This window comes from Scyliorhinus torazame, chromosome 21 (assembly GCF_047496885.1).
Source record: "Scyliorhinus torazame isolate Kashiwa2021f chromosome 21, sScyTor2.1, whole genome shotgun sequence".
Lineage (NCBI taxonomy): Eukaryota > Metazoa > Chordata > Chondrichthyes > Carcharhiniformes > Scyliorhinidae > Scyliorhinus > Scyliorhinus torazame.
The window spans coordinates 13,641,890-13,713,978 of record NC_092727.1 but is presented as its reverse complement, the minus strand read 5'-3'; the positions used below and the strand labels follow the sequence as shown (position 1 = coordinate 13,713,978).

The following is a 72,089-nucleotide window of genomic DNA, read 5'->3' as shown; positions in this document are numbered from 1 at the left end:
ATAATCACTTATTGTCACAAGTAGGCTTCAATGAAGTTACTGTGAAAAGCCCCTAGTCGCCACATTCCGGCGCCTGTTCGGGGAGGCGGGTACGGGAATTGAACCCGCGCGGCTGGCCTTGTTCTGCATTACAAGCCAGCTATTTAGCCCAGTGTGTAAACTCCACGCAGACAGCCAGCCAAGATCGGAATTGAACCCGGGTCCCTGGCGCTGTGAGGCAACAGTGCTAACCAGCCTGCTGCCCCATCACTTGCTTGGAATTCTATTAGCCTATGAAGATTTTTTAAACGTTTAGCATCAGCTACTGGGGAATTGGTTCAATTTTGCAATGTTGGAAATTGACATAAAGATATTAAAGACCTCTTCTCAGGGGAGGCAGTGGCGTAGTGGTATTATAGCTGGACTAGTAATCCAGAGAGCCAGAGTCTTGCGCTGCGACCTGGGTTCGAATCCCGCCGAGGCGGATGGTGAAATTTGAATTCAATAAAAATCTGGAATTAAAAGATGCCCATGAAACCACTGTTGATTGTCGTAAAATCCCATCTGGTCCTTTAGGGAAAGAAATCTGTCATCCTTACTTGGTCTGGCCTACCTGTGACTCCAGATCCACAGCAATGTGGTTGACTCTTACGTGCTCTCAGGAATGGGCAATGAATGCTAGCTCTGCCAGCGATGCCCGTGTCCCATGAGCGAATAAAAAAAATTACCACTATTTCAATTTATCATTTGTTTTTCCTCTGTCCACTGCATATGTCAACTGTGCAAACAATGCAATTGGAAATGCAATTGGTTTTACTGATATGTCTGGTAGCGAACCCAAATCCATTGCATTGTCCAGCTGGGATGCATTGTACAACACAGAACTCAAGAAAACAAACATGCATTGTAACTCACTTGAGCTCAAAGCTGCTAAATTCAAAAAAAATCCAATAATTTAGGTTATTTAGCAGTAAATCCCTATGCTGCTGAGTTATTTAAAATTCTCCTTTCAAATTATTACAGATTCATTTTTCAGTGCAAAAATGACGAGCTGGTCAATTCAGCATCTCAGGTAGACTCTTCAAGTGTCTAATACTGAGATGGGATGCAGGCTTTAACTTATCACAATTTTGTTTTGAAACTTTCTCCATGACGGAAAAATGGTGAACTAGAAAGCTAGAAAAAGCCCATCCAAGAGGTGCAGCATTGTGTTCTGAAGGATCTGACTGAGAGAACAAAAGTCACTTTTAGAACATACCTTGAGGCATTTAGTAGAGCACATACTTCTGCCATACTGTTTCAATACAACATTATCACAGCTCTTCCTTGTGGCTACCTGGTTAACACTCTGCAACCATAAAGTGAAAAAATTAATTGTTGTATTAAGAGCTTCCACCTCACAGCGGATGCTTCAGACTAATCCACACCCAACAACCTGCTCTGAAAACTCTGCTCACATTTTGCCGCTCTGACAAATTGCAACACAGCAGCAGAGAAAGTCCACAACATCCTAAAATAATCAACAACATTCTGCATAAAACAACCCACACATTCTTTTTTTTTAAAGTCAATTCTCCTTGTCGTTCAATGTTAATGGATTCTTTAGAAATTCCTGCCTATTGGCCAAAAAACAGATCTGCTATTTCTTGGGCCATACATTATCTGTTTCCCAAGTTTAATTGAAAGTTGTCCACTAGTTTTTGAGATGTGAATAGGGACAAAAACATTACCTCTGTCCAGCTTCAGCGAGCTCCGAATTGAGACAGTGGGATGCCAATGTATGAGTACTTAACTCAATCATCTGCAGTTTAGCAGAGGCTCTGATAAATTTATTTGGAATGCATTAACATCTCTGCTGGAATGCTGGAGAAAGTCTTCTCCACAGAATGTCTGAAGTGTTCAGACACTTGTACCTCACTGGTGAAATTTCACATGCCCATGGCATTGGGGTAAATATTCATTTTCACCAGATGGATAACAATCTGATGGAGCCATTACAGGACGTATCTGAATTCCTTCACTAATCCTCTCCACCTCGCTACTTTACGATACGTCTTAAAAACCATCTTTTTGACCGAGCCCCCTGCTGGGGAGGCAATTAGACCACAGGCGGCTGTTGGACATAGGGTGGCTCCCCTTAATTGTATGGAAATCGGGTTTAAGTGGTGATTATTGGATTCTCACCACGCTACGGTGGGATCCCGATCGCTCGAGCGCTCCGAGGCCACTGAATTGCACCATTATGCTTTAATGGTTTAATCTTTGCTTCTGTTACTCAGTGACAGGTTTAATCTGATTACGCTCCTGTTAAGTACCTTGAGAGAACACCGACCATCTCCCCAGTCTCCCTCAACCAACATCATTAAAGTGGTCTGTGAGATCTTGCGGTGTTTGCTATATTCGGCTGTAAAGCACTTTGAAACGTCCTGTGTTCCTGGAAAGTGCAAGCCTCTTTTTCTAAACAACCAGGAGTCACCCTCTGTCATTGCGTGACTGAAATTGTTTATTTATAAGGAGTCTGCTCAAGGATTAACTCATCGTTGCCTATTATTTTAATGATCAAACTCTCCAATAGCTCCAATACTGAGTCGTTCTGTCATCACATTCATTGTGAGTTCTGATGAAGCATTACACCAGAACATTAAATAGTTTCCTCATTATAAATCCTACCTAGCCTGACTTACATCTCCAGGTGTTTTGTGTTGTGTATCGCATTTACTGCGTTTGCCACGGAATTCCGCCACAGTTTACATTCAGTTCTTATGCAGAGTCACACTTCCAAATATAAAGGTGCAATTAAGTGGCCTCGGTGCGCTCGGGCGGGAGCACGACGAGGCCAGTAAATAGGAGGAGAGGCCAAAAACGAGAGCCGCACCGGGCGGCGAACAGTTTGTGCTGCAATTTCCCGTAGGCGACATCGGGATCCCACCGTAGCGTGGTGAGAATCCAATAATCACCACTTAAACCCGATTTCCATACAATTAACGGGAGCCACCCCATATCCAACGGCTGCCTGTTACCTAATCGTCTCCCCAGTGTTATGGGCCAGGGTTTAGAGAACCCCAAAGTGTATCATGGAGTTCACCTGACCCACAACTTTTACTAGATTGTGGTATGGGGAGCACACGGCCCACTCTACAGGTGTGGTACTGCAGAAATGGAAAAGTATTTTTTAAAGCAAAACAATGTTTATTCTATAAACTCAAGTGAACCTTTTTAAAACATACAGTGAACAACTTAGCAACCATTAATTCAAATACAACCCCCAAAGAATACAACACTAAGTAATCTGTAAGCTTTTCTTTTAACATCCAGAAGGCTTCAGAAACATCTTTTAACAGAAGCAGATTACTTTTACATTCACTACTGGGAACATTTATAATTCTGAATTCACCAAATGATCAAGAGATAGTCTTTTGATGGCAGAGAGAACAGCAGTACGCCTTCTTGGTCTGGCTTCAGCTCCAACACTGAAAACGAAACGAAAACACACCCTGCAGCAAACAGCCTAAAACGAAAGTAAAAAGCTGACAGACAGACCAGCTCCACCCACACTCTGACATCACTGATAAACACCCATTTCTTAAAGGTACTCTCACATGACACCAGCAAGTGGACGCGCAGGCGGCGATCAGTAATCCTTTTGAAAAATTGGCGGAAGGGCTGCTACGAGGACCTGAGGTGGTGAGTGGGTATCTTCACTCACAGGCAAATTGCCCCAGAGGCACTGGGCTTGCTGCCCCTGTGCTCGGAGGGGTTGAGGAGGGGGGCAATCGGGGGCGTCCAGCCTCAGTTGGGGTGGGCTGCCAAGAGGGGGGTGGAGGTATTGGAGCTGGGGGTTCGGGGGGGGGAGGGGTACCGCATGTGGTCCACCATGCCAACCCCTGGACTGTGTACCTGTTCCAGGGGCGACCCTAATGTCTGCCCTGCTGACCACCCATAATTCCCACTGACCGCAGAGGCCTCTGGCCATGTGGCTGAAGACGATTTTTAATAGGGAATTGGCAATCGTAGTTAAGTGAGAACGTCACACATCCCAAGTGGATTCCCGTGGGTAGGCATGCCATGTAGTATGTGAGGCTTATTGCCAAAGATCCCAATCAGCGCCTCATCAAGGTCTGCCTGGTACTGGGTCACATCCCCCAGCGAATCGGACAGTCTACCGAGGCCCTCAGCCATGGCCGTCACCGACTGCGTCGGGCCTTGGACACCTCCACTCATGCTGCCGACTCATGCACCAGGCTCTCCACAGCAGTCGCACCGTAGCAGTGTTGGCCTTGGTGACCCATCTCCTGCGATCGTAGCTACTGGGACTCTGCCAATCGGCTGTGGATCTGCTGGCGTGTCGCTGACATCCCCCTCTGAATATCATGGCCGCACCCTATTGTCTGCATCAGCTCCAGGTAAACCTGTTCCAGAGGCTCAGCATCTGACTGGGACCCAGCTGGGTCCTGGGATCCAGCAGACCTCCGACTGCTGTCTCACCTGGGCGTTCCTGCCTCCACCTGATGTGCATCTGCACTTGTGTGGTGCTCACTAGATTGTGCCCCAGATGCCTGACCACGACTGTTGCCCACCGTTGTGCGTGTCTCTGCGCTGATGGTGAGTGAGGATGATAGCTGGGATGTATCTCTCCTCCGAGATGTGGCTCTCCTCCGAGGTGTCCTCATGGGAGACTGGGAGTAGGGGGGGGACCACCTCAGATGGGCCAGTGCCTTCGGCTGGAGGTCCTGTGGAGAATAGACATGTGGCCAGTGGGAGGGATGGTCAGTCTGTATGGCATTAACAACTCATGTTTGACAGTCCATCTGGGTGGGGCCTGGTGGATCCTCACATCTGCACCGTGCGCAGGCCTCCACGTTGGTGACCGCTCTGTCCTCGGCCACCCCCGTGAACTCCAGGCCCCATGCCTCGAAGATGGTGAGGATTCTGATGTCCTGCACCCCATAGCCCGTCAGTGCCCTCTCCCAACTGTTGTGGGACAACTTCTCCTGAGGGGACACAGAGAGGGCATTGTTTGCCACATGCATAGCTCATTGTGGGGAGGGGTTGGGGAGGGGCTTGGGCTGGGGGGGGGGGGGATGGTTCACGTGGGGGGGATAAGGTTTTGGGGAGGTGGCGTGGGCCGCATGGGTGTGCCAGGGCACAGCACGGTGCTGCGCAGGGGCGGTGCCAACCCACCTGTGTGGCCAGGTGCAGGTCATTGACCTTCTTGTCACACTGAGTGCCGGTGCTCCTGGTGACGTTCCCCAACCTGACGGCCACTGCCACTTCCTCCCAGGAGGCAGTGGCTGCCCTGTGGCTCATCCTCCGGGCCCCCCGGAGGAACAGGCCATCCCTCCTGTCCTCAACCGCCTCTAGGACCCTCCCCAGTTCTGCATCCCCGAATCATGGGGCCGGTTGTCTCGGTGCCCTGCTGCAAGCTGAGTGGGGTTGGCTGTACAAGAGCAGTTTAAGTGTTGCTCTATCTTGTTAGCGGGGGGCTGGCGAGCGCGATCCCAGCGAGTCGGCTGGCGCGCCATGATTCGCAGCGTGAATCCCGTGGATCCTCCTTAAGTGGACTAATTAACAATGGCTTGTAGTGCCAGCCTCGCAGGGCCCAGCGCCGGGAAGATGGCGGCAGTTCCCGTTCGCCACCACATTGAGAAACTGTTTCATCGAATCACGACCTAAATCTCCAAATCTGGGTTCAAAGCAGACCGAAGTGTTGGTTGCGATCTGTACCTAATAGTGTGCAGCATCTATCCACAGTTGGGCCTGGCACCTCCACCTTGTTGTGAAGGCATCAGCTGTGAAGGGCAGCACGGTAGCCTTGTGGATAGCACAATTGCTTCACAGCACCAAGGTCCCAGGTTCGATTCCGGCTTGGGTCGCTGTCTGTGCGGAGTCTGCACATCCTCCCCGTGTGTGCGTAGGTTTCCTCCGGGTGCTCCGGTTTCCTCCCACAGTCCAAAGATGTGCGGGTGAGGTGGATTGGCCATCATAAATTGCCCTTAGTGTTCAAAATTGCCCTTAGTGTTGGATGGGGTTACTGGGTTATGGGGATAGGGTGGCGGTGTTGACCTTGGGTAGGGTGCTCTTTCCAAGAGCCGGTGCAGACTCGATGGGCCGAATGGCCTCCTTCTGCACTGTAAATTCTATGATAATCTATGATTCAGCTGGCAGCAGTCTCAGCTCTGAGTCACAAGGCTCTGGGTTCAAGTCCCACTCCAGGACCTGAGCACAAATATCAAGATTGAGACTCCAGTTACGCTTTGAAAGCGGACCGCCTTGTTGGAGGTGCTGTCTTTTGGATCAGGGTGAATTTAAAATTCCTCCTGCCACTATTTCAAAGAAGACCAGGGGAGTTAGCCCGGTGTCAAAGAGTAATTCCTTGGCTATTTATCATTGTGGGACGTCCTGTGATCATGAATAGCACAATATAACGCACAATATTGCACTGAATAGAAATGACAGCCTACTGTGCCTCATGGCAGAGTCACATGACTATTGCAAGCTCGGTTGTACACTTAGTAAAATTACATTTTCAAAGCCCAAATGGGTGTCTCCGAATTAGAAAGTAAGATATAACAAGAGAAAAGCCAGTGGGGGCGATTCTCCGCCCGCGTTGAGCCCGGCCCACATCCCGCTCTTCCTAGAAAATAGCGGGAGAGCGCCTAAACAGAGTTAGCGCCGGGTGCCAAATGGAAGACGGTGCTCCCGGACACAATCTGGTTCGCGCCTTCACTGGGCATGAACCAGTTCAGCACACTTAAATAAGCATTTAAATATGCTCAGCATCCCCCGGGAGGCTCCTCCCCTGCTGCCGCATGCGGCGTGAGGCTGGCGAGACTGACGACTGGTCTCCATCCGTCGCGACCAGGCGTGATGGCCACGCTGGGGTACTGAGACAGGGCAGGGCCGTGCACCCTGGCAGTGCCAACTGGGCATGCTAAGGTGCCAATGGGCACTGCCCAGAGGTGGGGCCTGACAAGGGTCATTGCCATGAAAGGGTAGATGGAGGGGGGGCATGAAATGGGTGGGTGGAAGGGGGGTTGAGGTGAGGGAGCATGAAAGGGCGACAATGAATGGATTGACATGAAGGGGTGTAATTTGGTGACCCCACAGTAAGGCGTCTCTCACCTGTGTGGGGGGGGGGGGGGGGGGGGGTACTGGTATCAACAATTTGGGGTCCTGAAGGGAGACCCTTTGGGAGGATCCTAATGCTGGCGGTCCAATGGGCGGGGGGGGGGGGGGGGGGGCGGTGATCTGCACTCTCAAAGAACAAACAACAAGACAGCGCAGGAACAGGCCCTTCGGCCTCCCAAGCCTGGACCGGTCATGATACCAACCTTGGCCAAAACCCTCAGAACCTTCTTGTGCCTCTCTACCTATCCTCTCCATGTGTTTGCCAAAGATGCCTTTTGAACGCCGTTACTCTTTATGAGCACTCATTTTGAGATTGGGACGCGCTTTACAAAGGGCACCGCGATCTCTGTCAGGCCGAGCTTGAGTTGCACGCATCACTTTCTTGGCAGGGTTCACCCTAAGCCCCAAAAAATGACTAAGTGCGGGAGAATTGCGATGGGAATTGCACAAACAGCCGGCGGGACTCGTGCCAGTTTTCCCACCTGTACTGACATTTTTGGGGAGAATTCCACCCAGTATCTCCTGAAAATTAAAATGTATAATATCCACAGGTTATTTGTCTAAATGTTGGTTGGACTATTGCATTTTAAATATTTGAAACCTGGTTGAATCTTTCTGTAAAAGGCATTGAAATATGTGTGTTTTTTATGGATATATATGTGTGTGTGTGTGTGTGTGTGTGTACAAAGATAATAATAATCTTTATTATTGTCACAAGTAGGCTTACATTAACACTGCAATGAAGTTACTGTGAAAAGCCCCTAGTCACCACACTCCGGCGCCTGTTCGGGTACACAGAGGGAGAATTCAGAATGTCCAAACTACCTAACAGCACGTCTTTCGGGACTTGTGGGAGGAAACCGGAGCACCCGGAGGAAACCCGCTCAGACACTGGGAGAACGTGCAGACTCCGCACAGACAGTGACCCAAGCCGGGAATCGAACCTGGGACCCTGGCGCTGTGAAGCAGCAGTGCTAACCACTGTGCTAGTGTGCCGCCCAAATCCCTGCTGGTGCAAAAATATATCCAAAGAGTAACGATAATTCTCTTTGCTCTGTATAGCAGTGCCGAGCTGTCTCACAACACAAGAATGTCATGTATGGAATGCTGTTCGTTCGGGTTGTCTAACATAGGATGGGTGTTTTACTGTCTTTCTCTGGATTGCATTGAAACCATGTTGCACATAACCAACAGCACACACTATGACTCATTACTCTTTCTTCTGATTTATGAGTTTGGATTTTATTTGTATGACGGCCAATTAACAGAGCGTGACTGCCAGCACTGAGCAGTGCTCCCTGGCTTCAGGACAGGGCCATTATTGGACGTACTGGGAGCCATGGTATGTGATGGGGTAGGGGATGATTGTCTTCCAGTGTAACGACCAAGGGTTTTGACACCAAAACGCACTCTACTGTGGCAGCGTTAATCTTTCTATTGTTGATTGTAGCTTGTGGCAGCTGTAATGGTGGCGTCCATAAAATATGAAACACACACGATTATACCAACAAACAAATGCTGGGCAGTGGGTTCTCTCCGATGGGATGCTGAATAAAGCATGCCTCCCGGAGAGTGGTGCAACTGTGCTACATCCTGCAACCTGTTACATGGTGTTTAGTCTAGCTTCAGAATGATTACTGAGACGTTGGTGTGTCCAAACAATAACTGGTTTATTATATACAACTGAACTATGCACAGCAACCAATGTGTGATAACACATGGCAGCATGGTAGCATTGTGGATAGCACAATTGCTTCACAGCTCCAGGGTCCCAGGTTCGATTCTGGCTTGGGTCACTATCTGTGCGGAGTCTGCACATCCTCCCCGTGTGTGCGTGGGTTTCCTCCGGGTGCTCCGGTTTCCTCCCACAGTCGAAAGATGTGCAGGTTAGGTGGATTGGCCATGATAAATTGCCCTTAGTGTCCAAAATTGCCCTTCGTGTTGGGTGGGGTTACTGGGTTATGGGGATAGGGTGGAGGTGTTGACCTTGGGTAGGGTGTTCTTTCCAAGAGCCGGTGCAGACTCGATGGGCCGATTGGCCTCCTTCTGCACTGTAAATTCTATGATCTAAATTCTATGATCTATAATAACCCTCAAGAGGCCCATGGGATGACCTAATTGATCTCCCCATATTGATTGATTGATTGTCACATGTACCAAAGTACAGTGAAAAGTATTTTTCTGCGGCCATGGGAACGTATACAGTACATACACAGTAGACAAAAGAATCATCGACAAACTACATCGACAAAATGGTTGCAATGCGGAATATGAGTTCCCCTGCTGAGGGACAGAGGCCTAACAGCCTGCTAGGAGTGGCAGTGGTGTAGTGGCATTGTCACTGGACTAGTAATCCAGAGACCCAGAGTACTGCTCTAGCGACTTGGGTTCGAATCCCAACATGGTAGATGGGGAAATTTGAATTCAATAAAAATCTGGAATTAAAAGTCTAATGATGGCCATGAAACCATTGTGGATTGTCGTAAAAACCCAGCTGGTTCACTAATGTCCTTTAGGGAAGGAAATCTGTCATCCTTATCTGGTCTGGCCTACATGTGACTCAAGGCCCACCAGCAATGTGACTCTTAAATGCCCTCAGGGATGGGCAATAAATGCTGACCCAGCCAACGATGCTCCCATCCCATGAACGAATAATAAAAAAGCTGGGGCTTGTGAACCACCTGGATTGGAACCGGCATGATCGGTAGTCCTGGCTGGGACTGATGTGCTGGATACCGCGTTGCGGTCTTATTTTTCTTTTGACGAAATAAATCGAACTAAGGACATCCCTCTCTATTGTACCAATGAAATCCTCAATTCACAGAGCTAGCCCTGCACGCATTCCTAACCTCCTCTCCTTCCAAAATGTCACGTTCTCTTGAATATTCAGGTCCCTGCCTTTGACATCTTGCAGCCTTGTATTGGCTACTAGATCATACATATTTATTTCTGTTTGACCTGTGATTCATCTGGAATGCTACATGCATCAGACACACAGTATTTCATTCTGCCTTATTACTATTTTTATAATCTCTAGCCTTTATCACTTAGTTCCCTTTCAAATATTTACGCTGTCCCTTCCTGCCGTACATCTCTTCGACCATGAGACATAAGTAGAATTAGGCCTTTCGGCCCATCGAGTCTGCTCTGCCATTCGATCATGGCCGATATGTTTCTCAATTGTTTCTCTTATTGCTACCTTCGTCTCTTGATTTGTCTTCAAAGCTCCCCACATTTGATCCCTCGCCCCTACTATTTACTCCAAATGTGTCTCTACTATCCCAGTTATACAACTCAGCAGAACACTGGTCCCAGCACGATGAGACGAAGACCATCCCAATGGTACAGCTCCCACCTTCCCCAGTACTGGTGACTGTGACCAATGAATCGAAAGCCATTTCTCCCATAGCAATTCTTGAGCAAAAAAGGAGTCAGAAAAATTCCAAGTTGGAGACTATATATAAACCTCCTGCCGAACTCCTCAATTAGATTCCAGTCTGCGGTGGCAATGTGACATTGCTGCCTCACAGTGTCATGGTCCCAGGTTCGATTCCCGGCTTGGGTCACTGTCTGTGCGGAGTCTGCACATTCTCCCCGTATCTGCGTGGGTTTCCTCCGGGTGCTCCGGTTTCCTCCCACAGTCCAAAGGAGTGTAAGTTAGTTGGATTGGCTATGTTAAATTGACCCTGAATGTCCAAAGGTTAGGTGAGGTTACGGGGATAGGGTTGGGATGTTGGACTAGGTAGGCTGCTCTTTCAGAGGACCATGCAGAATCAATGGGCCGAATGGCCTCCTTCTGCACTGTAGGGATTCTATGTTACTTCGGACAATACTAAACTGGACAGATACACAGGAAATGTTGGAAGGACAAATCCTAGCCCAACTCCTGCATAACTACACAACTGACCCTCCAAGAGATAGTGATTGAATGTGAGTGAGTGTTGATGTGTTGGGTAGGCTGGGTCGATGTGGACTGCACTTGATGCAGTGTAGCGAGAGACAGACCTCCAACACTTGATAAGATGCAACACAATGTGAAATGAAAATCGCTTATTGTCACAAGTAGGCTTCAAATGAAGTTACTGTGAAAAGCCCCTAGTCGCCACATTCCGGCGCCTGTTCGGGGAGGCTGTTACGGGAATCGAACCGTGCTGTTGGCCTGCCTTGGTCTGCTTTCAAAGCCAGCGATTTAGCCCTGTGCTAAACAGCCCCTGTTTATTAACTACTTAACTGTAACAGCACACTGCTAACTTGGGTATGTGCATTACCAGCTAATCTGTGGACCCTGTCCTATTAGTATCTGGGTGAGGCACTCAGCACATGGTGAATGTCTGAGTGGCAGGCTCTGAGCTCGGTGCTCTGAGCTGGCTGCTGCTGGAATGAGCGGGAACTGTAGTGTCCCCTGTTTTTATAGTGCGTGTGCTCTCACTGGTGATTGGCTGCAATGTTGTGTGTGTGTTGGTTGGTCCTACTGCATGTCCATCAGTGTGTGTTTGATTGCACCATGAAATGCTGATCTAAATATCATGACATCCCCCCTTTTTGCAAATAATATGTGCCTACATGATAATAAATAAAGAAGTGTGGTGAGTGCATCTAATCATGTGTGTGCAATATTTACAACAATATGTACATGTGGCTATACTATATACAAAGGAAGGTGCCAGGTGCAGAAGCTAACTATGTTACACCAAGAACGAAACCAATGTCATTAACAAACAATAACAAAATCTTAAACAGTATGGCAAAAAGTCAAAATCTTAAACAGTATGGCAAATAGTCTGAAACAGTATGTCAGAACAAGTCAGTGAGTCCAATATGAAAAGGTTCATAAATTAAGTCTCTCAAGTGGGCGACGAATTCGGGTTGACCGCCTCAAGGGTGGGTCAGGATCCACCGGCTGAGGAATGGGCCGGGCCACGTTCGAGTGAGGAGGATGCAGGGTGTCCGGAAGGTCAACAAAGTCCATTGCAGGTACAACAGGAGGGCGTGGCACCGGTGCAGGATCACGTAGCGAGCGCGGAACCAGGCGAAGGGCACACCGATTGCGGCGGCGAATAGAGCCATCAGGCAGATGAACCAGGAACGAGCGGGGAGCTATCTGTCGGAGAACCTCAGCGGTTGCCGACCAGCCGCCCTCCGGAAGGTGTATGCGGACATTATCTCCAGGCGCCAGGGCAGGAAGATCAGTCGCCCGAGCATCATGTGTCGCCTTTTGTTGCTCACGCTGTTGCTGCATCCGCCGAAGTACCGGAGCATGGTCGAAGTCTGGGGCGTGAATGGATGGCACAGTGGTCCTGAGAGTGCGATCCATAAGCAGCTGGGCCAGCGATAGGCCCGTGGACAGTGGGGCCGAGCGATAGGCCAGCAAGGCGAGGCAGAAGTCAGATCCTGCATCAGCAGCCTTGCAGAGGAGCCTTTTAACGATATGTTTTGCCATTCGACTGAGGATGCAGAGGACTGGACGTCACGTGTGTGAAGTTGTATGAGCTGGCGAAGGAAGACCTTTCCTAACTCGCAAAGCAGGGGCCATTGTCTGACATCACAGTGAGCGGAATGCCGTGGCGAGCAAAGGTCTCTTTGCAGGCCCGGATGACAGCCGATGACGTGGTGTCGTGCAGGCGTATGACCTCAGGATAGCTGGATAAGTAGTCGATGATGATGATGTAGTCCCTGCCGAGCGCATGGAACAGGTCCACACCCACCTTCGACCAGGGGGACGTGACCAACTCATGGGGCTGAAGGGTCTCACGGGGTTGTGCCGGCTGAAACCGCTGACAGGTGGGGCAATTGAGCACAGTGTTAGCAATGTCCTCACTTATTCCCGGCCATTACTCAGCCTCTCGGGCCCTCCGCCGGCACTTCTCGATGCCGAGATGGCCTTCGTACAATTGTTCTAAAATAAGCTGGTGCATGCTGTGTGGGATCACGATGCGGTCCAGCTTCAGGAGGACACCATCAACGACTGCCAAGTCGTCCCGAACGTTGTAAAACTGTGGGCATTGTCCCTTGAGCCACTCGTCCGTCATGTGGCGCATCACACGTTGCAGATGGGGATCGGCCGCAGTCTCACGTCGAATGTGGGCCAGGCGTGCATCAGTGGCCAGCAGATTGGCAGAAGTGAAGGCTACATGTGCGTCGACTTGGCAAACGAACCCATCAGGGTCGGACGGCGTGTTGACTGCCCTGGACAGAGCGTCTGCTATGATGAGGTCCTTACCCGAGTTGTAGACAAGTTGAAAGTCGTACCTCCGGAGTTTGAGCAGAATGCGCTGGAGGCGAGGGGTCATACCGTTGAGGTCATTTTGAATGATGCCGACCAGCGGGCGATGGTCAGTCTCCATTGTGAACTGGGGAAGGCCATACACATAGTCGTGGAACTTGTCAACGCCAGTCAACAGGCCTAGGCACTCCTTTTCAATCAGCGCATAGTGCTGCTCTGTGGTGGTCATGGCCCGTGACGCATAGGCGACAGGGGCCCATGATGAGGCGTCATCCCGTTGCAGGAGGACCGCCCCAATGCCGGACTGGCTGGCGCCAGTCGAGATTTTCGTCTCCCTTGCAGGATCGAAAAACGCCAGTACCAGGGGCGGTGGTGAGCTTGACCTTGAGCTCCTCACATTCACGCTGGTGGGTGGGAAGCCACTGGAATTCGGTTGTCTTCCTGACAAGGTGCTGGAGAGCTGTAGTGTGGGAAGCAAGGTTGGGAATGAACTTCCCTAGGAAGTTGACCATTCCGAGAAAGCGTAGCACCGCCTTCTTGTCTGTGGGCTTCTGCATGGCCGTGATGGCTGCCACCTTATCGGCATCCAGCCGCACACCCAACTGGGAGATGTGGTCCCCCAGGAAGTTCAGCTCGGTTTGGCCAAAAGAGCATTTGGCTCGGTTAAGACACAGGCCCTGGTCCCGTATCCGTTTAAAGACGCTCTGGAGGCGACTGATGTGCTCCTGCGGTGTGGTGGACCAAATAATGGTGTCATCTACAGAGGCGCGCACCCCTTCGATGCCCTCCATCATCTGTTCCATGATGCGATGGAACACTTCAGAGGCCGATAGGATGCCAAATGGCATCCTATTGTAGCAGTATCTGCCAAATGGAGTGTTGAAAGTGCACAGCTTCCTGCTGGACTGATCCAATTGAATCTGCCAGAAGCCCTTTGAGGCATCAAGCTTGGTGAATATTTTTGCCCGAGCCATCTCGCACGTGATCTCCTCACGTTTGGGTATGGGGTAGTGTTCCCTCATTATGTTGCGATTTAAGTCTTTCGGTTCTATACAGATCCGGAGCTCGCCGGAAGGCTTCTTGACGTACACTATGGAGCTGACCCATGGAGTCGGCTCCGTTACCCGGGAAAGCACTCCTTGGTCCTGAAGGTCCTGCAGCTGCTGCTTGAGGCGGTCCTTGAGGGGTGCTGGGACCCTGCGAGGTGCGTGAACTACTGGGGTGGCATCCTGTTTGAGCCGGATTTTGTACGTGTAGGGCAGTGTACCCATGCCCTTGAAAACATCCTGGTTGTGCGTGAGGATTGAGTTCAGCTGCGCCCTAACGTCTGCATCTGGGAAATCGGACGTGCCTTCTGGAGAGAGAGAGAGTGTACACGCCGAACGAGGTGGAGGATTTTGCACGCCTGTGCGCCTAACAGAGAGTCCTTTGAGGAGCCCACGATTTCGAATGGTAGTGTGGCTTTACGTGAGTTGTGTGTCACTTCGAGCTGGCACGACCCCGTGGCGGGGATGACGTTGCCATTATAGTCAACGAGTTGACAGTTGGATGGCAGAATAGGTGGTTTAACCTTCAGGGTCTGGAATGCTGACCATGCGAGGAGATTGGCGGAGGCACCAGTGTCCAGGCGGAATCTGATCTGGGATCGGTTGACCGTCAGGGTGGCACACCACTCGTCGTCCGGATCAATGCTGTGCACTGACAGCGGCTGGTGCATTCGACTCGGTTGATCTTGTTGATGACAGCAACGCGGAAGGGCTCCCTGTCCTCAGTGTCATTGGTCTGTGTGACGTCGGGATCGGACTCGGTGAACGTGGGTTGAATTGCCCGAACGTTTCTGCGAGGCTGGTTAAACGGGTATGAGTTGGCAGGGTGAGCTGCTCGACAGCAGGCAGCATAGTGGCCCAACCTGCCGCAGCGTAGGCATTGTCGGGCTTTGGCAGGACATTGCCGCTTTAAATGGGCGGAGCCACAGTTGCCGCACGTCATGACGTCAGTGCGTTCGTTGCACCACCGCGCATGCGCGGTGCAGTCTTGCGTAGTGCGCGCCTGCGCATCGCGTTCCTCTGCGTCAGCATCCCCTCTTTTGGCGCGTACAAGCGCGGGGGTCCTCGGAAAGCACGCAAAATGGCCAGCCTCCTCCAGGCCGCGGCCCGGGAGGTACTCGATCATCTGGACCCGCTCCGCCTCGTGGGGCCCGTGCCGCGCCGTTTCGGCCGCCTGGATGTGTGAGTACCGGCTGGTGGCGTTCTCATGCAGGACGCAGGTCTCGACGGCAGTCGCCAGGGTGAGTTGCTTGACCCGAAGGAGCTGCTGGCGCAGGGTGTCCGACGTGACTCCGAAAACTATCCGGTCGCGTACCATGGAGTCAAAGGTGGTCCCATAGCCGCAGGACTGCACGAGGATGCGGAGGTGTGTGAAGTAAGACTGGAAAGGTTCGTCCTTACCCTGCAGACGCTGCTGGAACAGGTACCTCTCGAAGCTCTCTCGTTTACTTCAACGCTGAAGTGTTCGTTGAACTTCAGGAGCACCGTCTTGTATTTGTTTATGTCCTCGCCGTCCGTAAATATAAGGGAGTTAAAGATGTGGATGGCATGTTTCTCCGCCGTGGAGAGAAGAAGTGCAATCTTCCTGGTGTCCGATGCATTCTCCCTGTCTGTGGCCTCGAGGAAGAGCTGGAAGTGCTGCTTGAACAGTTTCCAATTGACCCCGAGATGGCCAGCGATTCGGAGCGGCGGCGGGTTGATGTTCTCCATGGTGCAGGACGGCGGATTGCTGATACGTTGCAGGTAGGTCTCACAGGCGCTGGCTTGCGTCCACTTATGGCATCATGTCTTGTTGGGTGTTCTGATGTACAAACGATCCAACGCGGCTGGAGATGGTGTAACTCAATTTTATTAACTACTTAACTGTAACAGCACACTGCTAACTTGGGTACGTGCATTACCAGCTAATCTGTGGACCCTGTCGTATCACTATCTGGGTGAGGCACTCAGCACATGGTGAATGTCTGAGTGGCAGGCTCTGAGCTCGGTGCTCTGAGCTGGCTGCTGCTGGAATGAGTGGAAACTGTAGCGTCCCCTGTTTTTATAGTGCGTGTGCTCTCACTGGTGATTGGCTGCGATGTTGTGTGTGTGTTGGTTGGTCCAACTGCATGTCCATCAGTGTGTGTTTGATTGCACCATGACATGCTGATCTAAATATCATGACACTGCCTTCTTGTCCTCTGGGGTCTTCATGGCGTTGATCGGCAAGACCTTGTCAGCATCTGGCCGCACGCCTTGCTGCGAGATGTGGTCACCAAGGAATTTGATTTCTGATTGACCGAACGAGCACTTGGCTCTGTTGAGTCGGAGGCCATGCTCATGGATTCTGTGGAATACCTGCTTGAGGCGGTCGATGTGTTCTTGAGGAGTTGTGGACCAGATTATGACATCATCAACATACGCGCACCCTCTCGATACCCTCCAGCATCTGTTCCATGATGCGGTGAAATACCTCTGAGGCAGAGATGATGCCAAAAGGCATCCGGTTGTAGCAGTAGCGACCGAACGGGGTATTGAATGTGCACAGCTTGCGACTGGATGCATCCAGCTGTATTTACCAGAACCCCTTGGAGGCGTCCAGCTTCGTAAAGAGTTTGGCATGAGCCATCTCGCAGGTCAACTCCTCTCGTTTTGGTATCGGGTAATGTTCCCTCATGATGTTGCGGTTTAAATCCTTGGGGTCGATGCAGATTCAAAGCTCCCCTGATGGCTTCTTGACGCAGACCATGGAGCTGACCCAGTCCGTGGGTACTGTGACCTTTGATATGATGCCCTGGCCCTGGAGGTCCTGTAACTGCTGCTTGAGGCGGTCCATGAGGGGTGCCGGCACCCGACGTGGTGCGTGGATCACAGGGGTGGCGTTTGGTTTGAGCAGGATTTTGTATCGGTATGGGAGTGTCCCCATTCCGTCAAACACGCTGTGGTATTGTGTGATGATGTCATCAATTTCAGCCTGGAAGTTCTCATCAGGTGAGGCTGTCGCCTGTGAGGATGACATGGATTCGCTGAACCAAGTTCAGGAGTTTGCAGGCCCGAGCACCGAGCAGAGATGCTCTGTCAGGTCCCACGATCTCAAATCACAGTGTCGCTTTAAATGACTTATTGGAAACTCCGAGTTGGCATGAGCCACTGGCAGCTATGGCATTGCCATTGTAGTCAAGGAGCTGGCAGGCCGGTGGAAGAATGCTTGGTCTTACGAGGATGGTGTCGAGATCGGATTTGGAGATGAGGTTCGCCGATGCGCCGGTGTCCAGTTTGAACCGGATGCGAGCCTTGTTGACTGTGAGGACAGCACACCACTCGTCGTCGGGATCCACTCTGAGGATCGGGAGGTGCTTCGCTGTCTTGGAGAAAGTTAGCGCATGCTTCGTAATGATGCCCACCCGGTACGGAGATTTGAGGCACGCAGCATCAGGATCTGTTGGGCTGTCGGGGTCGGAGTCTGGCATGGCCTGTTGTATTGAACGGATGCTTCTGCGCCGTGGCTGGAATCGCTGGATGCTGGGCAGTGGAGCAGATCTGCAAAGGGCTGCGTAGTGGCCAAGCTTGCCACACTGTAGACACCGTCGTGATTTTGCCAGACATTGTTGCTTTAAATGGGCGGAGCCACAATTCGGACACGTCATGACGCCAACGTCAGCGTGTTACGTGCGCCATTGCGCAGGCACAGTGCGGTCGAACGACGTACGCACCTGCGCAGTCTGGTCGTCGGTCTCGCCGTCCCCTCGGTCATGGCACGCATGCGCAGGGGCCCGGGAAAAGCGCGCGGAATGGCCACTCTCGTCGATACTTAGGCCCTGCATTTGTGCGATGGCCTGCACCCGCTCCGCCTCGTGGGAGGTTAGCTTTGCCGTTTCTGCCGCCCTGATGTGGGAGTACCGATTGTTAGCATGTTCCTGGAGAAGTTACGTTTCGATGGCGATGGTGAGGGTGAGCTGCTTGACTTTCAGGAGCTGCTGGCGAAGGGAATCGGAGTGGACCCCGAAAAGGATCTGATCCCGGATCATGGAATCAGTGGTCGAGTCATAGTTACATGAGTGCGCGAGGATGCGGAGATGGGTCAGAAAGGATTGAAAAGGTTCATCCTTACCCTGAAGCCTCTGCTGGAAAACATACCGTTCAAAGCTCTCATTCACCTCAATGTTGCAGTGGCTGTCGAACTTCAGTAGGACTGTTTTAAATTTTGTCTCGTCTTCGCCTTCAGCGAATGTAAGGGAGTTGTAGACGTGGATGGCGTGGTCCCCGGCTGTGGAGAGGAATAGTGCGATCTTCCTGGTGTCCGATGCGGCCTCGAGGTCGGTGGCTTCTAGATAGAGTTGGAACTTTTGTTTGAAGATCTTCCAATTTGCACCGAGGTTGCCGGCGATGCGGAGCTGCGGAGGAGGGCGGACGTTTTGCACGTCACCGGATGGCTGTTTGCTGGTCAACGCTGATTCACTCAAGGTAGGTCCGTCAATTTTCAGCATCACTCACTGGTACCATGATGTGTTGGGTTGGCTGGGTCGATGTGAACTGCACTTGATGCAGTGTAGCGAGAGACAGACCTCCAACACTTGATAAGATGCAACACGATTTTATTTAACATCTAAACTATTACACATGTTCAACTGTGGGTTGTCACGATGCTGACTTGACTGGAGACCTGATACTAGCCTAACCAGAATTACTGGCTACCACATGGTGTTTGCACTGGCCAGCTCACTAACTCTGACTGTCTCAGTGGCTGGGTCCCGAGAGAGAGGGAAAACTGGTGCCCTCTGCCTTTATAGTGGTCGTGTCCTGTCTGGTGATTGGCTGCTTGTTCTGTGTGCTTACTGGTCATCCTGTGTGTCAATCGCTGCCTGTCTGCACTCCATTATAGACATAGATGTATATTATGACAAGTGTGGGGGAGAGGGACAGATTGAGTGAATGTGAATGAGAGTAAGTAAATGCGAGCGAAAGAGAGTGAGTGAGCGTGGGAGAGAAAGAAAGTGAGTGAGCGTGGGAGAGAAAGAGAAAGAGAGAAAGCGAGTGAGTGTGGGAGTGAGTGTGTCCTACTCATTCGCAGTGTCTGGAATCCCACTCGCCCCCACCCCCACATTTCAACATACAATCAAACCCACCCACAGTGGGTAAGGGTGTGCGAACGATCATCGAGAGATTGAGAGTGAACCTGACAAACAGATTCTGTCCTCCTCACACTTTATTAAATTACTCTTTTCAATTATCAATTTATTTATTTGACATTGCTTTATTTTTGCTGAGGAAGTTGTCCATCTTCTTCATACCTCAATTATTTTTTGAAATTCAATTTTAACGTTCCGCCAGATCTTGGCTGGATTCACCGTCGGCGTGATCCTCCATTTCGCCGGCAGCACCCTCAGGCCCGACGGCGTGGGGGTGCCCACAATGGGAAACCCCATTGGCCGGCTGAAGGATGGAGGATCCCGCTGCAGGTGGGGGCGCCGCGCCGTGCCAGAAAACAGGTGTGGCGGCACGCGGAACCCCGCTCATTGGGCGGGATTCTCCGACTCCCCGCCGGGTCGGAGAATCGCCGGGGGGGGGTCGGTGTGAGTTCCGTCCCCGCTGGCCGCCAAATTCTCCGGCCCCCCAAAAAAATGCCCTCGACGTGAATCGCGCCGCCCACTAGGAGAAAGGCGAGGATCAGCACGACGCAATGTGCCCCGGGGCCCCACAAATTCTCCGGCCCACGATGGGCCGAGTGGCCGCCCATTTTAGGCTGGTCCCACCGGCGTAAATTAAGCTAGGTACTTATCGGCGGGACCCGGCTCTGCGAGCGGCCTCCGGGGTCCTTGGGGGTGGGGGGGGGGGGGTGGGCGCGGGGGGGGGGGGTCAGGCCCAGGGGGCGGTCTGGCCTGCAATCGGGGCCCACCGATCGTGGACGGGCCTGTGACGTGGGAGCACTCTATTCCTCCGCTTCGGCCGCTGTAACAGTCTGTGATGGCCGACGAGGAGATGAACCCCCCTTGCGCATGCGCTGGGATGATGCCAGCACACGCTGGCGCTCCCGTGCATTATCAACTCGTGCCGGCCGGCGGAGTCCCTTCGGCGCCGATTGGCGTGGCGCCAAGCCCCTTCCGCGCCGGCCGGGGCGGCGCAAACCACTCCGGAGCCGGCCCAGCCCCTGAAGGTGCGGAAGATTCTGCTCCTTCGGGGCGGCCCGACGCTGGAGTGGTTCACGCCACTCCTTCGCGCCGAAGGTGCCCGCCCCGCCGGTTTTCGAAGAATCCCGCCCCTTACCTTTCTGGAATTTACTCATCGGCCCCTTGAGAGAGAAAAAAGCGGAAATCTAGCAGGGGAAAAGGTTTGACAAACCTTTTTTATTTTAAATTTAGAGTACCCAATTCATTTTTTCCAATTAAGGGGCAATTTAGCGTGGTCAATTCACCCAGCCTGCACATCTTTGGGTTGTGGGGACGAAACCCACGCAGACACGGGGAGAATGTGCAAACTCCACACGGACAGTGACCCAGAGCCAGGTTTGAACCTGGGACCTCGGCGCCGTGAGGCAGCTGTGCTAACCACTGCGCCACCGTGCTAACCCCAAGATTGGACAAACCTGCAAAAAACTGAAAACCCATCTCCCAATTCCAAAACTTCAGGTGCACATGAAAGATCCCACAGCACAATTCAGAGAAGAGGAGGGTGTCCTGGTGTCCACGCCAACACCAAGAAAATCAAATTAATTGGGTTATCCATGTGTTCTTTTCCACGGCAGCTTACTTAATTTCAGCACTTCAAGGTTTTGTGACATTCCTAAGGGATGATATAAATTAACGTATTTCTTTTATTTTTCTACTGGGTGAATAAAGGGGTTAGTATTTAATATGAATAGTTTGATGACTGTCAAAAGAGCAGAAAACAGAATCTGTGTCAAAACGTTACAGCATCTTTGACTAGTTTTGCTTGTCGAAAAGATGTAAGTTGAAGAAACCGTCTTGCAAATTGACCCGTATAGATACAGAATTGCTATTGTTACTCAGCATTGCAGGCTTACAACTATGGGCAAGTTTCTCTTTTGTTTCTCCTCCCTCTCACATGTTCACACTGGCAGAACCATCGTAGCTCACCCAGCACTCCTGTAAATGGCAGATTTTACCAACCAGGCCCTGACCATTTTTGGAAGAATTCACTCAGCCTTTTGAAATGTGACCATGAAACATTCTACCTGATGGAAGGTTGGAAAAGCCAACAGGAAATCGCTCTGCAGGTTCACTCCCAACACACGTTGTCTTGTTCAATCATCGCTCCCTTGCCGGATGGACGAGCGGCGATTCCTGGCCCAGCCAGCAAAACCCACATCCCGTGAAAGAGCAGAATTCTTTGTTTTTTTAATTGTAACTGCCAGGATTTATCCCAATCAGCTCAACCCTTTCCTAACCAGATTTCATCAGATCTCAGCATCCAAGATGATGGGGCGGCACGCGATATGTTGTGTATGCCGGGTCTGCGAGGACTGCGTTTACTGCAGCAGTGAGAGAGACAGGCTTCCAACACTTGAAGAAATGCAACTGGATTTTATTGAACTCTTAACTATCATACATACTTTAACTGTGGGTTGACACTATGCTGACTTGACTGGAGACCTGAGGCTAACCTGACCAGACTATCTTACTACTACATTGTGTATGTCCTAGTTGCTGCTCACGGGCTCTGACTGTCTCAGAGGCTGGATCCCGAGAGAGCGGGAAAACTAGTGCCCTCTGGTTTTATAGTGGTTGTGTCCTGTCTGGTGATTGGCTGCTGTGTTCTGTGTGTTCACTGGTCATCCTGTGTGTCAATCACTGCCTGTCTGTGCACCATCATATACCTGCGTGTATATTATGACAGCATGGTAGCACTGTGGTTAGCACTGTTGCTTCACAGCGCCAGGGTCGCAGGTTCGATTCCCGGTTTGGGTCACTGTCTGTGCGGAGTCTGCACGTTCTCCCTGTGTCTACATGGGTTTCCTCCGGGTGCTCCGGTTTCCTTCCACAGTCCAAAGATGTGCAGGTTAGGTGGATTGGCTATGCTAAATTGCACTTGGTGTCCAAAAAGGTGAGGTGGGTTACTGGGTTATGGGGTAAAGGGGAAAAGGTGGAAGCGTGGGGCTTAAGTAGGGTGCTCTTTCCAAGGGCAGGTGCAGACTCAATGGGCTGAATGGCCTCCTTCTGCACTGTAAATTCTATGATTCTATGATCACAGATCTTCAACCAATACGATTCCCTCCCCGTAGTATCAATAAAAGGCAGAAGGCAATGGATGCTACAAAGGCTATGGGCCCTGGCAATATTCCGTCAATAGTACTGAAGACTTGTGTTCCAGAACTTGCCGCGCCCCGAGCCAAGCTGTTCCATTAGAGCTACAACACTGGCATCTACCCAGCAATGTGGAAAATTGCCCAGATGTGTCCTGTCACAAGAAACCCAGCCAATTACCGCCCTATCAGTCTACTCTCCATCATCAGCAAAGTGATGGAAGGAGTCATCAACAGTGCTATCGAGCGGCACTTACTCAGCAATAATCTGCTCGCGGACGCTCAGTTTGGGTTCCGCCAGGGTCACTCAGCTCCTGACCTCATTAGAGCCTTGGTTCAAACATGGACAAAAAAGCTGAATGGCAGAGGTGCTGTAAGAGCGACTGCCCTTGACATCAAGGCAGCATTTGACCAAGTATGGCATCAAAGAGCCCTAGCTAAACTGGACTCAATGGGAATCAGGGGGAAAACTCTCCGCTGGTTGGAGTCATACCTGCCACAAAGGAAGATGGTTGTGATGGTTGGAGGTCAATCATCTCAGCTCCAGGACATCACTGCAGGAGTTCCTCGGGGTAGTGTCCTAGGCCCACCTATCTTCAGCTGCTTCATCAATGATTGCGCTTCCATCATAAGGTCAGCAGTGGGAATATTCGCAGATGACTGCACAATGTTCAGCACCATTCGCGACTTCTCAGACAATGAAGCAGTCCGTGTCCAAATGCAGCAAGACCTGGACAATATCCAAGCTTGGGCTGACAAGTGGCAAGTTACATTTGTGCCGCACAAGTGCCAGGAAATGACGATTTCCTACAAGAGAGGATCTAACCATCACCTCTTGGCATTCAATGACATTACCATGGCTGAATCCCCCACAATCAACTCCTTGGGAGTTACCATTGATCAGAAACTGAACTAGACTAGCCATATTAATACTGTGGCTATAGGACAGGTCAGAGGCTAGGAATCCCAAGGGGAGTAACTCACTACCTGACCCCCCCAAAGCCTGTCCACCATCTACAAGACACAAGTTAGGGGTGTGATGGAATACTCTCCACTTACCTGGATGAGTGCAGCTCCAACAACACTCAAGAAGCTCAACACCATTCACAACAAAGCAGCCGGCTTGATTGCTATCCCTTCCACAAACATTTAATCCTTCCACCACTGACGAACTGTGGCAGTTGTGTACCATCTACATGGTGCACTGCAGTAACTCGCCAAGTTTCCTTAGGCAGCACCTTCCAAACGCACGACCATCTAGAAGGACAAGAGCAGCAGATACCTGGGAACTGCACCACCTGGTGGAAGCTGAAGATGGTTGGGTCTAGGACACTACCCTGAGGAACTCCTGCAGTGATGTCCTGGAGCTGAGATGATTGACCTCCAACCATCACAACCATCTTCCTTTGTGGCAGGTATGACTCAAACCAACGGAGTGTTTCCCCCTGATTCCTATTGAGTCCAGTTTAGCTAGGGCTCTTTCTCGGTCAAATGCTGCCTTGATGTCAAGGGTAGGCACTCCTACTTGGAAATCTACCGCCATTCCTTCATTGTCACTGGGTCAAAACCCTGAAATCCCCTCCCTAATAGCACTGTGGGCGTACCTACACCTCAGGGATTGCAGCTGTTCAAGAAGGCAGGTCACTCACCATCACCTTCTGAAGGGCAACTAGGGATGGGCAATAAATGCTGACTTGGCCACCGACGTCCCCATCTCTTAAATGATTTTTTAAAAAGCGTGTGTTGTGACCCCGGGGCAGGTGGGGCTGAAATTGAACGCACTTGTCCAGGGTATCATAACAGTATTCATCCACTGCCTTGCAACCCTGGCACTTTTGCCAATTGGACCCAAATGAGTGAGTGCCTCAGCTATCCCGAGGGATTCTACTGTTTTCCTCAGAAGCAGGCACAAGATACAAGATACTGGCTGGGATTTTATAGGAGCTTGATTTGGATAAATAGAAAAACAAAACTTAAGAACCACTCAATAAGGTGTTGTTGAGGAATGGATAAGCAAGGAATGGATAAGCAACTATGAGACATACAGTGCAAGTGTCAAATCTAACACTCTGAAACCACCAACCAGACACCTCACGAACGTCTCCTTGTCTTCCCCAGGAAGTCCTCCTCTGGGACCTTGCTCCCGACCTGGCTGGCAGCACCCGGACCCATCCTGCTCCGAAAACATGTGCGGGCGCACAAGTCGGACCCGTTGGTCGAGAGGGTCCATCTTCTCCACGCTAACCCCCAGTACGCCGTGGCGTACCCCGACGGCCGACAAGATACGGTCTCCCTACGAGACCTGCCGTGCGACGGAGCCCCACGCACACCCCAGCCACCAGTCCCACCCTCCCCTCCACCAGGGCACCTTACAGGAGGATCGGTCCTTCCGCGGCCCCGTCTAGGCCCCCCCCACCCACCGACGCACCCCGCAGGCGCTCCCTTCCCAGGTCAACCGTTTTCCCCACCAGTGCCATCTAGGGGTGCCGAAGCTGCCATGGAGATCGAAGCCACGCTCCCGGAGTCACAGACGCCCAAGCCTCCACTGGAGTCACCACCGAAGCTCCGACGATCACAGAGGACGACCAGGGCCCCCGATCGACTGATTGCTTCATTTCAAATTGTAAACTGTAAATTTAAATCATCAATTGTAAATAGTTATTAGAATTGTAAATAGTTACAAAACGCTGTAAGGAGGTATTACGGTACCTCCATAACTAATTCTACCACGTTGCCATGTTTGTAGTATCAGGCCACCACCCCCGCCGGACTCTTTTTTAACAGGTTGTGAATGTGCTGGTAGAGGTATTACGGTACCTGGTATGCTGGAGCACTATTGGTGGAAACTGTATGCTTTCTATTGGTCAAGGTGTATGGTAGCTCCGCCCTGCTAGGTGGGGTATAAAAGCCCGTGCCGCCCCAGCAGCCTTCATTCTGTACCTGAGCTGCTGGGGGAAACATCTAGCTTATTAAAGCCTTCAGTTGGACTACAACCTCGCTTTAGTGGTCATTGGTCGTGCATCAACTTGTTTATCTTGGTGCAGAATCCTTGGAGTGAGAAACCTTTTCAGATCGAACCGAAAGCACTTCTGCTCAGCTTTGAGTCCTGTAGGTAACTGCCTTTTCAGACAGACCTGGCTCTTCCCATTAGCTATTTATTACACTCGAAGCACAGAGCATTCTTTTGCCTCCTGTTAAAAGATGTGCCTTGACTTGTTTAGCCAGGACCAAACATAGTACCTCACTTTTAAACAGTTCTCTAGCCGACAAACTACCTGCATGCATTTTAACCCATGTTTTAATAACATGACTGCAAAAATACAAACTATAAAATATGGCAATTTTGTATATTCATCACATAAAATACCATAAGGTGCACTCTGTACTACATGTGTGTGTGTGTGGGGGGGGGGGGGGCGTTGAAGGTCAGATAGCACATGATAGGGAGATAGCCAGCATGTCAGTTGCAGCCCGACACGTGACAATTGTATTTCTATCTTTCCCCAGTTCTGATGAACAGTCTTCGGCCTGAAAGGCTAACTCTGTTTCTCTCTCTCCAGAGATGCTGAGTATTTCCAGCATTTTCTTTTCTTATTTCAGATTTCCAGCACCTGCTGAATGTTGCTTTTTGTTCTGCATTTTCTTTTTGTCATTATTTCGCCGCTGGGCTGATATGACCTGTCGGTGCTGCCTTTATGTCGGGTCTATCTGAACTTCCAGCATATCTGCTCAGTGGGGTTTTTCTTTGGAGCAGAGGGCTTGTTTTTATTCTCTGCCGACTCTCTCTTTTTCGTGTTTGAGAGGCAGTGCAGTCACTTTTAGCTGCACTATAAATATACGAGGCTGAGTTTATTCTTTTACCCCGGGGGGAAACCAGGCATCAGTGGGTCAGACGCCCCTTCTCGGGGAGTTTGTGTTCCCCAAAATTCATGGTCCCTACCCAAGAGGATCTGTGCAGGTTACAACAGAGACCACTGGTGATCTGGGTTCAAATTCCACCACGGCAGATGGTCAAATCTGAATTCAATACAAATCTGGAATTAAAAGTCTGATGATGACAATAAAACCATTGCCGGTTGTCATAAAAACCCACCTGGTTCACTGCTGTCCTTTAGGGAAGGAAATCTGTCGTCCTTACCCGGTCTGGCTTATACGTAATTCCAGATCCACAGCAATGTGGTTGACTCTCAAATGGCCACTAAAATGGAGGGGCTGTTAGGGCCGGGCAATAAATGCTAGCCGAGCCAGGGACACGCATGTCCTGTTTTGTGAGGACCGTGAAGAATCCAGCATGAGTTTGTAGAATTGAAAAGAAATAACTTTATTTACAATAATAATAATAATTGCTCACTGTTGGGGTAGGTGGTTCCATATCCAATATCGTTTACTGCCTTGCCATGAGAGTAAGAACTGAAAATTCACCCCAGTGAGTTCCATTTTTGATTTATTTATGGTTTTGTCCAGTTTGAGTTCTGTAAGCCTCTCTGTCTTTCTTTCCCTCCTCTCCTGAATTTGGATTTGTTTATTGTCACGTGTCTGGTGAAAGGTATTTGTCTGCGTGCAGCTCAAACAGATAATAATATTCGTTTATTGCCACAAGTAGGCTTCAATGAAGTTACTGTGAAAAGCCCCTAGTCGCCACATTCCGGCGCCTGTTCGGGGAGGCCGGTACGGGAATTGAACCCGCACTGCTGGCATTGTTCTGCATTACAATTACATATATACAACAGCAGCAGTATCCCTTGCTGCTCACTCCTCTCTCTCTGCTGGTTCCATACTGGCCAGCTCTATTTATGCAAGTGGCTGTGAATGATTTCTCCGCCCCCCCCCCCCCCCCCTCATTGGGAAAGCTCATACTCACTGTGGATTGTGGGATTGCCATTAGTCCCCAGCCAGTGGTAAAGAGTCAGGTTATAACATCCTGTAAAATGATTGTTTTTTGGACAAAAGCGAAATGGGTGGCACGGTAGCACAGTGGTCAGCACTGTTGCTTCACAGCACGAGGGTCCCAGATTCAATCCCCGCTTGGGTCACTGTCTGTGCGGAGTCTGCACGTTCTCCCCGTGTCTGCGTGGGTTTCCTCCGGGTGCTGCGGTTTCCTCCCACAAGTCCCGAAAGACGTGCTTGTCAGGTGAATTGGACATTCTGAATTCTCCCTCTGTGTACCCGAACAGGCGCCGGAGTGTGGCGACCAGGGAATTTTCACAGTAACTTCATTGCGGTGTTAATGTAAGCCCTCCTTGTGACAATAATAAAAGATTATTATTGGGGCTCAGAAATCTCAGACGGTTGTGGGGCTAATACTATCTTGGATATATTTCACTCAAAGACATATGCACTCTGGAGGGGGCCAGCTTGTATTTCAATTTTGGCTACTACATGCACTTAGAGGGAATTAAATGGGTTGTTACTTGGGCACGCAGGAACAGACACTTGCTGTTGTTGAGTGAGGAGATATATACTTGTAATATTTCACCCTGTGAATAAATCTAAACTGAGGCTGGGATTTTCCTGCCTCAAGTCAACAGACTTGTGGCCACTACTCCAGATTTTCCATCTCACCAGTGACAGTAAACAGCGAGGTCATAAAATTCCGGCCTGAGTAAGGAATAGCTCCTGTTTTATCCTTCACCAATTGGGCTTTGGGAATTTAACGTCAATGACTGAGTTTACAACTAGGAACCCTAGCCGACTAGATTCTTCTTAACCGGCAATCTCTACATTTCTAATTTACCGTCTACCTTTAAAGCGTTTTGAAATATTGCTGAAACATTTGTTACAGTACAAATGCGAAACAATAATTCCTTTCCATCACTCACCAATTGCCGCCCGAGACCCTAGCACAGACAAGGAAACGTGACTGGGACCTTCAAGCCTGCATTGCTCACCATTAAGCTGGCCACTGACTACCACAAATCAATTGGTGATCTTTGAGCAGCGACAAAGCCTAAATTGAAACTTGGACTCAAAGCTTTTCCCCACACTTATTGTGTCACCTGTTACTCAGTGGGTAACACTCTCACCTCTGAGCTGTGGGTTCAAGGCGCACTCCAGATACTTGAGCGCAAATCTAGGTTGACCCCCCCAGCTCAATGCTGAGGGAGTGCTGCACTATCTTTCACATGGTCCTTCGTGCTCTCCCAGATGGGGGCGGAAGATTCCAGAGCACTATTTGAAGAAGAGTGGGAGGAGATCTGCTTGGCGTCCTGGACAACATTCACCCCTCAAACAGCATAACAGGTCGGTGCCACATGGCTGTTTGTCAGACCCTTCTGTGTGCCAATTGGCTGTTGACCCTTCTGTGTGCCAATTGGCTGTTGCGTTTCCTACATTACAACAGTGACGGTTTCAAAAACGTTGACTGTAAGGTGCATCCTGAGGTGATGAAAGGCACATCGAAATTTCTTTCTTCCCTCTGTTATTCTACTGGTATTTGGAAAAATGAGGGAACCAGGCCCTGAACAGGTAATACAGGAACACGATAGAACTTTACAGGCCGTGGAACAAACCGTGAAAACAAAATGAGTTGCTGAGGAAAGCCGGCTATATTGTGAGCGTGTTGATATTTGTCCACCTACAGGCTGTTACCCTGCAATTGGAGAAATCTGTCCACCTGGTTATTACAGTCCTATCGGTTCAGCACTGCCCACAGGTTGTCCTGCAGGAAGCTACCAAGATGCGAGTGGGCAAAAGAGGTGCCAGCCTTGTGAAGCTGGCTATTACTGCGCCACTAATTCGCTAACATGCATCATGCATTTGTGCCGTGAAATATCCTGCCCCCCTGGGACCTTTGGCAACACATCAGGTAAATTTGTACATTTTATGTTTAAAATACACTCGGTGGTATTTAAAATCTTTGATTTTTTTAAAACATATTTCTGGTACAGTATGTGTTTAAAGCATTGGTTGAGAAATGGCATCTGCTTAGACTCACCTGCAATCCCCTATGGGACGCAGATGAAGGCCCGACCTCCCGCGCCCGATTCTCCATGGCACCTGTGGGAAAGCCATACCAGCGTGAAACAAGTCTGGAACGATATGGGGAGCGGATGTCGGGATCACTTGAACAATGCCTGGGGCTGCCTCCGGGTGGGGGCCTGGACCCTGGAACACCACAGCAGTGGGCAGGGGGTTCGCCTGCAGGCGGACCTTCCAGATTCGGTGTCCTGAAGGGAGTCCAGAATATTCCTGGAGATCCATTTTCATTCTCGGGAGGTCCATCTTCTTTCTCCAATAGTGCGTCAGTTGGGCGCGTTTTCAATATGGCGCCCAGATAGGACTGCAGTCAACGCGCCATCAGGCCTGCCCCACCGAGGAACATGACACAAGACATCCGGTCGCATAATCAATGAGGTCAGGGTTGCCTTGTTTTCTTGCCAGCCTCCGCAGTTGGAAACGCCCCGTGTTCCTAAACCCGCCACAGCACTTATTCCCAAAAAGTGGGAGAAATCTGCTCCTCAGATCTGTGTCACCACCATTCAATGAGATCGTGGTTGGTCGACGGCCGAACTCCATATACCCACCATTGACCCATATTTCCCAATAGCTTTGGCTAACATAAATCTATCAGTCTCAGTTTTAAAATTAACAACTGATCAAACATCAATTGCCATCTGTGGAAGAGAGTTCCAACCTTCTATCCCCATTTGATGAAGAAATGTTTCCTCTTTCACTCCTGAAAGATCTGGCTCCAAACGTCTATTGCGTTTCCCAATTCTGTTCTCCCCAACTCTACCCTAACGGTTCCTGAAAACTTTGAACAAATCAGCCATTCATTTTCTATTCATCTACAACCTTGATTTGTGAGATCTCTCCTTGTAATATAAACTTTGGCTGCACTCCCTTCAAGACCAATATCTCCCTCCAGTTCCTGGAGATCTCCAATAAAAATGGAAAGTGCTCGCAATTCTCACAGGTCTGGCAATATCTGTGGAGAGAGAAACAGAGTGAATGTTTCGAGTCTGTGTGACTCTTTTTCGGAATTGAAGGGAGGTGATGTTGATCGGAAAGGACAGAGCACAATCCCTGACCTTTAATTTTGCTCCGTCTGCCCTCCACCCCCCCCCCCCTCTTTTCCATTCCACTGAGGTCACAGATCATCAAATTTACAGTGCCGAAGAAAGCCATTCAGCCCATCGAGTATGCACCGGCCCATGGAAGGATCACCCTATCTAAGGCCACATCTCCACCCTGTCCCCGCAACCCAGTAACCTCATCTAACCTTTTTGGACACTCAGGGCAATTTAGCATGGCCAATCCACCTAACCTGCACATCTTTGGACTGGGGGAGGAAACCGGAGCCCCCGGGGGAAACCCACGCAGACACGGGGAGAACGTGCAGACTCCGCACAGACAGTGACCCAGCGGAGAATCAAACCTGGGACCCTGGCGCTGTGAAGCAACTGTGCTAACCACTGTGCTACCGTGCCCCAGCTGAGTGGAGATGAACATTTACCCCAGCCTTTCCCACATTCCCTTGCTCTGTGACGTTTACATCAACACATGCCTACATGTATTTGGGGCTGAGGAGTTCAAACATAACCTCAAACGATTCTGAAGCTAATAGTGAGAGAAGAATTTCCAAACTCTCTGTTCTGTATTTCAGGTTATTACTGCGCCGTATCCGTGCCTTGTATGCTTTGCCCAGCTGGTTATTACTGCCCAGAGGGGTCAGGGGCCCCAGTTGAGTGCCCAGTTGGCCATTACTGTCCTCAGGACATTGGTACCACCCATGAAGGCTCTAGATGGGGTAAGAACTTTAAAATAACTATTGTCAGATATTAAGCTTGAACTATTTTAAGATAAACTTAAAATAAGAAAGTCAAGGAATTAAATGCTGATCACCAGTCCACGGCCAGATAGAAAGCTGCTCCCGTGAGTTGATGGTAAAGGGTCTCGGGAATACAGGTTTGAAGGTTTGGGCAAGAGATACAGTGAGTGGCAATGGCCTGAAACTCGCTACCCACGAGGGTAGTGAAAGCGAAGACGATCAAGGATTTCAAGAAGAAGTTGAATGGGCGCTTGGGTCAGGATTTTCCGCTCCTGTTTTTCTTAGGCGGACTTGGTGACAGGAGCAGAAAACCTCGCGAGAGGCCCAACTCGCGTTTTAATCAGCAGGGAACTCTTGTGCCAATTGTCCTCGCCAACCCTCCCCGCCACTAACGTAACAGGAATCGCAGTGTTCAACCATTACATTAAATATTCATGTCATTATCTATGCCTGATCATACCACCCCCCCCCCCCCCCCCCCCCCACCACCATTAGATGATCCAATCACATTGGCATGTGGGCACGACTGGTCTCCCACAGTGTGCGTCCGGTGGGCAGACCAGTCGGAGGCGCTCAGTTGAGTGCATCACTCAGGGGGAAGAGGGTCATGACTGGGTTATTCGCGAAGGTGGGGGGGGGGGGGGGGGAAGTGGGAGGGGAGGGGGCGGTTCGGGCCTGGTGGGCATTCCACTCTAACTCTTGTGTGCCGGGGCAACTTTTAAAAATGGTGCCATGATTATTTTAAAAAGCAGGTTACTGGCGGGGCGGGTTCTGGCAGCGGGATGACCCGGTACCCACCCCCTCAGCTTTTTAAGCTAAGTTCCGAGTAATACGACGGAGACGGCCGCTGGTTGCCGATGGCTTCAATGTCGCTTTTCCCGCTGGCTGACACACTCTGCATCAAAAAGGGAAAATTCAACCTTTGAGGAAAATAAACTTTCAGGGATACGGGGATGAAGTGGGGGAATGGGACTGGGCTGCTCTGGAGAAAGCTAGCATGCGCCCGATGGGCAAAATGGCCTCCTCTGCTTCTATGACAATGATTTCATGAGAATAGAATGTATGTGGCCTCTGAAAAGGTCTTTCCCTTCCACATCTTATCAATCTTCAGCAGCCCAGAAGGAAAACCAGTAAATGCCTGGTATAGGTCCGAACTGGAGTTCCGTTTTAAGGCTTAGGGGTTTGGATTGGAAGGATAGGCCAATAGAGGGGATTGGTGGAATTGGAACGGGCGTATAACCTACGGATACATAACACAAACTTATCTCTAACTTCCTTTTGTCAGCCATTGGTGCTGTTAAGCCAGTGAAATGTCCACTGGGACACAGGGAGTACAATGGATCCAGCAGACGCACCTTCAGCGACACTTGTGAGCCCTGCCCTGCTGGTTACTATGGGAAGCACAATGATCGGCAGGTCTGCCGAGCATGCCAGGCAGGGGTAGTCTGCCTTCGGGGAGCCACCACCACCGATCCACCATCTGACGCCACCAGCCAAGTGATTGCAGCAATCCGATCTTACATCTGCCCGAAAGGTGTGTGCGCTTGGAAAGCAATATCATCTCTTTCCGCTGAATAATTGATACCTGACCTAGGATCAGGTTCAACAACACAAATGTAGTCATTTGTGACTTTATTTTTACATGAGAGCTATTAAGAGATTTAAGCTTAAGATATGTGCAACTTAATTCCATTAATTTCAGTGATGAACTAGGAGCAGGAATTATCCAGAACGGGGAGATGCAGTTGCCAGGCCAATCTCTCAACCCCCACCCCAATTAACTGGTCCCAAAGTTTGAAGAATACCAATCTCTCACGATCCTCAACCATTTTCTCTGTCAAGTAATCTTTGCTGTTGCCTTGTGGATTTGGTGTCTGCACTGTCTCACTGGACAGTCTGTCCTACATATTGGTCACACGATTAGTGGTAGATCGAAGTAGATTAGAAGTCCAAAGATGTGCAGATTGGTAGATTCGGTCGATTGGTCATGCTAAGTGCCCCTTAGTGTCCAGGGATGTGTAGGTTAGGCTAAGAGGTTATAGGAATAAGGCGGAGAAGTGGGACTGAGTGGAGTGCTTTATCAGAGGGTCGGTGCAGACTCGATGGGCCGAATGGCCTCCTTCTACACTGTTGGGATTCTACGATCATGGTTCGATTTGCAGAAAGTAAGGCCGCCATTTATATATAGCGCCTTTCTTGACCTCAGGATGTGCCAAAGTATTTTACAGCCACTGATGTACTTTTGAAATGTAGCCACTGTTGTAAAGCCGCAAACACGAGAGCCAATTTCACACAGCAAGCTCCCACAGACAGCAATGTGGTTGTAACCAGATAATCTTTTTTTTTTTAAAGTGATGCTGATCAAGGGATAAATACTGGCAAAAACACAGGAACACCTCTACTCCTGCTCAAAATAATTCCATCAGACCTTTTACACCCATTTGAGAAGTCAGACAGGGTCTCATCTGAAAGATGGCATCTTTGACAATACAGCATTCCCTCAATACGACACTGGAGCGTCAGTTTAGATTATGTACTGACGTCTGTGGAATAGAACCTACTGACTCAGATTGAAAGTGCTAGCCACTGAGCCGTGCAGGTTTAGAGACGTCACAGTTTGTGAGCATCCTCAGGTATAATTACTGTTGACAGGCTATTTTTACTCCTCTCCGTCTTGGCTCCTTCCCCCCCCCTGTCCCACCATTTGTGATTCCACAGCTGGAGTACTGTGTGCAATTCTGGTTGCCACTTTATAGGAAGGATGTGATTGCATTGGACAGGGTGCAGAGGCGATTCACCCGGATCTTGCCTGGGAGTCCTAGATACGAAGAGAGGCTGGATCGGCTTGGGTTGTTTTCACTGGAGCAGAGAAGACTGAGGGGGCGACCTGATTGAGGTGGACAGGATTATGAGGGGCATGGACAGGGCGGACAGGGAGTAGCTGTTCCCCTTAGTTGAAGGGTCAGTTACGAGGGGACACAAGATCAAAGTGAGGGGTGGGAGGTTCAGGGGGGATTTGGGGGAAAACCTTTTTATCAAGAGGGTGGTGACGGTCTGGGACATACTGCCTGGGAGGGTGGTAGAGGCGAGTTGCCTCACATCTTTTAAAAAGTACCTGGATGAATACTTGGCACATCATAACATTCCAGGGCACGGGCCAAGTGCTGGTAAATGCGATTAGGTTTGGCAGATCAGGTGCCTTTCATGCCGCGGTGCTGACTCGATGGGCTGAAGGGCCTTTTCTGCGCTGTATTGTTCCTCGATTCTGTGATTTGTAAAACCCTTATGAACAGAATGAGTACTCTGCACAGCCACCTTCGATGCAGTTTGCTTGGAATAGGCCAGGGGCTGGTGGAGAACACGGCTTGTCAGAATGGGTAACTCACTGAAAGAACTCACTTCCCTTCACAATTGTTTGCAGGTCACTACTGCCCTGAAGCGAGCCCTGAGCCAGTCCCTTGTCCTAAAGGTACTTACAGTCCCCGTGAAAGAGCAGTGAGTGCAGACAGCTGCCTGAAATGCCTCACAAACTACTTCAACCATTTAACAGGACAGCCAGCCTGCTTCTCCTGCGGTTCCCAGGCTGTGCAGCCTGAGGAAGGACAGGATATCTGTGTTTGCCTTCAGAATGGGGAGATCTTCCAGGTGAGAATATCAGCGTTATTATTTTGAACCATTTGACGTTTATGCAGGCGCTGTCGTTTCCAACTACTGTCGTTTGCATTGCAACATCAAGCTAGGCTTCATTTAGAATATTAATGGCCAACTTTAACACCCATCACCCACGCCATCCAGAGTTCACACTGTGTTGCCCCGTGTGCAATTGCTCGGCCTCCCCCAACAGCTTCCGCCCCCTTCCCCCCGCCCTTTTATACTTGTCTGAATTCAAGTTTAGGGAGGCCCGCCAAAGGGGTTGAGATAGGGTTGAGGGTGTGGGGTCTAATTTAAATGGCAGTGTCACATCCCATGACATCAGGTCAGGTGGGGAGTGTGATGTTCTCTGTTGGGTCCACCAGGATGCTTTGCGTACGTAGTGTCAACAAAGAACATCAAGCTGGGTTATTGAACAAAGCTGAGTTATTTTACACTTCTAAATTAACGATTCTAACCAGTCAACAAGGAATAAGTTATTAAATAAAATAATACGATTTCTCTTACAACAGAACTCTATGCTACACACCTAGGGCGGGATTCTCCAATAATGGGGCTATGTCCCCACGCCAGGGGCTATGTCAAAACGTGGGTGTTTCACTCTGGACTTTCCTTAAGAAAGTCCTGAGCGATTCTCCAACCTGCAGGGGCTTGCGGGGCCCCGGAGTGCTTCTCGCAGCTCTGGCTGCGGATATGGGGCCCCGCACTTGCGGTCGGGAGTCCGCGCATTCTCACGGCGGCGACCTGCAGCGGCCGCCCCATGTGACATGGCGGACTTGCACCGCGGACCCTGATGCAAGACGTAGGTCCCCACGAGATTGCGCGCGCCCGCGCGGATCGGTGCAGCCCGACCGCTAGCCTGGCCGTCCATGAGGCAACCCCCGGTGAAGGATTCCCCCGCCCTCCACCACAGCCACCACCGGACGTTCCCGACAGGCAAAACGTGGTTAGAACCACGCCATCGGGAACTCGGCCAGTTTTCCTCTGAGAATCGCTGGGGATCCTCTGTCAATGGCCCCCTACCCGCGCCACGCAGACCGTGCGCGCGCCATTCCTGGCGAATCTCCGGGTATCGGGCCGGCATTGGACCGATCGCGATTTCGGCTCAGAGAATCCAGCCCCTAATCTCTCTAACGCCTTAAAACCTTCTCCCAGAATCCCAGAAGTCACATGATATTTATATCACTGCTCCTTAGGGGCTGGTTTTGCACACTGGGCTAAACCGCTGGCTTTTAAAGCAGGCCAAGCAGGCCAGCAGCACGGTTCAATTCCCGTACCAGCCTCCCCGAACAGGTGCCGGAATGTGGTGACTAGGGGCTTTTCACGGTAACTTCATTGAAGCCTACTTGTGACAATAATCGATTTTCATTTCATTTAATCTGGGGCTGTTTAGCACAGGGCTAAATCGCTGCCTTTGAAAGCAGACCAAGGCAGGCCAGCAGCACGGTTCGATTCCCGTAACAGCCTCCCCGGGCGCTGGAATGTGGCGAGTAGGGGCTTTTCACAGTAACTTCATTTGAAGCCTACTTGTGACAATAAGCAATTTTCATTTCATTTTCATATTCAACCTTCTGAATTTTTTTATTGACAAGGTGCTAATAGTCTCAAAATAGAGTTGGTCGCCATGGGTAACAATAAGCAATTTTCATTTCATTTCATCTCCATCTGGTGGTGAGAATTATTATTACCTTATTGTTAACCCCTTGTATTCCTCACAATACACATATAGTTACAGGGAGGTGGTGGGGTTAGGCGCGGAGGAGGTGGTGTTTTTAGGCGCAGGGGGGGGGGGTGAGCAGAGCATTTTGACCATTGGCCTGGCTCAGGTCTGCGGAGGCCAAAGCCACACTGGTGGCAGCAAAGATTCAGGCCACAGGCTGATCACGTAAATATTTCAAATTTATAGATGAGGGGCGTCATTCTCCGCCGGCAGGAGTCTCCGTTTTGCCGGCGCCCGGGGGTTTCCCGACGGCGTGGGGCTGCCCCACAATGGGAAACCCCATTGACCGGCTGGTGTTACGGAGACTCCCGCCGGCCGGTCGGGGCAGAAATGTGGCGGGGCGGGTAGGAGAATTTCGCCCGAGATATTCTAGTGAGATGCCATGGTTTGTGACTGCCGCATGCGTTTCCCGATCAGATACTTGTCGACAACCCACCCTGGCACCTTTGACTCTCGTCTTTATTGCTCCTGGCTTCCCCGCATTAATTTTTAAATTTAATTTAAGAGTACCCAATTCATTTTTTCCAATGGAGGGACAATTTAGCGTGGCCAATCCACCTACCCTGCACATCTTTTGGGTTGTGGGGGCGAAACCCACGCAGACACGGGGAGGATGTGCAAACGCCACACGGACAGTGACCCAGAGCCCGATTGAACCTGGGACGTCAGCGCGTGAGGCAGCAGTGCTAACCGCTGAGCCACCGTGCTGCCCCACTCCAGCATTAATTGAGGAGCCGTCAGCTGCCTTGGCCCGGCCCTCTGGAGGTTCCTCCCTCCCACCCTTACTTCTTCTCCTTTTAAATCTCATTCAGGCCAATCTTTTTGACACCAGTGAACTACAGTAAACTTGGAAATGACTGTTCCTGATCCCAGCTGGAGTTCTATTTTAAGTCGGACAAATCTACTTCGGTTCCGTACCAGGCGTCTCCCCCAAGTTCTTTCAATTTTTCCTTCCAGTTCTCCCACCGTGGCTCAGTCTCTCCTCCTTGCATCTTCTGTGAGGAACTCGGAGTCCCCAAATTATTGTTATGCAGGGCGGAGGTGTTTCATGTACATGCGATTTGATTATCAAACCTTTCTTAGCCCAGTGACGCTCATTGTACATGTGCATTGAGACATCGAATGGTATCTAAAGGGACAGGGAGATGCGTCAGACAGCTGTACGATATCTGCCGAGCGGGGAGCAGCAGGAATCAGGAGGGAACTTGCCTCACGGCTGACGAATGGGCAGAATATTGTTCTCTGAAGGTGTGTATCAAAAAAAGTTCTTTATTTTGGCTCCATTCACAGGATATCCCAAAGCGTTTCAGAAAGTTTTAGAGATGTCGTCACTATGGAAACGCTGAAGCCGATTTGTGAACAGTTCCATACCAAATAAACTGCATTTAGGGTTTTGGACGTTGGCCAGGACAGCTCCCTCGTCGTCCTGCAAATAGTGTCCAACAGCGTGGCATTCCAATGTCAGTCTAGATTACACAATCCAGTTACGTGCTAGAGTGGGGCTTGAATCGCAAACCATCAGACACAAGCATGCCCCCACCCAGCCAAATCTGAGGAGATTTGTGCATTAACACATAAAAGAGTCACGGTATTCGTCAGCAGGAGGATCTGTAAATTAAGGCGGTTTTCAATTCGACCAGAAATTACAGACTGGGTTTTAGGATCATCTGCCAGTGGGTTTGAAGGCAGGGGCCTCATAAAATCCGTTAGGCAATCTTTCTGTTACCTCCGCATCTGCACCTTACCTATCTGGGGTGGGGAGGCATTGGGCAGCCTGCACGCCCATGAGCCCATTGAGGCCCTCAGGTGGCCACATAAGGGCCTCAACCCACCCTCACTGGTATTAACCAATGGCAGGGACAAGCCCCATGCCAGGCAGAAAGCCTGGAAGCTTTAGCGGCAGTGGGTGCTTAGGGAGTCTGGTGTGGGGGGGGGGCATTGCGACCCCCTCCCACCCCAAGGTCACCCCCCCCACACGGCCTCTTGAATCTATCCCGCACTCCCCTCACCAAGTCCCCTGGCCCAGACTTACCTAGGTTGCTTGGCATGGTGGACTGCCTGCAATCCCAGCAGTGGCCACTGCATCCTCTGGCGCTGCTGGGACTCCTGAGCTGCCAGCCATCTAAGCTGGGTGTCCCCCTCAGGACCGGAGCTGAGATCTCACATGAAGGTAGTTAAGGCTGTGAGCTCCCAGCATTAAATTGTCACGAGGCTCTTAGCCAGGTTTGGAGATCATAGTGCCTCATAAATCCAATCCCCCGCCACCAGTTCTGCTCATAACATTCAGTGCATCATTGGTGGAATTAATCAGCAGAATACAGCACAGTCTGGATCTAATGGGGCCATCTTCTTTTGATATTTGGTCTGACTAAGCCAGTGAGGATGTACCAGTGACTACTGCCCCCTGCTGTCAATGTTGTCTCCACTTTTATCATGTTGAAATTTTCTTTAGAATACCCGCACCACATTCATTAATGCAGCTATGTTATGGGGCAGCACGGTAGCACAGTGGTTAGCACAGGTGCTTCACAGCTCCAGGGTCCCAGGTTCGATTCCTGGCTTGGGTCACTCTCTGTGCGGAGTCTGCCCATTCTCCCCGTGTCTGTGTGGGTTTTCTCCGACTGCTCCGGTTTCCTCCCACAGTCCAAAGATGTGCAGGTTCGGTTGATTGGCCATGATAAATTACCCTTAGTGTCCAAAAAGTTTAGGTGGGGTTACTGGGTTACGGGAATAGGTTGGACGTGTGGGCTTAAGTGGGGCGCTCTTTCCAAGGGCCATGCAGACTCGATGGGCCGAACGACCTCCTTCTGGATTGTAAATACTATGATTACATGTTGAAAGGATTTGTTAAAACATCCCAGCTAAATCATCAGGACGATAAAAACAGCCAATGGCATTGCAGCCTGTATTTTAAGTCATGGGACTTTCTGCATCACAGTAATAGCACAACATTGACATGGTTTTTAGTGATGGGAAGCTACTGTTTAAAGCAGCATGTAGAGGCTGTTTTGAACAATGTAAACAGAAAGTGCTGGAAATTCTCGTCAGATCTGGCAGCATCTGTGGAGAGAGAAACTTTTGATGTTCTGAAGAATGCGGTGTCCTTTGTGTAGCTTATTTCAGGATGGTTGGCGTAGTGTTCACAAAGACCTCAAAATAGCTTGAACTTAAACAAAGCTATAAATTTATTAACACTACTAATTTGGATTCGACACGTACTCCTAAAGAACACACAGTTGATTAATAACATTTGACTACACTCATCTACAGCTAATATTAATACTGATATAAACGATGATCTGCTCTCACTTACACTATTTGTACTTCTGACTCTCTCTCGCTAACTCCTGCAAACACTCTCCCACAAGGCTTAGCAACATTGCCTTATATAGTTGTAACTGTAACTCCCACTTGTGGCTGCTCTAGACACTTCATTAACCCTCGCAGTTCTTACAGCTATGATAATACCACAAAGAAGAGTCAGATGTAACTCAAAACGTTAAATCTGTTTCTCTCTCTCCACAGACGCCGCCAGACCTGCTGAGTATTTCCAGCATTTTCTGTTTTTATGTCAGATTTCTACCGTCTGTACTTTGCTTATTTTTTTGCACAAAGCTGCATGTGACGGGGACATGTCATTGTTGCACAGCACCACCGGGGCTATTTTTCAATATGCATCATGCTGCTTTAATCGACCTGAGGATGTTGAGAACTGAATTTTTGGTTCCGTTGTAGGTGTGCGCTTCCCCTGTAGATTACCAGGGTTTTGATGGAGTACTCGGTCTTTGCGTATGTCGGACAGCAGGTTTGGACTCCCTGTGCAATCGCAAGTGCAGACGGTTACAGCGGGGCAGGCTGCAGATAACCTGCAAAGGAGAAGCACACTTCCGCATTACTGACAGAAATGGTCTGAAGGTAATAACAGGGGCAGTTGAAAAGAAAACAGCCTTTCTCATGGCTCATCCTAGGGGTTACTGTTTTGTTATGCTCTTGATGTAGCATAAGCTGCTTCTTTGATGTGCACTCTGATAAAGGAAGGTTCAGACTTGGAGATAGGTTTAACACGTTTATTAAACTGTTAACGATTCTCCTACTTGGATTCGACTCTCCTGTTAATCCTGCTATAGCTACTCAGACTGACGAACCAGTCTGCTACAATCCACGTGGTGAGAGTGATGTGTTTCAATCAACCCTGTGTCTGTACTCACTGAGTGTCTCCACTGGAAAGAGACTGAGCATGTGTGATGTGTCCTTTTATATGGGTTGGTGTAATGCCCTCCTGTGGTAGTGTCACCTCTGTGTGTATCGTGACTGCCCATTGGTCGTGTCCTATCTTACTGACCTATTGGTTGACTGTCTGTGTGTCATGATGTCTCTGGTGCTCCCTCTGGTGTCTAGCTTGGTGTAGTGTGTTCACCTTAACCCCTTGTGTATTTACAGTAATGCATATCACCACAGTTACCTGTTATATTCTTTGTTCTCCTGCAAAGAGAAAGAATCAGAGCTGGCACACGTCGAGTTGGTATAACATAGTGCCAGGGGTTTATTTACAAGATGCTGCTCTAACAGGAAACAATGGTGAACTCCACAAAATTCTCTGATCATGTTACTGCATAACACGTGACATTACACCAGCCAATGGGGTTACTCTGATGCATAACATTACCATTGGCCAGAAACTGAACTGGACCAGTCATATAAACACTGTGGCTACAAGAGCAGGTAAGAGGCTAGGAATCCGTGCCAAGTAACTCACCACCTGACTCCCCAAAGCCTGTCCACAAGACACAAATGGAACACTGGATGAGTGCAGCTCCAACAACACTCAAAACGCTGGATGCCATTCAGGGCAAAGCAGTCCACTTGATTCGCGCCGCATCCACATTCACTCTCTGCACCACCGACGCACAGTAGCAGCCGTGTGTATCATCTCCAAGATGCACTGCAGGAACTCACCAAGGTTCCTTAGTCAGCACTTTTCAACCCGCAACCACTAACCATCTCGAAGGACAAGGGCAGCAAGTGCATGGCAAACACCACCACCTGGAGGTTCCCCTCCAAGTCACTCACCACCCTGACTTGGAAATATATCAGCCGTTCCTTCACTGTCGCTGGAACACCCTCCCTAACAGCACAGTGCGTGTACCTACACCATGTGGACTGCCGCGGTTCAAGAAGTCAGCTCACCTTCTTCTCAAGGGCAATTAGGGATGGGAAACAAATGCTGCAGGACGATGGCTAATTTCTGCTCTGATCCATATTGAGTCAACCATTTCAGATGGGCAGCTGCAAGGATTAAAATTGGTTCCCGCGCCTCTCAAGGGAGGGGAAAAGTCAATCAGGGTTCACACTCTATAAACAGATTGTCCTCTCAATTTCCTGGGCAGTGATCTGGTGGAGCACATTGTGCCATCGGTTATAGAACACGCAATACATGAACTCACTCAAAATGCACTCACTTTGTGTTGAAATCAGATTTAATTGCATCGATTGAAACCCTGCTACACTGTCAACATGAATGGACATTAATCAGCGGTAGGATTGAGCCCCACCACATATAGCAGGAGAATTATTGTTGAGATGATTTTCCCACCAGCGAGGAGTTAAAAGCGTGGAACTATTTCCCTACGAGCGTCACCGATTGAAGAGCGACTCTGTGGTGACCTAAAGCCCAGTCATTTTAATAGTAAATTAAATTTGTCTCTGTAGGTCGATGTTCCTTGGAGCCATCTTGGAAGAGTTCTGAACAGCGGAAATGCCATTGAGGAAAGCCAATGTCCTCCACAGTATGGTTTCTCTCAGCCAGTGCACTTAGTGGAAATATCCGGTGAGATTTTATTGCGTCTCGTTGTAGAAGAAAAAAAGTTCCTTATCGTCTCTCAAATCTCAGCTTCCAATGTGTGCAATAAGAAATGTGATTATTCCCATGGACACAGACGTGGTACAGCATGGTAGAACAGTGGTTAGCACTGTTGCTTCACAGCGCCAGGGTCCCAGGTTCGATTCCCGGTTTGGGTCACTGTCTGTGCGGAGTCTGCACATTCTCCCCGTGTCTGCGTGGGTTTCCTCCGGGTGCTCCGGTTTCCTCCCACAAGTCCTGAAAGACATGCTTGTTAGGTGAATTGAACATTCTGAATTCTCCCTCAGTGTACCCGAACAGGCGCCGGAGTGTGGCGACGAGGGGCTTTTCACAGTAACTTCATTGCAGTGTTAATGTAAGCCTGCTTTTGACACTAATAAATATTATTATATGATCTGATTATCAGTGAGCTATATTACAGTAGTCTTTAACTACTGAGGAGGAAATTCATTTTTAAGTGATATAACAATCTGAGGTTTAGGGCTTGTACCTTTGTAGTTGTGTTAGATTGAGAACATAGAGCCCGTGTTAAGTAACCTACCTTAACTTTTTTTTAAACTTCCAAAGGGAAGCTGGCTATGACAGGGTGGCAGGGCAGAAGTTAAACATGCTGGCTTAGAAATTGGGCCATGTTGTGCCTAGTTCAGAGGAGGTTCAGTGGAAAATCCCGGGTCTGGAGGGATCTTCAATGAGGAGAGATTGAATAGGTTGGGTCTGTGTTCACTGGTGTTTCAACGAATGAGGGCGACCTTATTGAGACATCTCGGATTCTCAGGGGACTTGACCTGGTCGATGCTGAGAGTTTTTTTTCTCCTTGTGGGAGAGTCTGGCACCAGAGGGCAGAATCTCAGAGTAAGGGGGTCGCCCATTTAAGACAGAGATGAGGAAGAATTTCTTCTCTCAGAGGGTAGTGGATCTATGGAATTCTTTACAGAGAGAGCTGTAGAGGCTGGGTCGTTAAGTATGTTCAAGGCTGAGGCAGGCAGATTTTTAATCAGTGAGGGAATCAAGGGTTTTGGGGATAAGGTTAGAAGGTGGTGTTGAGGATTATCCTATCGGGGCGAGATTCTCCGGTCGTTCGCTGGCCGTGGGATTGTCTGGTCCTGGCGGCAGCTCCCCCCACCCCATGGGTTTCCCGGCAGAGTGGGGTGGTTTTAATGGGAAATCCCATTGACAAGCGGTGGGAGCATAGAATCCCACCGCCAGCAAATAGCATGCCAAATACTTCGTCCTCGCTAACAGCAGTAGCGGGGCGGGCTCACAACAAGGAATCCAGCCCCCAGATCAGTCAGAGTCTCATTGAATGTTAGAACAAGACTTGAAGGACCAAATGGCCTACTTCTGCTCCTGCATCTTATGGTCTTTCTGGGTAGGGACATGGCCAATTTTCTGGGGCCATACCACAAAAATGGCCGAAATAGATCCAATGCCACATTGAGTAAGGCAGTCTTTCAGGCATGGTGGATGCCTCAAACAGGCATTTAGCCCCTTATTAGCATAAACAAGGGACCTAATGCTTGCTTTGGTGAGGGCCCAATTTTGATCAGGCTTTGGGTCTACGAGATTTGGGGATTGTTTCCTGTGCACAGTTTGTGCTGGCGTGCACCATCCATGATCCACCCCAATGTTTTCCATGCTTTATGGTGCCTACTTCCAATTTATTCAGCAATTGTCCTGGTTTCTCATTGATGCTTTGATCTCTTTTTAAATGAGAAGCAGCCCTTGAATCCTTTGCTGATTACAAATGCCCTAAAGACCCAAATGTATTGGTGATGCTTAACTTTGTCAGCCACGCGTTTAACAGGCATGGCACACAGGACGATAGAAAATTATGTCAATATTTAATCATGTTCTAATTGGAGGAGAAGGGGATTAAGACACTAAAAGATTTGTTTCTTAGGGGTCGGTTTGCAGGATTGAAGGAGCTGGAAGCGAAGTATGGGCTGGAGCAGGGGGAAATGTTTAGGTACATGCAGGTTCGAGATTTTGCCAGAAAGGAGATGCAGACCTTCCCGGTGAGGCCGGCCTCCACATTGCTGACGACAGGGGGACTGGAGAAGGGGGTAGTGTCGGCGGTTTACGGAGCTGTTTTGGGAGAGGAGAAGGCACCACTGGAAGGGATCAAAGCAAAGTGGGAGGAAGAGTTGGGAGAGGATGTGGAGGAGGGGTTCTGGTGTGAGGTGCTCCGGAGAGTGAATGCCTCCACCTCATGCGCGAGGTTGGGGCTGATACAGCTGAAGGTGGTATACAGAGCACACCTCACAAGGGCGAGGATGAGCCGATTCTTGGAAAGAGTAGAAGATGTGTGTGAGCGTCACAGGGGGGGCTGCTAATCACGTTCATATGTTTTGGTCCTGTCCAAAGCTAGAGGATTACTGGAAGGAGGTTTTTAGTGTAATCACTAAAGTGGTGCACGTGAAACTGGACCAGGGCCCCCGGGAGGCCATACTCGGGGTGTCGGACCAGTCGGGGTTGGAAACGGGTGCAGAGGCAGATGTTGTAGCCTTTGCCTCGCTGATCGCCCGAAGGCGGATCCTGATGGGTTGGAGAGCAACCTCTCCACCCTGTGCCCTGGCATGGCGGGGGGACCTGTTGGAATTCTTGACTCTTGAAGGTTTAGTTTGGGGAGGGGGGGGTTGGGGGGAGGGGGGGCGGTGTGTGTTAATGGCGACTATGGGTGATTCCTGACTCCTTTTTGCCATTTGTTTATGTGAACATGCGGGCTAATGTTTGGTGGGAGGATGGGATCATTGTTATTGATATGGGGATTGACATATTTGTTACTGATTATTGTTTATCGTTGGTGGGTGTAAATCTGGGAGAAAACATGAAAAAGGAAGAGAATAAAAATATTTTTTAAAAAAATACTTAATCATGTTTTGTAGAAAAAGGTTTCCTGGGCGTATATGATCCGGATCCCAAGAAGATAAAGAGCTTGCTGGAAATTAACCCGCATCAGGGTCCATTGTTAAATGTGTTTCCAGGTACTGATGCGTTACTTTAACACCACTCTCATTATCTCTCATTACTGCCTTGACTCTCCTTACACATCTCCTGCTGTAACCTCATTACACTCGACCAGTGTCGCCCATTTAACTTGAGCTAATCCACGTTGTTTCACAAACTGCGAATTTTTCTGAAGCACGCTCACTCTTATTTGGTGTGAGACCCCCGTTTTTGGAGTTTATTCTCAGACTGCGTCTATCTTTTAGGTAATGCAACCTTGCCTGTGACACCTCTAAGACCCGACGATCTTGAAGCCCAACGGTCAAGAATCCGTCAGTTTGGTGACACGTCTGTGAATGGCACCTTGTTTTCTGGCATCTTCAACCCCACCACCTGCATCAACATTGGGAGCATTGTCTTATTCATTGTGTATCGAGGGCATTACCCAGTGTATGCTATGTATGTATCGTGCTACACCCCATTATGATCTTTCGCACAATACACTTGATTTGACACGTAATTTACCTCAGAATATATAAGTGTTAAAACCAATTGTATATGAGAATATTATTTGCTTCAGTACCTAGGGTGAGTCAATGTCTTATGTTTTATGACCTTCAATCGTAGAGAGTCTGGCAAGAGAAAAAGGGAACGTGACTAAGTGGATGGTTATTTCAGAGAGCCAGAACAAGCATCATGGGACAAATGGCCTCCTCCTATACCCAATAAAGTTCCATTCGTTCTATGATATTAACCCCACTGTTAGCATCAAACATTCCCGGGTCAAGTATGGCATAGTTCGATTTTGGATTTGGATTTGTTTATTGTCACGTGTACCGAGGTACAGTGAAAAGTATTTTTCTACAAGCAGCTCAAACAGATCATTAAGTACATGAACATAAAATAAAAAGAAAATACATAATAAGGCATGTGATGAATGGTTACTGTGTTAGTGTACCCTTATCATCATGGAAGGTGATGTCCCCTTTAAGACCGCGCTTGGAACCCTGGGGGACTCCGCCTCCGGCTCCACCCACCAGGGAGTCGTATATAAGGGGGCCGCCCTGTAGGCGGCACCCAGTAAGCACCCGTCTCGGCATCAGGCTAGTTCTCAGCTTATTAAAGCCTTCTTTACCGTTCTACTCTCTTGCGTCGTTATTGAGGGTACTACAGGGCAACACAAGGTACACAATGTAAATACCTAAACACCGGCATTGGGTGAAGCATACAGGAGTGTAGTATTAATCAGGTCAGTCCATAAGAGGGTCGTTTAGGAGTCTGGTAACAGCGGGGAAGAAGCTGTTTTTGAGTCTGTTCGTGGGTGTTCTCAGACCTTTGTATCTCCTGCCCGATGGAAGAAGTTGGAAGAGTGAGTAAGCCGGGTGGGAGGGGTCTTTGATTTGGGTTAATGCTTTCTCTTCTGTGCCCTTAGCACCAATCACGCTTATCATATACAATTCAATCTTTCACAAGCCAATTTTGTGACTTTTCTGAACAAGACGGTCACTTTGTGTTTAATTACAGGTTGTGGATTTCTATCCACTGGGAATGGGTTAAAAACCACCTACGGGTGTTTCAGATCAGAATTCTTGTAGCCGGTAGGGAAAGAGGTTCAGCCAGCAAACTGAGGTCAGAATCGGGTTCTAAAGATGAAAGGGCCATGCCCTGATCTGACTGGCTTTTCATCAGCTTATACAGTGAAGTGACTGCAGACAATATATTGAGTATATTCTCAAACATGCTGTTGAATGAAGCAAAGTACAGTCCTTTATCTCAAATTGCTTGTTATTGATTGTCTACTCTTAGAATAATCAGCTTTCAAAGAACAAAGAACAACGAACAAAGAAAGGTACAGCACAGGAACAGGCCCTTCGGCCCTCCAAGCCTGTGCCGACCATGCTGCCCGTCTACACTAAAATCTTCTACACTTCCGGGGTCCGTATCCCTCTATTCCCATCCTATTCATGTATTTGTCAAGATGCCCCTTAAATGCCACTATCATCCCTGCTTCCACCACCTCCTCCAGCAGCGAGTTCCAGGCACCCACTACCCTCTGTGTAAAAAACTTGCCTCGTACATCTCCTCTAAACCTTGCCCCTCGTACCTTAAACCTATGCCCCCTAGTAATTGACCCCTCTACCCTGGTAAAAAGCCTCTGACTATCCACTCTGTCTATGCCCCTCATAATTTTGTAGACCTCTATCAGGTCGCCCCTCAACCTCTGTCGTTCCAGTGAGAACAAACCAAGTTTATTCAACCGCTCCTCATCGCGAATGCCCTCCAAACCAGGCAACATCTTGGTAAATCACTTCTGCACCCTCTCTAAAGCCTCCAAATCCTTCTGGTAGTGTGGCGACCAGAAATGAACACTATACTCCAAGTGTGGCCTAACTAAGGTTCTATACAGCTGCAACATGACTTGCCAATTCTTTTACTCAATGCCCCGGCCAATGAAGGCAAGCATGCCGTATGCCTTCTTGACTACCTTCTCCATCTGTGTTGCCCCTTTCAGTGACCTGTGGACCTGTACACCAAGATCTCTCTGACTGTCAATACTCTCGAGGGTTCTACCATATAAACGGTTACAGGTTTATTTTGAGTTTAATGCTGAACACAAATATTTATGGTTAATTTCTGACATAACTTAGTATAAGAGGAAAGAAGTAAGAAGAACACTTTGAAATATTGCACAGGGCTTTTATCACTGGAACAGTGCAGTGCATTTATTACGAATGAGGGGACACTGTAGGGTTAGAAACAGACTGTGAAACAATTATAAGAGGCCATAAGTACACAAACAAATTAAGAAATTTGGTACATGGAGCTTGAGAAAATTCTTTATGGAGAGTTTGTGTGTGAGGTTATGGGCTAGCGGTTGAGACAGAAACCACGCCAACGGGTGAATAAAGAAAACAGAATTATAGGAATATGGAAACAGGTTGTGTAAATGTGTATGGACCTGCTTGCTCGTGTTGAGGGTAAATACTGGCAGACACTGGTTGAGATAAATGTCTTGTTGCCATGTGTGTAGAGCAAAGGCATCAAGGCTGAATGGCCCATCAACACTCGTTGTCAAGGTTTCAGAGACCATCATTCACTTGGACATAGTATATGAGAATAAGAAGTGCCATCGACATCACAGTGTCTTTGGGCAAATGGGGCAGAAAAATTAATAAGAAACGTTGATAGAGATATACTGAATTGTTCTTTCTTTTTAGTGAAAATCTTTACAACACTAACAATGAGTTTGACTGGGGAGTGTTCCGTGGCCTTGCTGAGGAGATGGGACTCAACCCAAACACATCGTGGCTCTTCTTAAACCGTTTTGGTCAGTCTGGGGTACATGTCTTCCAGCTGAACAGCAATCCCAACAAGAAGATGGTGCGTATCTCATTTTCTGATCTTGCTCCAGTTATCTATCTCAAAATCCCCAGAAGGAAAAGAAAAACAGTAAAACGGGGAAATAAGGGGCGTCATTCTCCGAACCCCCGCCGGGAATCGGGCCGCGCCGGTTGGCGGGCCCCCCCGTTGGATTCTCCGGCCCGAATGGGCCGAAGTCCTGCCAATAAATTGCCTGTCCCGCCGGCATGGATTAAACCACCTTTTGAACGGCGGGACAAGGCGGCGTGGGCGGGCTCCGGGGTCCTGGGGGGGCGCGGGGCGATCTGGCCCTGGGGGGTGCCCCCACGGTGGCCTGGCCCGCGATCGGGGCCCACCGATCCGCGTGCGGGCCTGTGCCGTAGGGGCACTCTTTCCCTCCCGCCTCCGCCACGGTCTCCACCATGGCGGAGGCGGCATGCGCCGACATGTCATTTCCGCGCCAGCTGGCGGGGCACCAAAGGCCGTTTCCGCCAGCTGGCGGGGCGGAAATTCCTCCGGCGTCGGCCTAGCCCCTCAATGTTGGGGCTCAGCCCCCAAAGATGCGGAGCATTCCGCACCTTTGGGGCGGTGCGATGCCCGTCTGATTGGCGCCATTTTGGGCGCCAGTCGGCGGACATTGCGCCGTTTCGGGAGAATTTCGCCCCTGGTCCTGTACACTTTAAAATGGAACACCAGTAAGACGGGGAAACAGGTTGTGTAAATGTGTATGGACCTGCTTGCTCGTGTCGAGGGTAAATACTGGCAGACACTGGTTGAGATAAATGTCTTGTTGCCATGTGTGTGGAGCAAAGGCATCAAGGCTGAATGGCCCATCAACACTCGTTGTCAAGGTTTCAGAGACCATCATTCACTTGGTCAGGGTACAGAAGAATAAAAGGTACTTGCGACATCCCAGTGTCTTTGGGGAAATGGGGGCAGAGTATTAATAAGAAACATTGATGAGACGTACTGAATACTGGTCCGAATTGTGTTTTCCTTCTTTATTTCTAAACATTTAACGATGCAGTGTTGTCACAAATGGACCACATTTCTGAGTTTGCTTTTCCGCCATTAGCCTACATGACCCCAAAGTTTTGATTCTCTCCCCAATAAATATGGCAACAATATGCGCTGATCACTTCAACTTTTTAATGGAAAATGTACTCGGATCAATTTCTTTTTCAGTATGTCCGAGTGATGCCCGTCGGGGGACAGTGCTACGAAGAAGGCCCCTTCTTCCCTACCACGCCTAGAAACATTATCCGCATGGGTATCGGCAGGACCCCAGATTTGTGGCTCAAACCAGACTGGCTCCTCATTTGCAGCTTGTTGATAACATCAGTAATAATGGTCGGTGTCTGTGCAGGATTGCTGGTGAGCAAGGGTTCCAGTTTTCACTTGTTCCAATGTTCAGCAGATTTTCAGGCAGTTTGCAAATCTGTTCATGAGATCTGGGCGACACTGGCACTAATTGCCCTAGAACCTGAAAGGGCATCAGTCAATCATTTCTTGACAACAGTCGTTAATCATTAGCCTATCAATTTTGTTGAATTCAAATTCCACAATCTGCCATGGTGGGATTCAGGCAGAACATTATCCTGAGTTTCTGGGTTATTAGTCCAAGAATAACACCACTGTGCTGCCAGCCACCTCCCCTGCTAAAGTACAATTGTTTTTTCTAGGCTATGTATCACTGGATGCATCGATCATTGATATTTATGCGGCGCGATTCTCCGAAATGGAGACAGAGTGTTTGCGCCGTCGAACGCCGTCGCGTATTACGACGGCGTGAAATGGGCGCGGGCAGTACCGATTCTGGCCCCCGCAGGGGGCCAGCACGGCGCTGGAGCGGTTCACGCCGCTCCAGCCTTACTTCCGGCGTGCACTGGGGGCGGCGCCAACCCACGCAAGCGCAGTGGCGACACGCCAACCCGCACATGCGCGGTGGCCTTACAGAACGCTCCGGCCCTGATGCAACATGGCGCGGGGATTCTGGGGCTGGACGCGCAACAAAGTAGGCCCGGCGGGGGGAGATGCCGGCCCGCCGATCGGTGGGCCCGGTTCACGGGCCAGACCCCATCGGAGGCCCCCGTCAGAGCCCCCCCCCCCCCCCCCCAGGGGACAGAGCCCCTCTCCCTCCCCATAGGCTGTCTCCCAACCCTTCGCGCAGAGTTCCCGCCGGCAGCGACCAGGTGTGGACAGCGCCGGCGGGACTCTGTTTTATCCACGCGGCCGCTCGGCCCATCCGGGCCGGAGAATGGGCATCCCCGCCGTGTACAGCGGCCCACGACGGGTGCCGCGCCAAACGCGCCGACGCAAATGCCGCCAATTCTCCGCACCTCGGAGAATCGCGCGCCAGTGTCGGGGCGGCGTGGCGCTTTTGAGGCGATTCTCCGGCCCGGCACGGGGCTCGGAGAATCGCGCCCATGATGTCATGGTATTGTTGGAAACATGTTCTGAAGCGCAATCTGAACATGCATTGTCAAACTAATTTGGTTACATTTAGTGCGGTCCAAATTTAAGAACATTCGTCCTTCTCAAAACAAAACCACTGGGGCTAAGAAGGCAACAGACTGAATCTTCCACAAATACTGTAACGATCATTAAATGGGTCAACCACTGTCCATATTTCATTATAACTAAATTAGGCAACGTTGATTCACAAAGACACATTCTACATGAACAGTTCATGGTTGGTTAACCTTAGTGAAGGCTCATTTCTATTGGTAAACGTACCAACTGATGTGCTGCTGAGATACATGGAATAAGAATGCCCTACGTTTATACATTGATAGAATTGATGCCATTGTGCCCGCTGTGGCTCAGAGGGTCATGGGTTCAAGTCGCACTCCAGAATTGGAGCACGGAAATCAAGGCTTACACTCTGGTGCAGGACTGGGGAGATTGCTGCACTGTCATCTTTCAGATCAGACGTCAAACTGTGCCTCCCTACACCCCCCCCCCCCCCCCCACCAGCACCACCACCACCACCACCTTTCAGGTGAATGTAAAAGATTCCACAGTGCTTGTTCAGTGATGAGCAGGGGAGTTCTCCGTGGTGGCTTGGTCAATATTCATCATTCAATCAACATCACAAAATCAGATTACCTCCTGTTTCGACGCCCCGGGCTAGTGCGCGGTCAATTCCAGCCCCGCTCGTCCCGGAGTCACAACACAAGTGAATTAACAATAATTCTTGTAAAAATCCCGGAGACCTATCGCCCTTGGCTGCCCAATGATTACAGTCACCAGGTTTGTAAGTTGAAACACAATTACTCTTTATTTACAACAGGAATAAAGCTGAAACATGTAGTAATTATAGCTGGATAACAAGCAAGCTAACCTGCCACCCTCTACTCACAACCACAGGACAGACAAACACAGAGGGGTGGAAAGGGGCAAAAAAAATAATAAGTAATCAGGGCAACGGGTAAGAGTTCTTGTTTCAACCGATGAGTTCTTTGCAGGAGGCTGTTCTCTCAGCTCATTGGTTGTTCAAAGCCTCTGGTTTGCAGCTGTTGATGGTCTTCTTGGCAGAGTCATTCATTCAGTACGGTAATTACAGGCAGCAGGCTTTTTTCTGGAAAGACACTTCAGTTTTTATTAAACTGGGCCTTCAGCTCAAAGATTCACATTCTGGCCTGTTTATTTCTTGAGAGACTTTGCCACACATCAAACCCTGCTTCAAGCCCATGGTTTGATTTCACTTCGCTGCAGTCTCAAGAGGGTCATGCCCAAATCTGCTAGAGAGTGAGAAGACCTTTTACACTGGATTTTCAGAGGGATTTCATCAGATATTTTAGATAGAGAGTTGGAACTCCTCCATCCAGCCTTCAGAATCTAAGTGAAACTAACTCCAGCCTTGTGACGCTGAGAAACATGTCAGTCAGATCAGAACCAATTACCACTGGTTACTGGGCTGGGCACCGCTTTTAGGCCGATTCATTGTCCACCAGAGTCATCACCAATATCTCCTGCTGCTGCAATCCTTGCTTGAATTAAAGGCACAGGCCACATACAAACTGCTTTATCTAAAAGTCACAGGTCCATTAATCCTCCATGGACCAAACATGTAATAGCAAAAAGGAAAGAAAGAGCAAATAAGGGGCTGAACAGGGAACAAACAGGAGTGAATCTTACCCTCGTCATAATCACAATGATGTTCATGGGAGCTTTCTGTGCACAAATTCGTTGCTGTGTTTCCCACATTACAACAGTGACTGCACTTCCAAAGTGCTTCAAGTGGGATGTCCTGCAGTCATGAAAGGTGCTATACAAATGCAAGTATTTAATTTTAATCCCAGGTTGGCGCAAATTTATCTGATCTTATCCAAATCATCATGAGGGGGGGGGAGGAATGGGGTGTTGTAATTGGCTTCCGTGTACCCGTGAGTAGAAAAGTAAACCAAACTTCCTCTAACCTCGCTGTCTCCCAGCGACCTTTACTGGAATCTCAGCTGATGTACAAACAGTGAGATATTGGAGGGTTCCTTGTCTGTGTGGAGAAGTGTCTCAGTGTGAGTAAAAGGGAGAGAAATCTGTTTTGGGTTATCACACTGACCAGGCAATGTTGTATCAGACACCAGATGTATGTCCCATCTGAAATTCAATTCTACTGAAGACATGGGACTGAATATTAAGCATGGTGTATAAGAGATGACCCTGCCACACAAGGGGAATTTGTACTGCATTTTTTCTGGCAAGAAGGAAGGATGGGGTGCTACAATTGGTGGGCGGGAAAATTCATTTACATTCAAATCTTCAGCTTCTCTTTAGAAAATTCAATTGGCCTGAGAAAGCACCTGTTGCCCCAAGTTACCGGAGTCTACACAAGGCCTACAACTTTGATGACTACTCTTCGAAAGGAGCTTCCGTCATTGCTGTCAAGAAATTCCATCGGAGCCTGCACTTTATGGAGCAAACTGAGGAAAACGAAGAGGGCGGAGAAGGAGGCGAAGGTGGGTATTTAGGCACTCCTACAGTTTTACAGCACAGAAAGAGCCCTTCTGCCCATTGTGTGTGTGCCGGCAAGTCATACACAGTCAGATATGACAACAGTGCACGTATACAGTAACATAGCCCAGGTATCAGGTACTCTTTCTAGAATATTGTTAGGAAGCTATGGAGTGGCATCTAACTGCAAGTATTGTACACTATCCCGTTTTGGACTGAGAGGTTGGATTTAGAACAGGTTGGGAGCTTAATTATAAAGAGAAATACTCGCATTTCGAGAATATTGGCTCGCATTTCTCCTATAATGATAGGTTTGAAGTAAGATAATAATTTTGCAGGAAGCCTAGCATCCAAATAGTGCACAGCAAGATCCCATAAACAGCAAATGGATGAAGTTGTCTAATCAGCTTTTGTCTCTTATAATGTTTTGCAATTTAAAAAATATATATATAAGACTATTTTATTTTAGATTCTATCCTGAAAAACAATGAATTTTGGGATTATGAGCGACAAATTGATTTGGAATTCTTTAATACCAACACATTCTATCGAATTCTTCTGAGGCAGTCACTTGCTGTGTCAGTCCGAATAAGTCAGCATAAAAATGAGGTAAGACGTAAAAAGAGTTGTGCACCTTGGTGTAGCCTCAGAAATAGCTTTTAACAAAAGGAATCCCTCATAGGGATTTCCATTGCCTCTTCCATCACCGGGAATTAATTTATAAGCAGATTCATGTTGCCCAATGAGAGTATAGTTTGTCATTGAGGTTAGTCACATGCGTCACTTTTTGATGTCCAGATTCAAATAAAGTTACTCCTGCTGTTGCTAGGGTGTGACAAATCCAATTGAACTATATTTTTGCTTCAAAAAAATTAAGTGTTTGACGTAATAAAATTTAATACATCTACCCCATCTCCTGCAACGTTGCACATGGAGAGCCAAGACTAAATGTGACCTTCAAATCGGGCTGGTTTAGCACTGGGCTAAAGAGCTGGCTTTGAAAGCAGACCAAGGCAAGCCAGCAGCACGGTTCAATTCCCGTACCAGCCTCCCCAAACAGGCGCCGGAATGTGGCGACTAGGGGCTTTTCACAGTAACTTCAATTGAAGCCTACTTGTGACAATAAGCGATTTTCATTTTCATTTCAAATCGAGTCCATTAATAAGCAATGTGTAATAATGTATTCCAAATCTCTTCTACATAGGTGAAGAAATTATACCAAAAAATAGCTAAGGAGACCAATTCACTCAGGGAACTTTGGATGGAGAGAATGAACTTTGCTGGAAGAGGGATGGTTATTAACAAGAAAGACATGGCGATGTATGTCAAGATTTGCCACAAGGTGAATATGTTGATTTTCAATTTCTGGGGAAAAGTCAAGTGGACTCGGGAACATTGGGCGGGATTTTCCACCTGCTCCCACCTGCGTGATCTTTCCGGTCCTGCCGAACGCGCCCCCCCCCCCCCCCCGCGGTTCTCTGGCGGCAGAGGGTGCAGACAACGGGAAAGTCCATTGATAGCGACAGGACCAGTAGATCCTGCCGTTGGCCAATAGCAAATTGTCTCTGCAGGTGCAAAACATCCCCGGGGCAGGGGCGGCGGGGGGGGGGGGGGGACGACTCACCCCGTTAACTCCATTTTTTCTTCCTACAGATGCGGCTAGACCTGCTGTGTTTTTCCAGCATTCTCTGTTTTTCGTTTCAGAACTCAGTTGCCGCAGTATTTTGCCTTTAATTATTATGTTGATCTACAAGACCGCCTTTGCGTTCATAGTTTGGAAATTGGAAGATAGTGTCAAGTTGCCTGACCCATCATTTCTTGGGCGTATCTATCACTACATCTGCAATGAATGCTCAATATTGGCACCATCAAAAAATATTGCGCAAGTGAAAATGGAGGCACAGGCCCGAGGGACAGGGCAGAACTCAGGTTCGACATGAAAAGAGACAAAGACATTACGTGTATTGAACATGAAGATTAGATCTTGCAATTTTATTTTTTTTTAAATCAGATTATTTTGTTTTAGATTCTATCCTGAAAAATAATGTATTATGGGATTATGAGCGACAAATTTATTTGGAATTCTTTAATACCAACACATTCTATTGAATTGTTCTCAAGCAGCCAGGTCCTGAGACCTCCTCCAGTCCGCCAGCTCTCTCCCCAGGGCGCCTCTAGGTTCTCAAACTCGTGTCTCAATACTTCCTTAAGTCCCTCGGTTTCAGATTCTACAGGTTGATGTATTTGAAGTTTTTTGTTTGCACCCAAACTTGAAAGGATTCCAACCGGAAGATGAGGAATGAACTTTTGGAACAAGCCAAGCAAATATTTATGATTGTGGTTTTCTGCTCTGCTCTGCTCAGTGGATCCTGGTTTTGCGTATAAATATAATGTGATCTGGTATGAAATGTTTTTTAAAAGTCAAAACGAAGTCACTTTAGATAAACAATATACCCACTTTTAAAATTGTTGCTGATTAATGAGGAAACATTGAGCTAACTATTATTATGGATTTTGTTTTTATTCTGGGCATTACTGGCTAGGCCAGCATTTATTCCCCATCCCAATTGCCATTGAGAAAGGGGTGGTGAACTGCCTTCTTGACCCGCTGCAGTCTGTGTGGGGTAGGTGTGGTGTTCTTTGTTGTTTTGATCCGAGGATGGTTGGCATAGTGTTCACAAAGACCACAACTAGCTTTTATATTCAACAAAGCTAAAGTTTTATTTACACTACTTAATTGGATTCAACACTTACTCCTATATAATAAACAGTTGATAATAAACATACAATCTACCCTCGTCTACTACTAATCTCTACACTAATATAATAACTATGATCTGCTCTCACTCACACTATCTTTCCTACAGTCTGTCTTCCAGCTTTCTCCTCAACACTCTCTCCCAGAAGACTTAGCATCAATGCTTTATATAGTTCTGCATCTAGCTCCCTCTAGTGGTTGATTTGGATGTGATATTAACCCTTACAGTTCTGTACATTTATTACAATGTCACAGGGTTGTTGATTTCTAGAATGGATTGTCACGTCACTGCGAGGAATGGGAACCCAGCTGAAAACGCTCTTAGAAATTGAGAGCTTGCACCTTGAATTCACGTGTCTGAATGAGTCAGAATCTAAGAAATGACTGACTGATCCCATGCCTACGTTGTTCTTTCAGATGAGGTTAGAGATTGAGAGGCGAAAGCATATCGGGCTCGAGTTTCAAGAGATCCTCAACAAGCAGCAGGAACTACTGCACAATGACTGGAGATGCCGAGAAGAGCATCAGGTTACCTTCAGCACAACCCTGAGAGCAGCGGTCCTGTTACTGGAGGAACGCATTGACAACAGTGAGGATAGAAAGGCACTGCTAAGCACCAGAGACCCTAAGCGGTAGTTATCTTGAGCTATAAGAAGAGCTGGATTGGTGGATGGGCTGAAAGCATTTATTGTAATTTTCTTTTTAAGTAGACTGTGTGCCAAAATTTTAATCTACGATAATTCAAATTAGTATTTCCAGAAGTGTTATTCTTTCCACTGTGTGTTAAGTCACTTATGCCCAGTAGGGCCAGAAGTAGACATCAGGCCTATTCCACCATTCAACAAGATCAATAGCCACTTGCATTTATATATTGCCTGGAGTCGTAAAACATCCAAAGATACAAATCAGGCCTGATCTTTACCTCAGTTCGACTGACCAGCCTTTGTCACACATCCCTTAATGCCCTTCCCTCACAAAACCAATCGATCTCAGTCCTGAAAGTTTCCAGTCTCTTTAGGGAAGTGAGTTCTAGATTTCTGCTTTATCCATGTGGAAAACCTGTTTCCTGATTTCACTCCTGAATGTAGAGTAAAGGGTTAACATCAGAACAGTAAAGACGCTGATGTAATATTGATGTCGGGTCACATGACAGAGAAGCAATTGGGAGGAGACGTTCCAACCTCGTGTAGAGCTCTAATTGGGTAAACAACGAGTAATGGTTTTGCGAAACTACACACTCGAGCAGATTACTTTGGGATAGCAGAAAATTCCCAAATCCCTGTCTAGACCCCAACCACACAACGAAACATCAAATGGCCAAGCTACAATTTTAAGATTGTCTCCCCTGTTCTTGATTCCTCCACCAGAGGAAATAGTTCTCTGGATGGAATCCTCCATTATCAGTGGGTGTCTGGCCCACTGTCTGCAAAAGCAGCAACACTCCCGTGTTGATTCTGAGGAAGGAAGGCCCATTGTATCTTCTGCCCATTAGGCAGCTCAGTGGGCAGCACTGGGCCTTCCTCCAGACTGAGGACCCCGGAAGACAACCTCCTGCCCGCCAAGAACTTCCAGCCAATCAGAGGCCAGCAGCTCTTGCACCTGGCGGTGACAAGGAGGAGACCATTGCCGCTGCTGGGAGAACCGGCCCCAGAGTACCAGGATCGGAGCTTCCGGGAAAAAAGGTAAGTTCAGTTGTCGGGGTGGTAGAGGCGGAGGGGGAGAATCTCATGGCGTGGGGGACATGGGGAAGGGGTTGGCATCAAGGGCAAGGGGCTGTGGCTGTCAGCGACCACCCTCTTGCTTCATATCATGCCCTTGGTCATGCACAGTTTAGTACAGATTGAGGGACCCTGAAAGGACCTCCAGCTGACCCGCAGCTCACAGAGTTTTTCCCGTTATGTGGGCCACATGTCGACAGGCATGCCTGGAGCTGGGAAGATTGCAGCGGAGCTGGGAAGAGGCCCTTCCGTGGTCATTAACAGGACTTGAGCGTCACAAGTGGAGGCAGAGTGGGACAGCTGACCCGCTGCCAACCCACCACATTTTCAGGCTCACCTGCCTCGATCCTAGTCTGCGAGGGCAGAAGATTCACGAAGCCCTTAATCACTTTGCAATATCTCAATCATATCACCACCTCACCATCCTGAAGTCAAGGGAATAAGAGCTAGGTTCATGCTCCTAGGGTTCTACAGCTCATCATGTCTGTGCCAAACACCCGTCTATTTTAATACAAGAGTCGATAATGGTTTCACGGTCACTATTACTGAGGCTAGCTTTTTAATTTCAGATTTATGAACTGAGTTTATTTAAATTCCACCAGCTGCTGTGGTGGGATTTGAACCCGTGTCTCCAGAGCACTAGCCTGGGCCTCTGGATTACTCGTCTGGAGACATTACCACCACCCCCCCCTATCTGTCCCCAATTTAACCCTGGTACAATTCTGGTGAATTAGCACTGTGCCTTTTCCAAACTGGCACATCTTTCCTGTGCAAACTCAATCACGAGCCAGCCACCTCTCACAAGATTGAAATTTGGCCTGTGTGGGAATTTTGCGGGTCACGGCTGTTCTGAAATTGTGGTTGAAAATGTCACCCATTTTGTGATGCAACTTTCCAATGTCCTATCATCTTCTGCTAAATTCAGATCTGTGCCCCGTCTTTCTGCCCGATTGAGATCACAAACCACCTTCTTAACCCACCCCATCAGAAAATTGGGATTTTTTTTTTCAGTTCCGCTTTAATGTTCTTTTATAGAGTTGCTGGGCAGATCGAAGCATTGATGCTACAAATGTCAGATGCGATCACAAACGAGTGTCAGAGATTAAACACCTGGGCTCTGCTGGGGGAAGGAATAGGTGCCCAGCTGGTAAGCAAGAAGACTTCAATAGGTCTCTCCAAGGAGGAATTAATTGGTAAGAAAACTTCCATGTCTCTATGACTTCCCAGGTATACCTGCTGAAAGGATGTTTTTTGACAAAAAACAATATATTGCTGGATGAAGTATGATGGTGAGGTTAAAATCTTGATGCACGCAACTGAACAGGTTCCTCGACTTGCTGGTATAGCTCATTGAAAATGTTGCTCAACAACTTATATTTTTTATAACTACTTTGCATCCGTCAAGAAGGTCAGTTATGATTATGTCAACCAGTTAGCTGTTGTGTCTTTTTGATATTTTAACTATTTGTTAAATTTGCACACAAGGGAATGTCATACAAACACATTGAAATGTTTGTTTAAATATTACGGATTTTGGGAGGCACTGCTGTAGAAACCTTGGTATATTTCTCTAGTGTACCAACGTACACACAAAGTATAACTTCTGTGCCCTGGTGGAGGAAGAGGCGTTTAAGTAGATCGATGGGGTGCAAATCAATCAGGCTGCTTTGTCCTGGATGGTATTGAGCTTCTTGAATGCTGTTGTAGCTGCGCCCCTCCAGGCATGTGGACAATATTCCCTCACACTTCTAGCTCCTATCCTACACCCTGATTCTTGCAAGTTCATGAACTGGAGGGCAACACGGTGGTGCAGTGGTTAGCACTGCTGCCTCACGGTTTCGCCCCCACAACCCAAAGATGTGCAGGCTAGGTGCATTGGTCACGCTAAATTGCCCCTCAATTGGAAAAAAATGAATTGGGTACTCTAAATTTAGGGGAAAAAAAGTTCATGAACTGGATGAAAAAAACTTTCCAAAAATGATGAGTCAATATTTTGGAGATAAATACTTCATTAAAAAAATAGATCATGGTACCAGTGAAACAGAATTACTCCTTTAAGTTATACTAAAGGCTATGGCCGGGATTCTCCACCGGCATGATTCTCTGTTATGCCGGCGCCCGGGGGTTCCCCAACGGCGTGGGGCTGCCCCACACTGGGAAACCCCATTGACCGGCCAGCATAACGGAGAATCCCGCCGGCCGGTCGGGGCAGAAATGTGGCGGGGCGGAGAATCCCGCCCTATAATGGGTTGGGTGGAACTCCTCCAAACCCAGCAACAACATTGGTGTGGAGAAGGCATGCTCCATGCAAAACCATCCCGCAACCATAGAGCAGAGTCGGGGGGGAGGGCACAAATGAGGGCCAAGTGGGACTTCCAGCCCTCTGGAGCAACCAGCCAATTGGGCTGGCCAGCAGCTCAACCAGTCGAGGTAGCACCAGGAAGTCATCAGTGGCCACTGCTGGGACTTCAGAAGGTAAAGAAGAACATGGCTGTAGATACCTGCAATTGGCAAATGACAACACCAGAAAAGTGAACCTCCCCCTGCCCCCCCACCCCCAATCCCACTCCTTCCCGCACTTCAATCATTCACGTTTTAAAAATGTTCGCGTCCTGCTGCCCACACCATGGACAACGTAAGGTGTGGGCAACATATTATCAGGGTCAAGTGACTTGAGAACAAGTCTAATTGATGCTTAACTATTTGAATATCGGGGATGGGTTGCTGCTTTTTACCCCCCCCCCCCCCATCCCCTGCTCCCTATTATGGAGGTGAGCTCAGGGTGAGCGGGAAGGTGGTGGGATGGGCATCTTTTATGTGACCCCCCCCCCCCATGGGAAACATGCCCACTGGGGGCATTTAAAATTCAGCCCAATGAGTCTACAACACTCACAATTCCTGAAACACGGTGCCCCATTCCAATCTCCCCCTTCCCCCGCCTCCTGCTCATCCCACACCCTTCCCCAGGCAGTCAGTGATGAAAGGTGCCCCAACCATGAAATGTCGGAATGTTGCATTTTTTCAAACTAACTTTTACCTTCAAATGACAGGAGCCGACGGAACCATCAGAGCGTGTGATCTCCTCCAGGTGGATCAGCTGACAGGGCTGGTCACTCCGAGTCCCGATGCTGTGATGCTTCTGGCCAATAAACAGACCGTGGTTGTGCCCCGCGGCTTCTTCCTTCACCCTCAAACGGGGCGGGTGCTCCCTATTGCTGGCAACCTGGGTTACGACCCCGTGCGATCCAGGCTTTTCCCGATCACAGACTTGACAACAGGTCAGTTCCCTGAAGCAAAGAGCCAGTTGTTAATTATGAGAACAAAATACATCTTCAAGGCCATTAGAGAAACAGCACATCAAAGCCATTCTGTGTACTAACTAAAGGGGATTATACGTGAAATATTTGCCCGATAACTTTGTTAATGATCGATAAATAGTGGAAGAGACAAGGATTGAGCATGAATCTTCATTCCCAGCCTCGCTGAACAGGATGATGGGCCCAGAGATTAGCTGGACTCAGTCACTCATGAAATTATAGAATGGTACAGCAGAGTAGGCAATTGTTCGATCTCTCTGAAGGAGTTATCCAGTTAATCCCACTCCCCTGCTCTTTTCCCATCGTCTTGTAAATATTTTCCCTTCCAATATTGACACAATTCTCTTTCAAACGTTGCTGTTGAATCTATTTTCATTGTCATTCTTTCATGCAATTTAACTTTTATAAAGCCAGTGTCTAATGCTGCTATAGTGATTGGCTCAAATTTTACATCATTGCTTTGACCACTTGGGTGTGCTCCTCACTCCAAATCTTCACCACCAACCAATTCCACAAGTTTATTTCTCTCTTTCCCTCCCTCTGCGAGATACTGCACAGTAGCGGCTGTCTCTTTTATTCACGTGATGTGGACGCCACTGGAAAGGTCAGCACTTATCGCCCAATGCTAATTGTCCTTGCAGAGGCGGTGGGGAGCCGCTTTCTTGAACACAATTGACTTAGTAGGCTACTTCAGAGGGCAGTTAAGAATCAGCCACATCCCTGCAGGTCTGGGACCCCGTGCAGGCCAGGGTAAGATTGGTAGAAGTCCTGCTTTAAGGGACGTTAGTGAGCTGCTTCGGTTTTTATAACAATCTGGTGGTAACCATAACTTTTAATTACAAACTTATTTATTTGGTTGAATTTAAACTTCCCAGCTTCTGTGCTGAAAATGGAACTCATGTTTGCTACATTGTTAGTCCAGGCCTCTGGGTTGCTTCTCCAATAACATATCCATTATGCTATCATACGTCAATGCGTAAACCACCAGGTAAATTATTTAAAACGCAGAAGGGATTTAAAAATCTGAGAGAAATAAACAGTGAGAATTAGCAGATGATGAATGCAACAAATTTGTCAATATTAGTCACTCAAAGCCAGTTAACAACAAAAGAATTTCCTGCGTTTTAAGTGCTTCATTTTGTTTTAAGGGCAAAAAACTGAAATTATGTGACATTGATTATTGCTGTCTGAACTATTATTGATGTGGAGATGCCGGTGTTGGACTGGGGTGAGCACAGTAAGAAGTCTTACAACACCAGGTTAAAATCCAACAGGTTTGTTTGGAATCACGAGCTTTCGGAGTGCAGCACCTTCATCAGGGGAGTGAAGGAGTTGCGCTCCGGAAGCTAGTGACTCCAAACAAACCTGTTGGATTTTAACTTGGTGCTGCAAGACTTCTCACTGAACTATTATTGATGCTGAATGATTATTGAAGTAATTAAGAAAGTTTAGAGCTATGGGCACACAGAGTACATCTCGTTTTACTTCTTACTTTCCAATCCTAGGAGTGGTCTGCCAAAGGGAGGAACATGTGATTCCATACGTGTCACACCCACAGAGTCGAGACACTGGCCTCCCAGTGAAGCTTCAGCTAAGGAGCCTGCATCGTCAGAGTGAGTTGAAACTGGGAGGACCAATTGCAGATGCAAAGACGGGGATAGAAGTGCCCATCTTGGCTGTGACCATTCATCTACAGACAGGCCTTGTCTATCCATTAGGAGGAACTTACATTAGCCCAGCCACAAACATGTTGGCACCAATTGAGATTGGAGCTCCGATGGTCCACAAGAAGACTGGCCAGGTGGTTCCCATCATAGGTGTTGGCCTTGACACCAGTACAGGTAACAGTGATGGTCCAATGAGATGTGAATAATAAAGAGGGTAAATAAGGTACAGCAACCTCACTCCAAAATACCCTTCGTAGAGTTTATGTCAGGAGAATTGAAATGGAGTTTGGATGAGCGAGGAGATGCATATCGAACGAGATTGAGAATATCCTGGAGGGATTAATTCAGTATCCAGGAATTTCCAAAACACATTGGAAGCTAGGAGATATCAGAACAGCAGAAATTGCTCTTTCTAAGTCACAAATTGCATTCTCAGTGACTATGGTCGTGGTGCATTGTACGTCTTCATTTTATTTGGTACCTGATGCACTAAGCGTCAAGAACCACAAAGACCCATGAGACTTTAACCAAGGCTTTAATACACTACATAGGAAGCTTACCCGACACAGACGACCCCAGACAAAATGGGTCAGGTCTCAGAAGCTGGGTCTTATACCTAACTCCCGGGGGAGTGGCCAAGGCGGAGCTCTCCGTGGCCAGGTCAGGTTACATACAGGTGACCGAACCTCTACAGAGCTACAGTACAATACACAGTACAATACACAGGATTACAGGGCCACGTTACACACAACTATTATATAACTATGTACAATGCTAGGGAAGTACAGTGGTGTATCACCACAACACCTCCATAGCCTTTGACATGGTCTATTGCTCCATCCTCTCCAACGCCTCTTGTTCAGTTTCCAGCACAATGGAACAGCCCTCACTTGGTTCTAATTGTAGACCGAGCATTTCCAGCAGTGGTTTCGCTACTCACCTATGTGCAGCACTCCTCTATCTAGATACTGTCGCTTGCAGCATCATAACCAGGAATAGGATGTTTTCCCATCACGTGACACCCATTTCTGCGTCACCAGCAGCTTTCTCCACTTCTCCATTTGTTCTGTTCTTTGCTGTTACACTGCTTGGCATTTTAAAAATACAGTAGAGTAGAATCATAGTATTTACAGAGCAGAAGGAGGCCATCCGGTCCATTGAGTCTGCACCAGCTCTTGGAGAGAGCACCCTACTTAAGCCCACACCTCCACCCTATCCCCGCAACTCAGTAACCCCAGCTAAGCTTTTTTGGACACTAAGGTCAATTTAGCATGGCCAATCCACCTAACCTGCAGATCTTTGGACTGTGGGAGGAAACCGGAGCACCCGGAGGAAACCCACACAGCCACGGGGAGAACATGCAGACAATCCGCACAGACAGAGACCCAAGCCAGGAATCGAACCCGGGTCCCTGGAGCTGTGAAGCCACAGTGCTAACCACTATGCTACTGCCATAACATCCACTCATGTATATAATGAGATGCAGAAAGGCAGGTGATTGACACATAGGATGACCAGTAAGCATACAACACAGCACAGCCAATCACCAGACAGGACACTACCACTATAAAGCCAGAGGGCACTAGGTTTCCCGCTCTCTCGGGACCCAGCTACTGAGACAGTCAGAGTCCACGAGCTAGCAAGCACAAACACCATGCGGTAGCTAGTAAGTCTGCTCAGGCTACTACAAGGTCACTAGTCAGATCAGTATAGTGTCGACCCACAGCTGAATATGTACAGCAGTTCATCTAGTTGAATAAAACAGTGTTGGATCTTCTCCTGTGTTAGACGTCTGTTTCTAACTTCCCTGCATCAAGTGCAGTCCACATCGATCTAACCTGCCTAACACATCATGGTACCAGAGTGATATTGATCTTGACGGACCTACCTCGAGTGAATCAGCATCAACCAGCAAGCAGCCATCCGGTGAAATGGAAAACATCCAGCCTCCTCCGCAACTCCGCATCTCCGGCAACCTCGGCGCCAGCTGGAAAATCTTCAAGCAAAAGTTCCTCTTGTACATCGAGGCCTCCGACCTCGAGGCAGCATCGGATGCCAGGAAGATCGCGCTATTTCTCGCCACTGCAGGGGACCGTGCCATCCATATCTACAACTCCCTTATGTTCGCCGACGGCGGAGACAAAACAAAATTCAAGACAGTTCTGCTGAAGTTCGACAGCCACTGCGACATTGAGGTGAATGAGAGCTTTGAGCGGTACATCTTCCAGCAGAGGCTTCAGGGTAAGGATGAACCTTTTCAGTCCTTCTTGACCCATTTCTGCATCCTAGCGCAGTCATGTAACTATGACTCGGCGGCTGATTCCATGATCCGGGATCAGATCGTTTTCGGGGTCCACTCCAACTCTCTGCAACAGCAGCTCCTTAAAATCAAACAGTTGATCCTCTCTGTCGCTATCGAGACGTGCGTTGTCCATGAGCATGCCAAGAATCGTTACTCCCACATCAGGGCGGCAGAAACTGCAAAGCTGGCCTCCCACGAGGCAGAAATGGTGCAGGTCATTGCACAGATGCAGGGCCTGAGCATCGAGGAGAGTGGCCGTTTCGCGCGCTTTTCTCGGATCCCTGCGCATGCGCCACGACCAAGTGGACGACGAGAACGAAAACCCGACTGCGCAGGTGCGCACGCCGGCCGGCCTCACTGCGCATGCACGATGGCGCACTGATCGCGCTGACGTCAGCGGCATGACGTGTTCGAATTGTGGCTCCGCCCACTTAAAGCGGCAATGTCCGGCAAGAGGACGCCGATGTCTCCAGTGTGGCAAGTGTGGCCACTACGCAGCCCTCTGCAGATCCGCTCCACCGCTCAGCAGCCAGCAATCCCAGCTGCGGGCAGAATTATCCGCTCAATACAACAAGGCATGCCAGATTCTGATCCTGACAGCCCAACGGACCCTGATGCTGAGTGCCTCAAGTCCCCATACCGGGTGGGCATCATAACTACACATGAGCTGGCCTTCACCACACCTGCGCAACGCCTCTTGATCCTCAGTGTGGATCCCGACGACGAGTGGTCTGCTGTCCTCACAGTTAACAGCTCACAGTTAACAAGGCTCGCGTCTGATTTAAACTGGACACCGGCGCATCTGCGAACCTCATCTCACAATCCGACCTCGACACCATCCGGGCCCGACCAAGCATTCTTCCACCGGCCTGCCAGCTCCTTGACTACAATGGCAATGCCATAGCTGCCAGTGGCTCCTGTCAACTAGGGTTATCCAACAAGCCGATCAAGGCAACGTTATGATTTGAAATTGTCAGGCCTGACAGGGCATCCCTGCTCGGTGTTCGCGCCTGCAAGCTCCTGAACCTGGTTCAGCGAGTCCACACCATGTCATCGTCACCGGCGACGGCCTCGCCTGATGGAAATTTGCAAGCCGACATAGACGATATTATCACACAGTACCACAGTGTATTCGATGGAATGGGCACGCCTCCGTACCGATACAAAATACTGCTCAAGCCGAACGCCACCCCTGTAATCCATGCACCACGCCGGGTGCCGGCTCCCCTCAAGAATCATCTTAAAAAGCAACTACAGGACCTCCAAGACCAGGGCATCATCTCGAAGGTCACGAAGCCAACAGACTGGGTCAGCTCCATGGTATGTGTAAAGAAGCCATCAGGGGAGCTCCGCATTTGCATTGATCCCAAGGATCTAAACCGCAACATCATGCGGGAGCACTACCCGATCCCGAAGCGTGAAGAGTTAACCAGTGAGATGGCTCGTGCCAAATTCTTCACTAAGCTGGACGCCTCCCGGGGTTTTTGACAAATACAGCTGGACGCGTCCAGTCGCAAGCTGTGCATGTTCAACAGCCCCAGTTCTAGCGTTCTTCGACCCAACCAAGGAAACCAAGATATCAACTGATGCAAGCCAGGACGGCATTGGGGCGGTGCTCCTCTAGCGAGATGAATTCTCGTCCTGGGCTCCAGTGGCCTATGCCTCCAGGGCCATGACGCCCACTGAGCAACGGTATGCCCAGATCGAAAAGGCATGCAGTTGAAACAGGAATAATCAAGTTTCATGACTACGTTTACGGCCTGCTGAAATTCACAGTGGAAACGGACCACAGGCCTCTAGTCCACATAATCCAGAAGGATTTAAATGACATGACTCCTCGGTTACAGCGAATTCTTCTTCGACTCCGCCGCTATGACTTCAAACTTGTCTACATGCCAGGCAAAGAGCTGAACATTGCAGATGCCCTATCCCGGTCCATCACCACACCGTGTGAACAAGGTGACTTCATCTGCCACATAGAAGCGCAAGTGCAATTGTGTGCCACCAACCTCCCAGCCTCTGACGAATGGGTCGTCCAAATTTGTGAGGAAACGGCCAAGGATCCTTTACTGCAGCATGTGATGCAGCACCTTACCCATGGCTGGCAAAGGGACAATGCCCCCAATTCTTTAATGTGAAAGACGAGCTGACGGTTGTGGAGGGAATCCTTCTGAAACTCGACAGGATCGTTATTCCTCAAAGCATGCAGGCTATGGTGCTGGGTCAACTCCATGTGGGTCACCTTGGAGTCGAGAAATGCCGACACAGAGCTCGGGAGGCGGTTTACTGGCCGGGCATTAACCAGGATATTGCCAACACGGTCCTCAACTGCCCCACCTGTCAGAAGTTTCAACCGGCTCAACCCAAGGAAACATTGCAACAGCACGAGATCGTGACCTCTCCGTGGTCCAAAGTAGGTGTAGACCTTTTTCACGCCAAGGGACGTGACTACTCATTCCTGGATGACTATTCTCCAGTTACCCAGAAGTGGTGGAACTGTCCGACCTCACGTCGAAGGCGGTCATCAGAGCCTGCAAAGAAACGTTCGCCACACACGGGATACCGCTCACAGTAATGAGTGACAACGGTCCATGCTTTTACAGCCAAGAATGGTCTGACTTTGCACAGTCCTACAACTTCTGTCACGTTACCTCCAGTCCCCACTACCCGCAATCAAACGGGAAGGCCGAGAAAGGGGTCCATATTGTAAAGCGGTTGCTGTACAAAGCTGCAGACTCAGGCTCCAACTTCAACCTGGCAATGCTGGCATACAGGGCATCCCCATGTAGCCACCTGGGTTGTCTCCAGCGCAGATGCTCAGGAATAGCACTCTGAGGACCACTGTTCCAGCCATCCATGTTCCAAACCATGACCACCTCACGGTACTACAAAAAGTGCAGCAGTCCCGGGCCCAACAGAAGGCCACATATGATGCTCATGCCACGGATTTACCTGAGCTGGCTCCAGCCGACCATGTTCGCGTCCAGTTGCCTGAGGGCGGTTGGTCAGCCACAGCTGTTGTTGTCAAACAAGTTGCCCCGAGGTCTTTCATTGTTCGCATGGCTGATGGCTCCCTGCTACGGCGCAGCAGACGGGCATTGCGAAGAGTTCCACACCCACCACCTGACCGCAGTGCTCCGCCGGCTACCGTGCTTCCTCCGGACGTACCCTGCCACGAGGCCACCGACCTGCCAGCGACCCTGCCGGCCCACGCGACCACTGCAATGGCAGCGATCCCACCTCTCCACGTGCAGGCGGCTCCTGATCCACTTCTGTGGCGATCGACAAGAATTCGTCGCCCACCACAAAGACTGAATCTGTAGACTTAACATTTGTAAATTTTGTGACTGAATCCATCGACTTAACTCTTGTAAATATTGCTTAGTTTGCCATGTATCTGCACTTTCGACGCCTTCCCATGTATATACATTTGTTCAATCACCATTTGTATATGGCCAGGCATATATATATATCTCAGTATTTATTTAACAAAAAAAAAGGGGCGGATGTCATAATATCCACTCATGTATATAATGAGATGCAGACAGGCAGTGATTGACACATAGGATGACCAGTAAGCATACAACACAGCACAGCCAATCACCAGACAGGACACTACCACTATAAAGCCAGAGGGCACTAGGTTTCCCGCTCTCTCGGGACCCAGCTACTGAGACAGTCAGAGTCCACGAGCTAGCAAGCACAAACACCATGCGGTAGCTCGTAAGTCTGGTCAGGCTATTACAAGGTCACTAGTCAGATCAGTATAGTGTCGACCCATAGCTGAATATGTACAGCAGTTCATCTGGTTGAATAAAACTGTGTTGGATATTCTCCTGTGTTAGACGTCTGTTTCTAACTTCCCTGCATCGAGTGCAGTCCACATTGAACCAGCCTGCCTAACACATCAGCTACCGTACTGCCCACTGATTGGTCCTGCCATGTTTGCAAAATACATTTTATGGGATTTTTTGAACACTGTGAATGGTGCTAAGTGCTTCACAGTCAATGATTTATTCAGGAAGTACAGTCATTGTTGCTATGTCAGGAAATAGGGCAAGCGATTCACACACAAGGAGCCGGATTCTCTGGTACCCGAGCTGCGTGTTTTTCACTGTTCACCATTTGGATTCTCTCTGCCCGCCAGTTGCCAATGGGACTTCCATTGAAGCCGCCCCACGCCGAGGGGAAACCCCTGGATGGGGGTGCGCTGCTGGCGGGAACAGGGAATCCCAACAGCCAGAGAATTCGGTGCCAAGATCCCACAGACAGTAATGTGATAAGCAAACAGTTAGCGTGCTCTTGGTAGCATTCATTCACAAATAATGTTGGATCGGACACTGGATGCTCTTCCTCAGTAGTGTCATGAGATTATGAATTGGCAGACTGGTGCCTTGGTTTAGTGCTTCATCCAAAAGGCTACCTTTGACAATGCAGCACTCTCTCAGCTTGGAACTGAAGTGTCAGTCTCATGTTGTCATGTTGTTTGAACTTGTGACCTCTTGCCTCAAGAATCAGATTTGCTACTGAGCCAAGCGGATACTTATGCATATGTAATGATGTAAGTCAAGTGTTACACCTTCCATCGTCAGGGTCACAGATGAACAATAAGTGATAGGACAACGAATCAAAGTTTTGTCTGGCTTCAGAACCGACCAACTCTCAGTCCCATTTCCCCAATCGCTCCACGCATATTGCTGACCTATATTGGGTCATTGGGTCCGAGACCAGCAACCTCCTCGATTTTAATACGTTCATCCTCCTCCAATCCCTTTGTAACCTCGCCCTTCCCGACCTCTGTATTCTCCTCCAGCTTCACAGCTCTCTGGGATCTCTGTGCCCATCTAATCCTGGTCCCGGGCCCCACCAAGTTAAATTGCTCCCCCCCATATGGTGGTAGGCATCCAGCTGCCTCGGCCCGAGTTCTGAAATTGCCACCCTCTCCGCTACATTTTCCTTGCACAGTGATTGTGGTGTCTGTCTCTTTAAGACAGCAAAGCAGAAGAGGGTCATCTGGCTTGAGGGACCGATGAGGACCGAGAGTGGGTGATCACCCCAAAGGGTGGAGTCCTCTCTTGGGCAGAATACATCTGGAAGCCGTGCAGTAGGTGTGTAAGGAATGGCTGCTCCAAGGCAGCCTAGGGCATCAAACCTCGGCACATACTGTTATGGGCCAGGGTTTAGAGAACCCCAAAGTGTATCATGGAGTTCACCTGACCCACAACTTTTAATAGATTGTGGTATGGGGAGCACACGGTCCACTCTAGGGTACAGCAGAAATGGAAAAGTATTTTTTAAAGCAAAACAATGTTTATTCTATGAACTCAAGTTAACCTTTTTAAAACATACAGTGAACATCTTAGCAACCATTAATTCAAATACAACCCCCAAAGACTACAACACTAAGTAATCCTTTAAGCTTTCCTTTTTAACATCCGTAAGACTTAAAACACCTTTTACCAGAAGCACATCAGGTTAAAGTCACTACTGTTATTAGTTTTAAGTCACCAGGATCGATTTACAGTCTTTAGATTACAGAGAGACTCTAATACACCTTCTGGCTGTGACTGCAGCTATCCAGCTCTGAAAACGAAACTAAAACACACCCTGCAGCAAACAGCCTAAAACGAAAGCAAAAAGCTGACAGACAGCCCAGCTCCATCCACTCTCTGACATCACTGCAGTGATAAACACCCATTTCTTAAAGGTGCTCTCACTACAGATACTTATATACACGCCCATTTATAAACACCCATTTCTTAAAGGTACTCTCACATGACAATAGTTATTCTTTATCAATAAATATATTTTGTTCCAAACGAAGCCTGAAGTGCCTTGACGACATCTGAAGGCCTAACACCTAACACCTCATTTAAAGCTCTCCTTAAAACATAACATTTTGTTATCTCGGTGTTATATTTTGTTTTACAATACTGTGAAATGTTTTGAGATATTTTGTTATGATAAAGGCGCAATATAAATATATGCTGTTGTTGAGAAAATGTGGTGCACTAATGTAGTTTTCTTTCAGGGATGGTGGTGCCTCTTGGAGGTGTTCTGGAACCTTCAAAGACCCCCCTGATTCTTGGGGACAGCTTCTCGGAGCCTCTCAGTGGAAAGTCTGCTCAGATCGCAGGTGTTTACATTCAGGAGACTCGAGTGTTGCCCCATGCAGGTGGTTATCAGGCACTGCTAGATTCTGCCTTGCTGGTCTGCGAGATTCGGGCACTGGAAGCATTGAAGGAGTACAAAGACAGCTCAGTGGTGCAGGAGACCGATGAGGTGGCCTGTCCCCAGAAGCAGCGAAGTCGGCTGATGGATGCGCTGGAGAGTTTAGTGAAGGCTCGGACAAGAAGCTGGGCCCATATCATTCACACTGAGCACAACCTGGAGAGGCAGAGGAAGGAAGCGAAAGACCTTGCCGACAAAGGTGGAAGTGTTGGTAAGCTTAT

General features: G+C 49.0%; 1 protein-coding gene across 1 annotated transcript; it reads left to right on the top strand.

Moving 5' to 3' along the window:
• Positions 1 to 37,767: 37,767 nt before the first annotated feature.
• On the top strand, positions 37,768 to 46,701 carry LOC140397955 (uncharacterized). Its single transcript, XM_072486209.1, has 5 exons — positions 37,768 to 38,004; positions 40,492 to 40,671; positions 42,466 to 42,583; positions 45,502 to 45,600; positions 45,829 to 46,701. Exons 1-5 carry the CDS (start codon positions 37,879 to 37,881, stop codon positions 46,047 to 46,049), a joined length of 744 nt encoding a protein of 247 aa, XP_072342310.1. The 5' UTR covers positions 37,768 to 37,878; the 3' UTR covers positions 46,050 to 46,701.
• Positions 46,702 to 72,089: the final 25,388 nt, after the last annotated feature.

What these genes read in the sequence shown, in the direction of transcription:
- LOC140397955 (XM_072486209.1), top strand. Translation starts at nt 37,879, where the DNA reads ATGGTATCTAAAGGGACAGGGAGATGCGTCAGACAGCTGTACGATATC. An exon ending in CTGACAGAAATGGTCTGAAG is followed by an intron (nt 40,672 to 42,465) that starts GTAATAACAGGG and finishes TTGTCTCTGTAG; the next exon opens with GTCGATGTTCCTTGGAGCCA. An exon ending in GCACTTAGTGGAAATATCCG is followed by an intron (nt 42,584 to 45,501) that starts GTGAGATTTTAT and finishes CATGTTTTGTAG; the next exon opens with AAAAAGGTTTCCTGGGCGTA.